Source organism: Mus caroli, unplaced genomic scaffold (assembly GCF_978045245.1).
Source record: "Mus caroli unplaced genomic scaffold, Mus_caroli_1 scaffold_15, whole genome shotgun sequence".
Classification (NCBI taxonomy): domain Eukaryota; kingdom Metazoa; phylum Chordata; class Mammalia; order Rodentia; family Muridae; genus Mus; species Mus caroli.
This window is the reverse complement of record NW_028227270.1, coordinates 86,506,307-86,578,395: the sequence shown is the minus strand read 5'-3', so window position 1 is coordinate 86,578,395 and position 72,089 is coordinate 86,506,307. Positions and strand designations below refer to the sequence as shown.

Here is a 72,089-nt window from a genome sequence, read left to right as displayed (position 1 = left end):
GTGTGTCAACACTTCCCTTCTCTGATCTCATTACCAGTGAGAAGTCTCTGTGAAGAGATGATATATTTGCCTTTTACTGGCAAAAGCCAGCCCCCTCATCTACCAGTTCAAAGATGGGTATATTAGGGGTCTAGCCCAGAACCCAGTTTGCCTATTTATAAAGTGTTTGGTTCTGTGAGACACTGTTAAAAGCAGTGTAGGGCTGGGGTTTGGCTCAGTGTTAGAGTGTTTGCCTAATATGCATTAAGCTCCAGGCTCTATTCCCAGTCATGCATGAAATGATAGAGAGAAAAAAAGAAAATACAAAAACAGAAACAAAAAAAGAGAGGGCCAAGAAGTGTTGGAAGATTTTGCGAATGTGGCCATGGATAATTTACCTAGGACATATTCTGGCTTGGAGATTGCAGCCAGCCAGCCTTTGATACCCATGCTTCATGGTAGTCCCTGTGGACACACATCTAGTCTGTATCAAGCCATGTGTGACAGAGCTAAGCTGGGTAGCTCATGGCATCCCTTCTTTATGAAAGCAAGCCTTAAAGCAAAGCCTGTTGGCTGTGACTTAGAATAATAAGGTAGAGACTTCCTTCCAAGAATGAGTAGCCCCACAGCTATGCAAAGTATGTCTGACCAAAACACCAAGTTTAATGGTGTTATTTTCTTCCTGCCAGCTCCTGGGCCTTCGCATCATTCTCCTAGGTCTGAGATGCTCTTATTTAAACAGCAAAACAAAACACTTCTTGTTTGAGCCATAATTGTACTTACTGCATGCACCTCCAACAACATTTTTAAAATGCCTGTAATACCAGGTATTGGCGTCTCCATTTCTCAAACTGTGCTTAGAACAGTGAGTGAATAAGAGATTGTGGCATTAAGAAGCAACACGTATTTCTAATTTTTAGTAAATCTCAAAGGGTGTGGACTCTTTTTATCTCGAGTTAATGAGATTGGAAGCAGTAGTTGGCAGATTTATTACCGTATGATATCATAGGTGTGTATGCGAGGGCTGGGTTCATTCTTTCAACAAACTTTTATAGACTGTCTCTTGGTGCCAGACACTCTGAATGGTCCTGAGGGCATAAAAAAGATTAAGACACCAGCCAAGAATTGGGAATGAAGTGGTTGAGAAACGCTCTCCAAGGCTGACGAATCATAGCCTTAGGCCCCAGTCCAGCCTGAACCCTGCGTTGTTGGACCATGGTCACAACTGTTCATGTTAATGTTTGAACTTGGGTTGATACAAGCAAGCAGGATACAGATTATGCATCCACAAAACCTAAGCAGACTGTTCTGTATCAAATGCTTATTGATAAGTATAAGGAATACTCACTAAAACATTGAGAAAACATAGTAGTTTAAATATAAAAACAGTAACAGAGGCATTTATAGTCATTCACAAGTACCAAGCATTGTGCATAATTAACTACATGCACTGTGCTTTTAAGACCAGTGGCACGCACACCAGCATTTACGCCAGTGTCACCACAGCACATGAATAATGGGTTGTGCTGTCAGAATGACTACAGGGTCACTTGGCCATAGGGGTTTTCAGCTTCATTAGAATCTTATGGGGCCAATATTGCATCTGTGGTCTATCCATGACCCAAACAGTATCCTTGATATCTGATTGTGGAGCAGAAGAAGAATTTGCCAAACTCCGGTCTAGAGAGGTGGTCTAGGCACACTCTGAGGTTCTAACGGGGAGGGGGGGCGAGGGGGGGAGATGAGACAGTGGAGTGAAATTTAGGACATAGAGTCTATAGGCCAGGAATGGAGCCCAAAAATGTGGAAGGAGAAAGGGTAACACCCAGAGTGTGGGAATGCTGCATCCAGGCCACCTTCCTCCTCCATTGCAGGCCTTAAATTCATGGTACACTTGTACCGGCTGGTTTTGCATGTCAACTTGACACAAGCTAGAGTTATCACCGAGAAAGGATCTTCTCTTAAGGAAATGCCTCCATGAGACCCAGCTGTAAGGCATTTTCTGAGTTAGCAATTAAAGCAGAAGGGCCCAGCCCATTGTAGGTAGTGCCATCCCCGGGCTGGTTGTCCTGGGTTCAATAAGAAAGCAAGCTGAGAAAACCAGGAGAAGCAATCCAATAAGCAGCACCCCTCCATGTCTTCTGTATCAGCTCTTGCCTCCAGGTTCCTGTGTGAGTTCCAGTCCTGCCTTCCTTTGGTGATAAACAGCAATGTGGAAGTGTAAACTGAATAAACCCTTTCCTCTCCAGCTGGCTACTTGGTCATGATATTTTGTGCAGGAATACAAACCCTGACTAAGACAACACCCAAGATTCTTGGTGCCCAAAACATATACATCACACTTTTCCCTATATTTTTTTTTCAGGAGAATCTAAGACAATATGACTTCAACCACCTCTTTTTTGACTTAGCAATTTACTGGAATATTGCCAGTTTCTTTATTTAATGTGGCCATAGGAAGCAAAAGGAGGTCAGTCAATCTCAGGAGACAGAACAGTTAGAAAGAAAAGTTTAAAACCTATAAAAAATGTTTTCAACACCATGTTCATCAGTAGGCTAAGCTAAAATAAGCCACTATCAGATAATTTAATCGTTAATAGATAAACATTTAGTAGGGTTGGAGAGATGGCTCAGTGGTTAAGAGCACTGACTGCTCTACCAGAGGTCCTGAGTTCAATTCCCACCAACCACATGGTGGCTCACAACCATCTGTAATGGGATCCGATGCCCTCTTCTGGTGTGTCTGAAGACAGTGATGGTGTACTCATATACATAAAATTAAAAAATCTTTAAAACACACACATACATTTAGTAAAGCAGAGGGTGATTTGACAAGAAATCTTCACTTCATCTCGTTATAGTAATTAGAGAGAAAATGGTAGGCTAGAAGTACCCATGCACGAAGCTATGGACTGGGACTAGAAGTACCCACATATGAAGCTGTAGGCTGAAATCTGGACCCAGGTCTCCCTGGCTCTTTCCAGAAACAGAGTTTGAGACAAAGAGATCAATGACTGTCAAAATTATGCCTCCTATTATGGAATCCAGGCCTCCTTGGCATTCTACTCTATCTATATAAATATGGTTGCTTGAAAACAATTAGTTGCCCGTTCTTCTCATAGGCTAGGTTGAGTTTGGATGTAGGTACTGACTGAAAATAATCCTGAATGACCAAAAAGAATTCCAGAGGATAGGGAGTTGTTCTCTGCCGGGACAATCTCCGCAGACAAGTGGGAAAGACCCCCCAGATAGCAAGTGTGACTCTCAGAGGCAAGGCCTATGATTCTGGAACCCCCAGGGCTTACGTGGTTAGATGTGGGAGTATGGGGACGGAAGGGAAGAAGAACGAAAAGCAAGCATTCAGAGGGAGGAGGAGACTCTAGTATTTGTGGTGAGCTCTAAATGCAGGTGAGGTGATCCTGAGTTCTGAGCTGAGGAATGGCTGCCAATTACTCTCCAGCTAGAGGCAGTGTGGGGGCCTCAGTAGGGAGGGGATGCCACATTCATCTGGCTTCTCTGTCATTACTCTCTTCTCTCTTCTTGGCTTCTCTGTAATTAGGATCACTTACCTGTTCCTGATTGCCAGTGTCATGACAAGAGGTTAACATATCTCCCCTTGAAGTCCAGTATTTTGGTTGGGTTTTAATTTGCCTGAGGCTGTTGCAAAAGATGTTAAAAATATGTGTTCCAGATCTGGCCTGGAAATACAAAAGCTAAACAAGCATGCTAAGTGTGTGTGTGTGTGTGTGTGTGTGTGTGTGTGTGTGTGTGTGTGTTGTTCATAGATAAATGCAGTCAGCTTCTAAGAGAGAAATCTCAGATTTCCAGCAGGAATTGACTCTTTTGGTCTCCATAAAGATTTCATGTAAAAAGTGGTGCATATTTTGTTTGTGTGTATTTATTATGCATAGTGATGGGTTTCATAAAGACGTTTCCCTTCAAGCATATTATATTCATCCTCTACACCCTCCCCTCCCCCTCTTCCTAGTTCCTGCCTTCCCCCAGACACTGTCACTTCTGCTTTCTTGTCATGTACACAAAAATTATTTTATGTGTCTGTATAAAACCTAGGCTCTACAGAAAGAAAGAAAACACATAACACTAGTCTGGTATATTTTGTTGAACATGTTAATTTCAGGTTGCCTCTATTTTACAGTAAGAAAAATAATTTCATTCTTTTTGCAGCTAAATAATAATAATAATAAACAATCCACTATTTTATATGCCACATTTTCTTCACCCGTCAAGGGCATCTAGGCTGCTTTTGTAACTTGGCTCTTATGACTAGCACCACAATAAACAGGGATATGAAAGTGTCTCTGTGCTGTATTGACTTAGAGTCCTGCAGGGACATACAGCAGTGGGAAAGTTGGGTCGTATAATGACTCTATTTTAAGTTTTCTGAGAACCCTCCACACTGGTTCATGTAGTAGCTGGACAGATAGACATCTCCACCAGCAGTGTACAGAAGCTACCCCCTTTCCCTGACTCCTCACCAACATTTGACAGCTGTGCTGAAATGATATCTCACTATAGTTTTAATTTGCTAAGGGTTTTCCTGCCATGGATGGGGAAGGGGTGGGTCCGTTTGAATAGATATGGAGTGCAGCAGCATCTTGTTAGTACATTTTCTAACATCCTTTATCCTTCCTAAGACTGATCATTTGGGGGCAAAGCACCATGGATGTCCTAAACACACTGTGTCCTAAGCACAGAGAACAATAATGAGGTTCTGGCAACAATTTACTCCTGATTCTCTTGATAACCATGGCTCAGGCAAACAGTGTCATCATTTGCTTTCCTGTTGCTGTGATAAAACACCAATCAAAAGCAACTTAGGAAAGGAAAAGGGTTATGTGGCTTACAAGTTAGTCTTCAAGGAAGCCACGCAGGAACTCTGGGTGGAAACTGAAGCCAAGACCAAGGATGATTGGTGCCTACTGGCTTGCTTCCTCCTGGGTCCACCGACTTAAGAATCGCACCACCAGTCAGGAACTGGTCCCTCCTACATCAATTAACGAGTAAGAAAATGTGTCACGGACATGCCAGTAGGGTGCTCTGATGCAGACAATTCCTCATTTGTGGTTCCCTCTATTACACATTTTCCTTCACTTGCAGATCCTAAGACTTAATATATACATGCATATGTATGCAAATACGTATATTATGTTCTTATTTAATATACTTATGATACTATGTTTAATGTGCGTGTATTTTGATATAAATATAGCTATGTCAAGTGGAACAGGAAAAAATGAATGACTTACCTCTGTTGCCTACTGCAGACTAGGTGTTGCCCTAATCTTTTAGGGACCTTGTCTCAGGTCAAATCAGAACTAATGGCTTTGATATATAAGAAATTTTGGATGAGGCAGTATAAAGGATTTGGAGATTTTTTTTCTGTTGTTTTATTCTCATTTTGTTGTTGTTTTGTTGTGTTGTGTTGTGTTGTGTTGTTTTTTAAGACAGGGTTTCACTGTGTAGCCTTGGGTGCCCTGGAACTTCCTTTAAACTCATAGAGATTTGTCTGCCTCCAACTCCCAAGTGCTGGTATTTAAGGTGTGCACCACTACATCTGTCAGATTTGGAGATTTTTTGTTGTTGTTGTTGTTGGAGAATATTTGTGGGTTTGGTTTTTAAAGTATGTGTTTTACCTGCATGTTTCTCAGTGCACCATGTGCTCACAAAGGTGCTACCAGAGGCCAGAAGAGGTGTCCCATCCCATGGAACTGGAGTTATAAATGAGCTACCATGTGTGTGTTAGGAATCAAACTCAGATCATCCGGAAGAGCAGCTAGTGCTCTTAATTGATGAGACATCTCTCCAGTCCCCTATTAAGGTATTTTAACATAAGTATACTCATGAGGATTAAGAATGACAAAAAGGCAGAAATGAAGAATAGACAGACAGGTAGACAGGCAGACAGACAGACAGAGATCTAAGGGCTTAGATGTAGATGTCTAAGAGAGACAATATCAATATATGTCATTGTCTTTATAAGAATCATATACGGGATCTTGGTGGAGTTTAAAGATTTGTTAAACCTTTGTCCTTAAAGGTTTGTTAAGAAACCTAAGCAGGATCACTGAGGGCACTGACAAGACTCCACTATTCATCTGTTGAGGGACCTCTAGCTATAAATACATCTCTCTGTATTAGGATAAAATGTTCTTTGGGTATGTTATTTGTTTTCTTGATAATAACCATTCATACTGCGATGAGTTTCAATGTAGTTTTGACTGCATTTTTCTTGTTAGTTAAAGATGAACACTTAAACCAATACTTGCTGGTATCTTAGCTTGTTTCTACTGTTATGATAACACTATGACCAAAACCAGCTTGGAGAGGAAAGGGTTTATTTCACTTTATACTTCCAGGTAACAGAGCATCACAGAAGGAAGCCCAGATAAGAACTCAAGCAAGGTAGGAACCTGGAGGCAGGAACTGAAGCAGAAGCCATGGAGGAACCTTGCTTGCTGACTTGTCCTCATAGCTTGTGTTTTCATTCAACTCAGGATTACCTGCCCAGGAGAGGTACCACCTACAGTGAGCTGTGGCCTCCCACATCAATGATTAATCAAGAAAATGCCCCATAGATTTGCCTACAGGCTGATTGATGTTCTCTCTCTTCAGAAGATTCTAGCTTATGTCAAGTTAAAAAAAAAATAACCAACTAACCAAACAAAAACAACAAGCACAATGAGCCTATTGCATGCTTCTCTTGAGAACTTCATTTGATTATCCTATTTGTTGACTGGCAGTTGTGGGTTTTGCTGTTGGATTTTTGGAATTCTTTATGCATTCTAGATATTAATCTCCTAGTCTATAGTATTTTCCCTGTCTATTGACTATTAATTCTGCTGATATTTTGCTGTAGAAAAGCTTTCTAATCTCATGCCACGCTGTTCATTAGTTCTTGAGGAGGCTATTTCCTATGTCGTATGAGCTTTCTTCAGAAATGTCTTGCCTATGTCTATATCCCAAAGTGGTTTCCTCTAAGAGTTTCAGCATTTCAGATTTTAAATGAAGATCTTTGAGTTTTACGCTTGTTCTTTGACTTGGTTTCTGTGCAGGGTAAGAGGTGAGTAGGGATTTTCTTTTAATTTTTGTTCTCTTCTCTTGGTATGGGCATATCAGGGAAAACAGACCTGAGATTGATTGATTGATTGATTGATTGATTGATTGATTGATTGGCTGATTGATATAGTTACTTATTTAACACACCAGGCTGAGCAATGTGTGCAGTGCCCTCACCTGGACTTAAAAGCAGAGGACACCTAACACTGTGATCGCAATAGTCCTTACTCTGCTGTCTTCTAACTTCCTGGTATGTAGATCAAAGGACTGACAAGCAAAGAACTTCTAGTTGTCTCAGGAGATTCAGCTCGGCTCAGTCCCCACTGGCTAACATGGGCAGTCAGATCACTATCTGTTCATTCACTCATTTTTCTGTCTTGAGCTTTATGCCTTGCCTATCAATCTCTGATTGGTTGTTTCAAGTAGCTCTCCAGCTGGGCTGCTTAACTGAGTTTTCTTACATTTCTATCTGCTTTCTATAAAATAGATAGATAGATAGATAGATAGATAGATAGATAGATAGATAGATGATAGATAGATATAAAGGATTATTGTAATCTGTAATCTGAAAGCTAATAATAGTAATCACAATGGAAAAAAAATAACCTGTAGATTGAGACAACTTGGAGTTTTACAGACAAGGAAACTGTAGCATGTGAATTTGGTACTATTGTGGAAGGACATGAACATACTCTCTGTGTTTCTGACAGTATACCCATCACACATCATACACATCATCACATCATCACATCATCACATCAGGGTGATAAGAAAGTCTGTATTTTGGAGTGGTTCTATAGTCACATGTTATATGTCAAAATTTACAGGGCTGCACACTTAAAATCAGCTGGGATTTTTTAACTGTCACAATAAGCTTTTTAAAAAGTATATTTATTATTTGAAATGAAAATGAAGTGAGAACAGAAGAAGTCTCACAAGAAGACAGTTAGAATCGTGCATAACTTTGAGATCAGTTCTCCCATTGTTAGTATAATTGAATTGAGGTTACACTTCCATGTTATAGGTTTCTAAAACTTAACTATTATGGTATTAGAAGCGTTTCGTCGTATGGGTGCAGCCAAAGTCACACAACCAATCTTCTACTTTTAGAAGGAACTCTTTTCCTCTGAAGCCTCTGCTGTAGTGATGCCCATAATACGCAGAGAGCCATGGCATTCCATGGTGTATCTTATGAAAGGACATAGACTGTCTCAAGGCTCCTGACACTGACTTCTGTATTCAAATGTGTGTCAGGGGAGGGGAAGATACCTGTGCCACAGCACAGGTATGGAGATCAGAGGATAACTTTGCGGGGTCACTTCTCTCTTCCCACCTTACATAGGTTCTAGGGATAGATAGGACTCAGGACATCAGGCGGGTGATGTAAACACCCTCACAGCTGAAGCTCAGTGCTACATTTTTCTTATTGTGCTTCCAGGCAATAGATTATCCCTTAGGAGATGGGTCTGTCCCCACAGTGCACACTCTGAGCAAGTTCACCATGAGAGCAAGTGCTCTCAGATAGAAAAGTGGCACACATTTCCCCACAAAGAACAAAACCAAGTTGATTTTGTTTTGTTTTGTTTTGTTTTGTTTTGTTTTGTTTTGTTTTTGACCCTCCTGACTTCTTAGTAGGGGATGGACCTTGTAATAAGAGACATATGAACCAGATGGAAAAACACATCCTTGATAACACGTACACTTTCTATGTATATATAGTATTCACGGCAAAATGAGTATGTTTCAGAGGTGGTTTGAGTTCGGGCTTATGCCAGTCTTCAGCGGAAACAAAGCAGGATGTGGGGTAACCATGGGCAGTGGCCTGGAAAAGCCTTTCAGCTTGTTTTAAATGCAGATTTGAATATCGTCCTTCTTCATGGTCTGTCTACCCTTTTATTTTTCTGGTAGAAAGGGGAATCCACATAAATGGAGATGCCCTTTAGAGATGTAAATTTCCCTCATACAAATGTATCTTTCCCATTGTTTCCAGGGCTGCTTTTCTGTGCTTTTTTTTTTCAAAATATTTAAATATATGTGATAAAGTTCATAAAATGTATTTTAAAAAACATTTCTTATGCCGAAGAGGCATATTTGGGTTTAGAGCCCTTTCTGGTCTCCTAGAACTGTATTTAGGTGGGAGACTTGATACGGTGTCTCCCCTGCTAACTGCCCGTGTTACCTCGTTATGCTTACAGTTCAATATACTTGTCTGTGTGTATTTTTACAGGGTATTTTTTTCTATATGTGCATAAGTTGTTTATCTAGGCAGTCACTACAACATGCTTGGTGTGGTGAGAATGAACTGCAGAGTTTCCAGGATGGACTGACTGCCACACAGTAGCAGAGCATAGAATCTTCCCTTAGTGAGCATTACCTGGGTTATACTGCTGTTAATCACACCAGTTGAGAATACCACTACAATAATTTCGAGCCAAATTTGAAGCGAGCTTTAATTAAATACTGGACAGAATGATGGATTCTGACCAGGTTCATTCCTAGGTTCCCAGAAAATGGCAACAAGTCACGTCTTGCTTAAAAACCCTCAAGACCACCATGTTTCTTATCAGGTCTGATCAGAGGCATGTATATATCTTAACTCACTTCCTGTCTGCTTACCCCCTCTCCGACCCACCCACCCAATCAGAGACAAGTGTACATCCTGACGTATTTCCTACTCACGTTCCTCCTGCCTACCTATGATTAAACACATCTAGTGTAGTTGGGTCAAACAAACTTGTTTATGGGAATGAAAGCATAAACGATAGCCTCCATATAATCTAATCTAGACCTTGGATATTTTCAGCCTCTGAGACTTACCTCTGAATAAGCTTACCCTTCCTAGTTCTATCTGAACTCAGGTTGATTAACTCAGCTGCTCTGGCTCAAAACTCCATTCCACACTGATTCAAACTGGCTTCTTTCAGCTTCTGATTCGATAGCTCTGCTTGTCCTCACACTACCTTTGACATCCTAACCTTCCAGCTCTTTCTCATTCTCTGACTTATTCTGTCTTCTCCTGTGTCTAGCTGGTCCTCTCTCTGCATCCTGTCTCTGAATAACTGTCCCTGTAAAAATGCCTCCTTCTTCTCTGTCAAAGTCACCTCTTCCTTTCTGTTCTCAAGAGAGTTGGGCATAGCCTAGTCTCTCAAATCTTTCTCTGATTGGTCACTTTGTCTGCTGCTCATGGGTGCTTCCTTCTACAAACTAACTTTACCTTCATTGTTTGGGATTAAAGGTATGTGCTAAGCCTGAACCACACCACAATTAGAAACAGTTTTTTTTCCCCCAGTAAGCAATACAATCTTGGAGTTCCAGTGTGATCAAATACCCTGCAACGGTAAGGTAGCTTTGCTTTTAGGAATGGGTGAGAACTACATGTGACAGGAAATGAGACGTGTATTTTAAATTGTGACAATTAATCACCGATTTAGTGATTAATGTTGGCAGCAAACAAACTTTGTAGAATAAGACTTTTTAAAAAGGGTCCATGTTGTATAATTATAGAAATGGATCCCATGAAGCTGTGGCTGCGTCTTCCCTTTCAACACAGGGTCTCAACTCAGAGCAGCACACAAAGGTGCTTGTTTATGCTGACTTGGTAAATCAACTGGTGTGTCAAGGAGTCTGAGCTAAATCCTGACCTCAGAGGGCTCATCACTCTTTGCTGTTACTAAAGATACTTTAAAATGACTCCAACTGCATTTCTTCTAGCATATTGTGGAATGATGTTTGTTCGGAGTTGTTCTATGCAGATCACAAAGTAGGTGTGTGTATGTGTGTGTGTGTGTGTGTGTGTACAATTATAACATGCATACCTACATTTGTAAAGTTTCAAGATAGTAGTGAAGATGGTACAAATTTTAAATATCTAGGATTGGAGATGTTGTTCAGCAGGACACACATCTCCTTGGTGAAGGTTGTGAAAGATGAAAGGGAGGGAGAAAAGGAAAAGGAGGAAGAGGAGGAGGCTGTACAATCCAGGTTATGTCCAGAGGGGGAGGGAATACCTATATAAACAAGAAAGACAATTTTTAAGGGTGGAATCTGTGGTTCAAACAAAATAGTCTGGGGGCCCCACAACTGAGTGTTAGAGCTGAAGTTCATATTCCTGGTCATGGCCTCTGCCAACTCTTGGCCAGTTATGGGCCCTTCCTGAAATGCTGTCTCCTGGGAAAGATTGCTTCCTCCTTCTACCCTGCTCCTTAATTCATTTGCCTGTTCTTTAACTCCAGGTTAGATGGAGAAGGAGAGGGCCCTGATGAAGATATGAATGTCTCAGTGGGAGGCCTTTCACATTGTTCTCAGCTGGTGCTGGATCAATCTGAGAGCAACAGAGTGAAACCCAACAGAGATAAAGACCATGTTGGGCAAGGCCTTTAACCTTGTAGTTCTGTAAAGTACTGATGGTAAATCTCTGGACAATAACATTGTCTCTCATGGCTCTTCTAGGTGGCCCACTTGCTCCATAGTGTTCTATGCTTGTAAACACAAGCTCTCCTTTCCTTTGTGGAACCTCTTGCTCTACAGTATCTGACTCAGAGACTGAACTTCCCTAGGGGTTCAGCAGTCTCCACCTTAGCTAAGGTGGCAAGTGACTTAGGCAGGAATAGCTCTTCAATCTCGATTCCTTTTCAGTTGCCTTGAGACATGCCTGACCAAGAGTTTCATCCCTTGCCTTTGCCAGCCCTAGGAATCCATCCCTTCATCAGGGATCCAGGACAGTGACTAGAATATATTACAGTTTTACAACAGATGATAACAAAGGTAAATATAACACTGATTATGTGCCCATTGCTTTTGTAAGTACTTTATAGACATACATTCACATGCTATGATTTGGGTGGGAATTTTGCCCAAAGATTCATGTGTCCTCAATATTGTGATTCTGGAATGTGATAGGACCCTAAAGAGGTTAAGAGTTGCTTAGAGCAAGGTAATTAGGTCACTGGGACCTCTGCTTGTAGAGAGGATTAGCACAGTTCTAATGAGACCCCAGTTAGTTCTCTTGAGAATGGGTTTTATGAAACAACAAATTGGCTGTTCCTTGGTCTCTGGGTTCCATTCTTACCATGTGATCTTTCCTTCTTTCAAATGACGTGTTATACATCATGGCCACGGGGACTGTCACCACAGGTAAGCAAATGCCAATACCACGCTCTTGAACCTCCAAAGCCATTAACACAATAGACTTATTTTATGTGTTGTCTAATCTCAAGAATTTACAGCAACATAAGCAGATTAATATCCTATAAAATTATTCTAATAGCCTCATAAGATACGTATCTCAGCACCATCATTATTGGTTGAGAAAACAGACAGATTTCAACTAGAGCCCTACTTGACACAGCTAATGATTAAGTAGAAAAAGGCTATAGTAAACAGACAGACTGGATTCACTTTGCATTTTGGGTTTTTTTTTCTGCAATTTTAACTTCCATTTATACCATTTTACAGGAAGAAAAAATATCTTTGCTAATTTCTAACAATTACTTCTTACTAAAGAACAAAAACCAACCCCAGGCATCTATCTTTATACTTTAATGATGGTGACTGGGACTCCATGAAACTTTAGTCAGGAAGAAACTTTCTTCTATCCTTCACATCCCTCACCCAGCCATTACTTCCTCCCTCACATCCTTCCTCTCACTCCTGCCTCAAAAACCAGACGCAATCCCATAAGAAAGTTCTTGGATTTCTTTCTTCCTAGACAGAGCTTTTGGAAGGCATATCTCTCTTAGTGGAAGAAACCTCTATAAAGAAGATCCCTGCTGTGTGCCAAATGGTGAAATAAGAATTACTCAATTTTTATATAACAATAAATCGGAGCCAGCAGCACTTCCTAGGGAGTTATTAGTAATAGGAAATGAATGTTCCAAAAGCCAAGCTGATGGCAGGATGCCAAAAGGGTGTGGATGCAAGAGAACTGACTGAAAATGCCTTCACAAGTGGGGCCTTGGAGTCCCCAGTCAGAATGACAGAGATGGTGAGGTCACTGCACACAAATGAGTAAATTCACAGCTACTGCAGGTCAGGTCCTAGTGATGTCATCTTCCTGTGTTAGAAAGCATGATCTGTAGCCTGGTATAGAAGAGTAATCCACCTATAATCCCAAACTTGGAGCCTGAGGCAGGAGGATGGCAAATACCAGGCCATCCTGGGCCACGTCGTAAGACCCCGACAGAACAAGCAAATGAAAGAACATGACCACTTTCTACAATGAAATTATTAGAATGGGCCATTGCTTTCTGCTCTTGGGACCTGTATTTATGACAAGGAAGGCTCAGACTGTCTTTGGGAACTTTTAAGCTATTAGAATAATTAAGATGCCGAGTTAGAAGTGTTTTCCAATAAGCAAAGACCCAGAACAGGGCCACAGAAGAACACTTTTTAGAAGTGTTTGGGGGATGAATTATTTGCATATTTGGCTACAGAGTCAAAACATAGCTCTAGAGGAAGAATGTCATGAACAAACAACTGACTCACTTCAAGGCTGGCTATGCGAGGGCCAGCTCTGGAGGAAGTACAGCTCCTGGAACAGGCGAGGCAGGGCTGGGCAGTGTGGTGCTGAACTGCAGTGTGTTTCAGTACATGTATACACACATGTGCCTCGTGAGGGTGCTTGTGTTGGACATGTCCTCAGGTTCTAGGGACACCTGTGGACCCAGAGTGGACATCAGATGATTTCTCCTGATCTGAACTCCCAGGGCCTCCAGAGGCACCCAAGAGGATATAGTTATAGAGGACTAAGAAGGGACTAAGCTATCTAGCTGACCTTGCCTCTGTGGTCACGGCAGAGAGAAATACAGTCTATTCTTGGTGTGTATATTTCTAAATCTGTGGATTTAGTAATGACAGTTGGAAAATATAGTGAACTCTCCATGGCATTATAAAGGATTTAGACATGATTAGTGTATATGAAAGGCTATGCATAGGTTAGATGTAGATCTTACACCATTCTACATAGGGAACTTGAGCATCTGTGGAGTTTTACCTGGGGGATTGTAGACCTACGTTTCTGTGGATACCATAGGACGACACCATCAATCCAGGAAGAGAAAGTAGGAACTGTTGTACTAATGATTTAATCTCAAATCAGGGTTTTTACCCAGTCTTAGATCGTTCAGTTTCCAGATAAAAGACACACAACTCTTATATTTATAATAATAAGCCTTAATCAGCACTACGGCTGGGTAGGTATCTACCTTCTAGGCTATCAGAATCTACTTCCGTGTCAACAACACACTATGTCCCATCTAGGGTGTTCTTAACTTCAGTTGCCCAGCCTTTGGGGCCGTGTTTTCATGACTCACCCCATGCCAATTTCTCCTCTCTTCACCTTCTTCCTTCTCCTCCTCCTGGTGTCTCCTCTCTCCTGTTGCTTCTTCACTCCCAACAGGTAATTTAAAACCCACCTACCTCTAAGTAGTCCCTCCAGTAACTGGCTGTAGCCAATTTTATTTAACCAATAGTTTCAAACAGGGTTTGCACAGCAAATGCTTATAAATGTGAGAATTCATTCCTGGCCTAGGCTTTCTGGTACAAAATTTAGCATTACAATACAGAGCAACAGACTAAGCCTCAATAAGAACAATACATGTAGCCTGTAACGTGGCAAGTAAGAACACACATTTGTATTTTCTTAGACTTAGATGGAAGGACTTGTACGCTGATAAAAATCCCTACCATGTGACTGTATTATTAAGAAAACTTAGTTATAATAGATAAATGGGAAGAGGTCTGCTTCACTCAGTATCCACAAGGGGATGGTTGAAGCATCTGACAAATGCTGAAACAGCTTAGGGAGTCCAGGACTTAAACAAATTCACACCAAGTGTGGCAGGACTCGAGCCCAGAGCTCTCTAGAGATTCTCTATCTCATACCCTTTTCAGAGGAAATGTTATTTATTACAAGGCCCATTTGTCAGGAGTGGAGATAAATAAGACCCAGATTCTCCCATATCATTTAGTGATTGCCAGAAACCAGATGTTTAATAATGGGGAAAGAGGGAATCTACCTGGTCCTGTTGAATAAATGCAATCAGTTTTATGGTGGCATCCACCAAGCTGGGGGCCAGAGAGACAGTTAAGAGGTTCATAGTCTTTACTGCTTTTGTCAAGACCTGTGGTTCAGTTCCCAACAGCCACGTCAGGCAGTTGATAACCTATTTCTCCAGTTCTGGGGGATCTGTTGCCCTCTTCTGGCTTCCTTGAACTCCTGCACATCTATGGTACACATAAACTCATTCAAGCCAATACACACACATACACACAGGTGCCTGCGTGCAACACCCCTGTTATATGTCTGACCCCTCCCACTTGCTGACGTCACCTGTCCCATGGCTTGTCTACGCTCACAAGATGTGTGTGTATGTATGTGTGTATATGTATATATATATATGTGTGTGCATGTATGTGTGCATGCATGTATGTGTATGTGTGTATGTATGTGTGTATATGTATGTATGTGTGTGTGCATGTATGTGTGTGTATGTATGTGTGTGTGTATGCATTGGTTATTTTTATCATTGCTGTGAAAAAAATATCTAACAAAAGCAACTGAAGGAAGGAAGGAAGGAAGGAAGGAAGGAAGGAAGGAAGGGTTGTCAGAGTAGTTTTGATTCATAAATTGAAGATTCAGTTCATCATGGTGGCAAACAGTAAGGTGGTGAGAGCCACTCTAGCTGAGGTACCAGGAGAACACTGCAGCTGATCACCCTTAGTCATGTTAGAAAGCAGAGAAAAGAGAACTACTCTCTCTCTCTCAGCTAAAAACTCATACTCAACTGTGTGCAGACATGTGCTACATAATGATGCTGGGACAGAGATGAACCATAGCACACAGTGGTGGTGATGTCATAAGCAGCCTGATTCAGGAAAAGTATGTCCTGTGATGTTTGCCTGACAACGACATTAACCATACAGTCTTAGAGCATATCCCTAACACAATAAAAGGGAGAAGATCTGAGGGTGCGTGAGACTAGAAAGAAAAAAAACAAGTAGAGCTCATACAACTGGCCCACAGCAGTTACTGTAAGAATGGAATCAGCAACAATTAGAAAGGGTTTTGACGACATCTACAATACTTCAAAGTTTTACAGTATATCCACAAATTACCTATTTAATTAAAAACGTGTCTTTTTTTTTTTTGAAAAACACAGTGTTTTGCAATGTGTCCCAGGGTGACCTCACAATTACAGTCCTCCTTCTGTTTTCTCCCAAGTGCTGGGGGTTCCAGGCATGTCCCACCACACCCAGCTTGAAAATAAATCTTTAAAACAAAGAAATCATTTTTCATTGGCTTTGTATACCTTCCAGAATAAACAACACACGACAACTCTAGAAACACTCCTGTCCCCTCTGACTCCCTGTGACTCAGTTCTAACCTCTCTGTTGCTCCATTGCTCAACAAGATAAAGGAGACAGATAGATGCACCTGGGCTCAAATTATAGTGTTCTCTGAACATTCACCTCCTTCCATCCCATGATAGTTTATGTCAATGTTTGTTTTAATTCTTAAGAGATACTGTATTTCCCTGAGATTTTTATCTCAGATGCAGTCTTGAATAAATTAACTTAATTCCCTGATCTTGAACTTCTTCCTCTCCTAGAACTTAAGCTCCTCTTTGCAAGCATAATGCCAAGTATCTAGGGACTGTTTGGTTATCTAGTGGGTGCTTGGTCAGATATATAATACAAGAATGGATATGGAGCACAGTAGGTTACTAAGAAATGACTTTGACAGGCTATTGCCACTATAAATATGGTAGATTAGCGATACCTACAAATTAGTTTCCATTTTCCTCCTTAGGAGTTTTCTTTTTCTTGAATCTGGGCCAGTCACTTCCTTTACTTCAATCAATAGAATTGACAGAAATTAACAGAAAGAACAAAGCAGAATTAGCACCACATGCCTCCTGAGATTGAATCTCTATTGACCTTCAGTTTTTGCTTTTGTGAACTTGGTTGAAACAGGGTATACTAGCTGTGTGACACCCACATGGAGCAGAGCTAAGGCTGGCTATCCCCCAGCAGAACTATCCACCAGCAACCAGAAGTAACACTGAGGCAACATGAATGGGCTACTGCAGATACCCATGTCCAGGGTAGCTTCCAGGGGTCAGTAATCATTAACACCCCATTCAGAAGATCCACCCTGCTGAGCCCAGCTAGCCCTTAAAGCAGCAAGAGATAACAAATAGAATATTATTTTAAGCCATTTCATTTGATATGTAGAAATTCATTAACTGCCAAATTGTGGGAAAACAACAACAGCAACAACCACACACTCTTATCTGCCTATGATTTTCAGTGTAAAACTGGCATTTCTTCAACACCACAACCACCACCACCATTCCTTAGTCTGATTACCTGGTCCTCTCCCGCCACCTCCCTACTATACTCCTACCAGGTCCCACTAGGACCTTCCAACATGCATGGCCCAGCTACAGTCCCACCACTGACAGCATAAAGGCTTCATCATCGCTTCTCACTGCTGACTACTTACTTCCTGCTGAAGAGCTGCTATAATTCGGTTAAACCTGTTGTTACAGAACTTTGCCAGATACCACATGGCTACCTTAATACCAGCGCTGCTGTGATTACACACTTAAGACTCTCACATTATTGACCTACTAGTGTTCTCTCACACTAAGGGAAAGAAGGCACATGGGACATCATGGCGTAGCCCTCTCTGTAGGTATATAAGAAACTGATGAAGAGAGAAAATTCTGCAATCATGTAGGTGGCAATAAGTTGTCCATACTGTAAGCAGTCCCTACCTATACTCCTATACATAATTCCAATAAACTCAACAGTTCACCAAATAAGACACTGATGGGATAATTTTTTTGGCCTGTTGTTGATGTCATATTTGGGGTGCATATATAATTGTTCATATTACCCCAGGAAGTTACATCACACTTGGTACCTGGACAGAGAGACAACAGCCTAATGGAAGACTTTTAGGAAAAGAGTTGCTTTGCCCCTGTGAGGAATAATAAGACTTGTAACGAAAGTTAAGCCGTCTGAGGGTACAACATCCCTCAGGGAATCCTGACGTGGCCATCTTTTTCCATATGGTACGGGATGGCATGACCCCTTATTGTTGTGCTGACCCTATGTTAAGTGACAAGTTGAGTAATTGACACTAAGTCCAGAGGGGAAACCAGGGTGGAAAGGTTGTGGAGAAATCCAGATGGAACTGTTTTCCTCTGTCTTACAGGGAGATAAACATGGTCCACCCAGGAAGAAGATAGATGCCTTGAAAATGGCTAACAAACCAGAGGATTCTATAGCAATCAATCCCTGAAAGTAACAGACATGGAAGAGGAGTTTTAAGGAAACCGCTGCAGGAGTTACATTGCTGCTGCAGTGGCTGATGGCATGAGACAGACTCAGCTATCTGCCCAGAAAGGACTTGCCTGCATTTCGGAGGGAGTACAGGAAAAAGATTAGACATGAATGGCGTCCCCCACAGTAGCCTCCAGTGTGGTGTGTGTGACTGGATAAACGAGAGGGGGACACCGAGGAGCATAAAGAGAAGATAACTCAGATTAAAGTCCATGCTATGTTGACCCCCTGGGATCCAAACTGTTAGGAATAATAGAAACATGAAGCGGAAGAAAATGGGGTAGGAACAGTAAACGAGGGAACTGGGCTGTGCAAAGTCTAGTTCTGTGGGACGGGGCTGCTCTGCTCACCAAGAGCTAATAGAGAGAAGTGAGCTCCGCAGAGACCATGAGACAAGTATAAAGGACGCTCGCTGTGGCTCTGCCGAACCTCCTGGTGAGTCATGACTTTACCAGGAAGGAGAGGCTCTGGAAGATCTGAGTGATGTAGATGTGGGTTGGCAGTGTGTCAGCTTCACAAAACTGCTATACCAATCAAGAGGAGGCGAGAAAAAGAAGAAGCAGACAGCAGAACTTGTCTGGGTCACTTAAAAGCATACGTAGCAATCCAATGATCCGAGGGAAGAAATGTCACAGGAATCCCAATGCTGTGTGTATGAGCATCTGGGAAGGTGTAAAGTCTGAGAGGGCGATTTACAGAAGTGGTGCAGCCAGGCGTGGTGGCGCACGCCTTTAATCCCAGCACTCGGGAGGCAGAGGCAGGCGGATTTCTGAGTTCGAGGTCAGCCTGGTCTACAAAGTGAGTTCCAGGACAGCCAGGACTATACAGAGAAACCCTGTCTCGAAAAAACAAAAAAAAACAAAACAAAACAAAAAAAAAAATACAGAAGTGGTGCAGAACTGAACCCCTATTGAACCAGCTGCTTTAGATAAAGGAGGCCTCACAGTGGGAGATGCCCTCCTTGCTTTCCTGGTGGACAAGTTCCATGCTAATGAGGATCATGTAGGGTGACTGAAAGTCCCAGGTTGAACGGTGGAGTTTCTGATATTTTACTACTGTGCAGAGGAAGAGCTTGCTAGAGGCTAAATCAGGAAGCCTCCAGGAGCATCAGGGGTGAATGATATCAGTAGATAGATATAGAGACAGAGCAGTGACCATGGAAAGGATTGTGTCTGTCCTAGGAGCAGGCAAATGTTCTTCTTGAGAGTATATTGTGTACATTTCTCCCCTGAAAGGGGAGCTTATTTCATGGGCTATTTCAGCAGGCAGGTGTGGCCAGAGGGATGTCAGAGAGCAGTAGTAGCACAGGCCTAGAGCCTGTCCAAGTGCTTATTCAGGCCCAGGAGACAAGCACAACCTAACTCCTGATTGACCTCAGGCCAGGGAACATGTAGCAAAGCTTACACCCTCTTGAGTGGAAAGATGTATAACATCTCTTCAGCAGCCTTCCAGACCGAGGAAGTGGGATGGCTCATAGAGAATGGCTGTCATGCGCAGAGAGTCAAATAAACTAGTGCCTCCCATCCATGCTGCCATATCTAACAGTGCTCTATTGCAGAAACAATTGGTATAACTAAAAGGACCTTTTCATGCTGTATTAGACCTGGCTGACTCCCTTAAGTATCTCCTTAGCTGAACTTAAGAACCTATGAACCCTAAGACCATTTTGCACTTGCTTGGAATGGTTGGGAGTATGGGGGTTTCAGAAATGGTCTTTGTAAAAAGGTAGCTCTGCATAGATTATCATCTATCTTGTTAGCTTCAGAGTGTTTGGGGGACTTAGAAAAGATGTGCAGGCATCCTTAAAAACAAGCATGGGTGGGAAATGAGCTCACATAGGGCACAAGGTCCAGGAACAACTCTAAAATCTTATGAGTTTTATGGCTGGATAAGGTGTAGGTAATATGTAACAAAATAATTGGAACAAGTCCTATAATAGTCTAGGTCTGTGACCATTAAAAGTGTGGTTAAAGAATAGGAAGTCTGGGCAGTGGTGGCACACGCCTTTAATCCCAGCACTTGGGAGGCAGAGGCAGGTGGATTTCTGCGTTCAAGGCCAGCCTGGTCTACAGAGTGAGTTCCAGGACAGCCAGGGCTACACAAAGAAATCCTGTCTCGAAAAACCAAAAAAGAAGAAGAAAGAAGAAGAAGAAGGAGGAGGAGGAGGAGGAGGAGGAGGAGGAGGAGGAGGAAGAAGAAGAAGAAGAAGAAGAAGAAGAAGAAGAAGAAGAAGAAGAAGAAGAAGAAGAAGAAGAAGAAGAAGAAGAAGAAGAAGAAGAAGAAGAAGAAGAAGAAGAAGAAGAAGAAGAAGAAGAAAGTATCCTCTGGGTAGAAAAAGCCATTCCCCAAACTCACAAAACCAATGAACAAAGGTTTCCATGCTGGAAGGAGCTGTTGGGTAAGGAAGACACTGAGGCTTGTATACAATATAGACTATAGTCAATGCTGTTGATTATACACTAGACCTAGTTGTAATTTACCATTTATGAAGATACAGCATGCTTTGATGGTAGGACATAGAGACGTCAGTCTGGTATTGTGATGAAAGCGCTCCCTGATGTCTATTATTCATGCTTATTAAGGATACTATGCAGTGTGAAGAAATATTATTTACCAATTCTGGCCCCTTCTTAGATCCTATTCAGTATGGAAACGGCATTTTAGCACTTTCAGTATACTAAGCTCTCATGTCCACAGGTGAAATGGTAGTGCTTCCGTTATGGGTGCAACCAAAAAAACCTGTATGCAAAGGACCCAGTGGAGAAGCTGGTGCTGTTGTTTCATTAAATGGCTATGATGCCTGTCAAATTGCCTTCTAATGAACATTCATGTTTACACTCAGATGGTTGCTGCTGTGAGACTGGTCAGGAAAGCTCACTCTTGGAGTGAGTAGGATCATTACCATAGATACTCATAACCAACTAAACTGCTAGGAATGAATGATGATTGCTATAGCATAGGAGTCCAACTCTCAATCCTAAGTGCAAGAAAATATTCACACATCTTATTAACCACCTCCTATCCTCCCCAAAGGGGAAATATGAGGAGGAGGTGATAGAGAATGTAAGAGCCAAAGGAAAAGGACAGAGTGCTGTGGGATTGTGGCCATCAGACATTACACGGTCACTGCCCTGAAACAAGAGCAGCTGTGATTAGCTATGAGACCCACAGACTATTGAGCCACTCACACTCCCGTGTGAATTGGGAGACGGGGTGGCCCACTAGGCCTGTCCCACCCTAAGGATATATAAACAGTTGGGTTAGCAATTGCTGGAAAGGAGGCAAGGAGTAATGTATCTGCCCATAAGTTGCTCACGCCCTTGTAAATAACCCCTTACCTATGCTCCTGTAAATAGCTCCAGTTAAATTCATTGGTTCACCATGGTAGATTGATGCAATTGTTTCTTTGGGCTGTTCCTGGTGTCTGTCTGGAGTAAATAAATGTTTGCTCATGCCACACTTGTGATCCCAAGGGATACGGCTTGTAGGTCTCATACCTATAAAATGTGACCATCTAGCTCATCTCCATGGCCTGTTCACCTTCCTAGGATGGGACCAGAGCACCAAGCATCTTACGGTCCTCAGAGTCAGTGCCCTTGACTTTTGCATGTCAGCCTATACCAGCAAAGGTTTTCTGCTGATATATCTGGTGATGGTGCTGTTCACGAATCTTCCTGCAAGGGCCATGGACTCTGTGAATCTCTAGTCCTCTAATCATCTACTTGCAGTGTCTTTTGCTCACTGTCTGTGAAGGACAAATGTAAATCATGAAGTGAGAATTCTATGAACAGGGCGTGTAAGCGTAAAGGTGCTTGGCTTAGTTTCTGGGTAAACATTAGGAGCTGCTAGGGTATGGAGCTCGTGTGTCGCTGCTCTCACCATTGCATGGAGTAAGCCTTCCCCACAGGTGTCCTGTTCTCTCCCCAGAACCTTCTTCCTCAGGGGATGCCCCACTCCCGGAATCACTGTTGCTCAGTATTTACTTCCCAGCATGTCCTTAACATTATTGATTCTTGTGAACTCTGACTTGAAAGGCTAGGGGGTTGGGGGTTGATTTTGTTTGTTTGTTTGTTTGTTTTTGTACCAAATTATATTTATTAAGTAATAGTTCTACTTATTAATTCTGGTGGAATAAAAATGACCAAAACTTCTCAGAGTTGCAGAAGTGACTCCCTACATCTCCCAGGTGAGACTTCAGAAGGCCGCGTGACTCCCACTGGTGCTCCCCTGGAACATGGGAGAGGTCTGAGCCGTCTTCACGTGGGCAGACCAACAGCACTGCTAATTATCAGCATGGGAGTAAGGCCATCTTAGACCAGCCTGAGTGCATAGTGGGCACGGCTAAAGCAACCTGAGTGACTCAGGTAGACTCCCTAGCTCAACTGAGAACAAATACAATTGCCAGCAAGTAAAGAATAGACGGCTTATATTAAAATGTGTCATTATGGATACAATTTGGCTTATGAGGCAGTAATATATGGTAGAAAAATTGTTTCCAGAATAGGTAACAAAAATGTTTGTGTGTGTGTGTGAGAGAGAGAGAGAGAGAGAGAGAGAGAGAGAGAGAGAGATGACAGCTATCATCACCACCATGGCCTCGCTCGTGATAGACAGATGATGTACTAATAAGTTGTAGCTGCAGCCCATTGTTTTAATGATTAGGACATCTTAGAAGTGACTTTATAATCTTTGAGTAAGGCTGTGAGAGTTCTCACGGTTTACAGTCCTGGTACCACATCCACTGTATACAAACCCAAGGCCTTGTGGCCTCACAGAGAACCAAATCCCCCTGGCCAGCACCATGGCTAATTGTCAGATGTGTAACAGAGGCCACTGTGGGATATCCTGGCCTCGTGGACTCACCAGATGGCGGTAGCTGCAGATATGACCCCAGTCAAGGTCATCAGAAGACCTCCCCACAGTTCTTGGTCCACTTTGCTGAATCATGGAATGTGGGGCAAAGGAAAAACTATTTTAAGCTATTATGTTGCAGGATACCTTGTTACATAGCAATACACCATTGAGATATAAGCAGATGGTGGTATACTAAGGCCTGTAATTTCAGCAATGTAGAGATAAAGGCAAGAGATTTTCAAGTTCAAAGCCAGCAAGGCAGAGAGAGAGAGGGGGAGAGAGAGAGAGAGAGAGAGAGAGAGAGAGAGAGAGAGAGAGAGAGAGAGAATAGAAAATGATGTACTGTCCCAGTGATCTATTCTATAATTCAGGGTCAGGTAACACTGTCATATATTATTTCATTTACTCTCCCATTTCCTGACTGGAGATGCTGCAGACTCAGGCACAGTCTTGGAGGGAGTTATCACCTGCATTGTTACCTCAGTTTCCCAGTTTTCCTCAAACAGACTCAGTGCATGCACAGACAGGGATGTGAAAACTTGGGGTTGTGATTTCTCATGAAGATGTGACTCTCAGGTCTGTCAGATGTTAGGACTCTAAAATCTGCAATAGTAGTGTGCAAGCAAATCTTGAGACGCAAATTGTGACTGAGTGTCCCGGGCCAGCTGAGAGTCTACCCTTCATGGATGCTCAGGCAAGTCCATGCTGAGCATCTAAATTTAGAATAGGGATGTCCAAGAGATACTGCCAGGAACCTGGCCCAGCAAGGTCAGCCTCAGCTGGGCTGCATGTTAGAACTGCCCAAGGAGCATCACAGAATGCTGGTGATTTGGTGCCACCCCAGAGTGCACCCTGTGATGACAGTACAGGTTTCCTTGGTAATTCCTACTCTGAATTCTGCAGACTGCACTTGGTCCCAATAAAGGTTCTATATTGACATCACGGAGTGAAGTTTGGAATGACCTAGGAGGATGAAGAAGCTGCCGCGACCAAGGCACGTGGTTTGAGGAAAAGCAGGGTGACAAAGGAGTCTAGGCATAGAAGCATGGCCACTCTTCCAGGTCTCTGCCTCATCTCATCATGTATAAATAGAACCTTCCAGCTACCTCTGTCAGTGGCGTGCAGCTCTGACTAGAGGACCAGTAAATGGAGCTATTATTCATAAGCAAAACATTGGGCTCAGTGACCTTAGGGAGAGTTGAGGGCTTTGATAACTAGGATCCATGTTTTTGCCAGATGAGAACCCCAGATTGGCAGATGTCCTTTCTGGGAATGCTCAATAGACTCTTGCACCATCTAAAATGGTTTAATGTCAGTATCACTTTCTTTGGTCCCTACTCTAAGGCCTGGACCAAGTGGCTTCATTTTAAAGACCCCCCCAACTGTAAAAATCTAAATATTTTGTAGAATTTAATATCCTTCTCAGAAAACACTTTGGGTTTTGAGGCAGAAGAACCTCATTTGAAACAAATATTTTTTAAAACGTATTTTATTCTGTAACAGGGTGTGTGGAATCACATCGTACCCACAAATCTAGGGATGCCAATGGGTTTATTTATTTGTTCATATTAAAAAGAAAACGTCATAAGTAATCCTTGTAAGGCTTGACTTTGTCCTACTGTTCATGAAATATGCAATGGAAGCAAAACAAACAATTTCAGTACTGGGGAGGTGCAGACAGTAGTCTGGGCATTTTGGGTTTTGTTTCCGTCTTGTGGAGGGCCAGGGCAGGAGAGGATACCATAGCTGGTGTTTGCTGAGTGGCAGTCAGTCACAGTATAAGTGAGAGACTGAGTTAAGCAGTTTTCTACCATTACAACAAATACCGGAGATGACCAATCTGAAGAGAAAGGTCTATATTCCAGCTGGCAGTCTGTGGTTGGTTGGCCCGATGTTTGGGGTCTTGGGTGATGAAATAGGTCATGGCAGGCAACATGCAGAGAGACAAAGCCATTTATATCATGGCCAAGAAATGAACAAAAGACAGGGCTGGAGTGCTACATCCCCTTGAAGGATACACCCCTCAACAACCTGAAAAGTGAACAATGAACACCAGCCCCATCTCTATGCTATCCGCCTGACCTTGGCTCGCAGCGTTCAGTGGTATAAGAACCACCAGGGGAACTCACAAGGGAGCAGGTGTCCCTGGTTTGCCATGCCTTGGGCACAGGGTCTAAGACTTCATCTTTAACCAGTCTCTACCCAGCCCACCCTAGGACTCTGCATCAGAGCACTAATAATGCTTACAGTTGCACTGCATTGAAGTGGCCAGCACTGACTGCTGATCAAGAGGAATAGAGCTTGCCTGTGGACAAATTTATGCAGAACCAGCCCATGCCTACCTCTACTGGTCAAACATGTCCACACATGGTCCCACAAAGCCACCCTTCATTGTCATGGCCATGCTAAGACTGCTGGCAAGTCTTCATCTGTAGAAGGAAATTACACCTCCCATTGCCCTATAAACAGCCTTGGACCTGCTCTCCACGGTAATTAATATTTTGGGAATAGTTTGATGGTTTCTCTCTGCACCTGAGTAGCCAGAATGCCAGGATTGCTTCCCTAATGGCATCAGCCACATAGTTCTGTGGCCAAAGGGCAAGTCTTTGGGTGAAGTTGGCCTGGTTGAACTTAGTTTTTCTCTGTATTTGAGTGAGTCAGCTTCCATCAGAACTTGGTGTTTTCTCACCCTTTGAACATATATAACAGTACTTCACTCTTGGTTGTTACCAGGATTAAATAAAGTGACAGAGAATCTAGCTTTTAGTTTGCTTTCACAGGATTCATTCACGTGCAGGTGTTAATTGAGCACCTACTTATTGCTCTAGTTTCTTGGGAGCTGTAGTGCAACAGTGAGTGAACAAGACACAGACAACCCTCTCCTTTGGCCCTGCATTCCCTGTGAAGGTGGCACAGCTATGATGATGGTTATTTCCAGGCCATCTATCCCCTAGGGCTGTATAGATGCTAACTACATGGGGGAAGTACGTAAGGATGCTAAGCTACATAATGAGGTCCAAACTCTTGTCTAAGCAAGAGCTCACATCTCTGCTTACTCTTATCGGAACAAATCATAACCCAGGTGTCTGTTAATTCAACACTGTGTGTGTGACTCTGAATAAATGGTAAAATATAAGCCCATCATATATACACCAGAGTTGTTGATATTCTTACGTGGGAAAGGAGGCAAGACTCCCTGAACATGGTCACCTCTCCCAAGGGAGAGGCATGGAAAGAGGAGTCTTGACTCTCTCACATCTGATTGGGATCGTGCGTGGATGAGTGTCTTGGGCCTGGGTGGCTTCTTTGATTGTACATTTTCAAGTATTCCATTTAGATCCAAGTTGTGTCTGAAGAACTGCAGAAGAGAAAACACCAGAGATACTGAGGGCTCCAGGAAATGTTTTGGAGGTGGTGAAAGCCAAGAAAAAATATTTTTGAAATCTACTTTGAATAAGCACTGGTTACTTAACTTCTTTGTGTGTGTAGCTCTCCACTGGTAGCCCAGTTTCAAGCCCTGGAAAAGTTGAATAAGACAATCAACTCCAAACATAGTACGTTTAAATGCTGTGCTGTATTCAAAGCAAGCTGGAAAGAAAGCTTCGTACAAAGTTTCTCACAATAAAATCTGATTCTTCCCACTTAATAAATGTAGAATAAATGTTAAAAGAATATTTGGTTTGAAGTGGGGCCAAGCTGCGCAGAAACCCTCATGTGTGGTCCCACCCAGCTGGGCTGCAGTTCTGAGTGATCTGTATCAGGAACAGGAGAAGCTCATGTGCTCAATGGCTTAGCAATCCGAAAGACATTACCTGTGGTAATTAAAATCACATTCATAGAGCTCCCGGTCTGTGGTTGAGAAAGCATGCACTAGTGAGCTCTCTTTGCCTTGCACTGTAACAGAGCTGCTGGTCAGGGAAGGGTTAGCCCGAGGCATGTACAGATCTGGAGGACCTTTAAACACAGCCCAGCTGTGAGACCTGTCAGGAAGCTGAGAACAGAGGCAACGAGTGACCTCTGCTCTATTCAACTAGACCTTCATCCATCAGGCTCATATGCAGCTGGAGGGGGGAGGTAGGAGGGGGACAGGACAGGAAGATGGTTGTTGCCCTGTGGGTGCACTGAAGGCTCTGTCAGTGGGGAGGCGGGGACAACACCCTGAGACTTCCTCTGGTATATTGCTTGCTTTCAACCAGGGATCAGGCAATGTTGTTGTTTTGTTTTGTTTTGTTTTGAAAACACAGCAAAACATTTTGACCTCTACAGACTCTGGGTCTCAGCTTCTCAGCTCTGCTGTAGCACAAAGGCTGTGTTCCAATAGAATAGGCTTCATAAAAGCCAGTTGGACTTGCTACTGCTGCATATGGGCCCTTCAGCTAGAGCCAGGAGTTAATAATTACTATAACCGTCCCTGCTTTGGGACTGTTTATTTGCTAATGCTGATACTGTTTGGTGACATCAGTTATGTACTTAGTGTGTAGTCCCCCTTGACGCTGGCCTTTCATTCTAATGTCAACCTTCGTTGGCTGACTTTCGGTGAGGCATGAGCCTCCTCACATCTTGTCATCTAAAAATATCCCTACCAAAGCTGGGTGTGGTGGTGCACGCCTGTGATCCCAGCAGTTTGTAAACTGAGGCAGGAAAATTCCAAGTTTAGATTCCATTTGGGTTGCACAGCAAGTCTGGCTAAACAAACACCAAAGGAAGCAAACAAAAATATCTGCCGCTGGATCATGTAACAGAGCATCTTCCCTGTTATCCTCTTCCCCAACATCAGCCTCTGTCTTCCCCATCATCCTCTTCCTTTGATAAGCATACATAGCTTTCCATTCACTAAGAAGCAGACTGAAAGTCTGGGTAAGATGGCACTCACCTGTAACCCTAGTACCTATGAGCTGGAAGCCAAGGACTAGAAACTGGTGGTCAGCCCAGGCGCAGGAGCTCCTGTCTGGTGGGCAGGAGCAAAAACCAAACAGTCCATGAGTGTTTGTATCCATGTGGCCAAATTCTCAAGTGTCCTCTAGTCAGGAGGACCTTTATAACCACTAGGAGGCTGTTTTCCAAAACTCATTTTTAAAAACTGCTTTAATAAAAGCACATTGTGTGTCTTGGTATTTGTCTTGAGCCTTTTTTTTTCCACTGGCATTTTAAATGAAGGGTTTTGTTCCTTCTTTCGTTTCTTCTTGCGTCCTTGGCAACAGTGGCCACATACCGACTCTTCACCCTTTCCTGGCCCTCAGAGCTAAGATTTGAGAGTCAGCCTAGGAGCCAAATAGCTTCTGTCTCTCCTTGTCTTTCTCCAGGACTAGCTCAGCATGCCAAAGGGATGACCTCACCGCACAGCAGCCAGCTCCTCTGCTTCCTGCTCCTTTCCTCCTGAGGAGCCATGAATCGTATCAGCAGTATCGCTGGACTCCGGGGCTCATTTCCCTGTTCTGAAAATGTCTGGAGTCGGAGGAGGTGGGAGCCAAGTGTAATCAAAATAAGTCCCACTCTGCTCTCTTCCTGCAGATTGGACCGCGTTGCATGGTCCTGAAAGAACGAACGCACGCCATCTGGTTTGATTCAGCTGCAAGCTTAGCTCCCAGGTCAGACCCTAGTGAGTTCATGTGACATGCTGGACACTCACTGTGCCCGAGGCAGGCTTTGTGACTGCTGACTCTTAGCACACATAGACTATGCGCTCTAGCGAAAGGTTTTCTTGGATATAAACCCAGATGAGTGTTTTAAGATTATTATGAAGTAGACAGCACACCATGATCAGGGTTAGGTTTTCCTGTGTCTGTCCCGCTGCAGTTTGAAGTCCCTGTCCTCAGGCAAAATCATTAATAGGTACTTTAACCAAGAGTCTGGATACAGAGATTTGAAACTAAAATATTCAGCGACTTAAGGCTAGAGAGATGGTTCAGTGGCCGAGAGCACCGGCAGCTCTTATAGAGGGACTGGGTCTGGATTCTCAGTACATACCAAGGGGCTCACAACCCTCTGTAGTTCACGCTCCAGGGGAACAGATGCCCTTTTATAGCCTCTGTGGGGACCACACACACACACACACATTCAGGTGAAACACCCATATACATAATTTAAAAATAATTTTGAAAATAAAATATCAATGTCTTGTAGAAAGGAAAGATGAAGAGGGGGTTGAAGAGGGCGCTCAGCAGTTAAAAACATATTTTTCTCTTACAGAAGACCCTAACTCAATTTTCAGCCTCATCTCAGTGGCTCACAACTGTGAGCCCCAGGGGCTCTGACACCCCCTTCTGGCCCCCAGCAGCACTTACATGTACATAACCACACACAGGCACACACACACATATACACACAATTGATAAAGGGACCAGGGATCAGGAATAGCCTTCAGAAGTATGTTCCCAGTGACACATTTCCTCCGACTGGGACCTCTTAGAGTGTTTATCCTCTCCCCAAAAGCTCCACCAGCCAGATACCAGCTAATGAAAGCACAGCAGGGCGGGGGGGGGGAACATTTTATATTCAAGTAAAGAGTACAATATCATAAGCATACATATACATTGGTAAAAGGTGTGTTCATGTTTCAGAAATAACATGGGTGGTTTAGTGTAACGATATAAGATTGTGTTTGAATTTGGCATCCATGGCTCTTAGAGGCACGCTGGTGTGATATGAAAATCCACAACTCAAAACATATGCAGTCTAAGCACATGCATCACCATGGGATACCACCCTTAGGTATTTCTGGGGCTTGGATCCACAGCTGCATCTGCTGTCAGAACAGCTCTCCCATAATTCCACAGGTATGACAGTTGCAACTACATGTCTCCTTGGGACCTGGGCTTGCCTTGACTTGGGAATATTAGCTAGTTTTTTTGTTTGCATGTTTTAAAAAAGAAAATCGGTCAGGCCTGGCTTGTCTATATCTAACTGGTCTCTCTGTCTCTCTGTCTCTCTGTCTCTCTCCTGTAGATAATAGTTACATATTAAATGTTCTGATCATTCAATTCTGATATTTTTCAGCATCTATATGTCTAAATATGGACGCACTCCTCTGCCCAGAAGCCTATCCAAGTCAGATAATTGATCATTTTCATGGAGAACTCCAGGTCCCTCTTCAAGTGATCAATGAACCCTGTAAGCTTCAAGTGTTGTCTGCCCATGTCATCTGCTTCTCTGGAAGCTACACCATATCCTCTCAGGGAAGCAAGCTGTATCTGTTTGTTGAGACGGGATCTCTGTAGTCCAGGAAGGGCTCAGCCGCACTGTATAACTGAGCATGACTTTGGGCGACAATCATCTCAGTGTTTGCCACTGCACCCAGTGTCACTCATATGTGGTGCTGGAGATTGATCCCAAGGCCAGACATGTGCTCGACCAACTACATCCACATGCCCAGCTATGTTCGTTTTTAACTGAGAAGCTGCAGGTTACAAGTATGTCTTTTGCTTTTATTTGTCATCAAGGCAAATATGCACGGCACTTACCATCCCTCTGCTTATAACTCATTTGGCTGTGCATTGTTGGTAAAGCCTACCGCAGTTGCGAGAGTGCTGTGTGCACACAAGGGTAGCTCCTGACAGCGCCTGACACATGTCAAGCAAAATCTCCTTCAAGACAAGATCCTTTGCGTTTGTACTTCATGCCCCTTTGTTTTCAATCTTACTCACTTTGTAAAACAATTTTTTTTTCAGCCAGGTGTGGTAGTGTACAACTGTAATCTCAGGACTTGGAAAGTGGAAGCAGAAGAACAAGAGTTCGAGGTCCTTGTTGATGAAATGATGAGTTCAAGGCCAGCCTGGCCTACATGAGATAGAGTTTCATGAATGGAAAGGTTATTTTTAATTGACACATATTTGTGAGGCATGATATCGTACTTCAATATATGTGCAGACATGTCCAACCTTTTGACACTAGGATACAAAGTTGTCTTTTACAAAGGTGACACGCGTCAAGTTACAAAGGAAACAACTACAAAAAAAAAATTTCATATAAGTATATAATTTTATACAGACCATATAACAAGTCTCAAGCCAAAGGTTGTGTACACTCAACTATAGACAGTGAGTAATGATTCCTTGCCTCATATACCTATCAGTTCCATGTGCTGGGGAAAATTGAAATGCTCTTTACTGGTGACTTTAAGACATCCCAGTAAGTCATGTCCACTTGGTCACTTTGTGTGCTACAGGACACTGGACATTGTTTTTCCTACAGAGCTAAATTTCTGCAGTATGTACGTGATCCACCCTTTCTCCACAGCTCCTTCCAGCCCCTCCAAGACTCTGCTTTCCTGTGATCACGTTTTTGGTATACATGTATGAGTGAGAGCATGAAGTGACTGTAGCTCTGTACCTGGCTTATTTCACTCACCTTCATGTCCCCCAGGCTCATCTATGCTTTATGAATGTGTTACATCCTTTCACTGATCTATACAGATGTCCCATTTCCTGTATCCATCCATCAGTTGACATCTAAGACATAGACACTATTTTTTAAAGGAAATGCTTTGGTAACACTAAGCACAGTCACACAGTTGAACAGCTGTCAATCACCCATCTCCACAGGTTTTTCATCTTCCTAAACTGAACCCCAGTATCTAATAATGCTCTCAGTTCATTCCTTCCCTGCCACAGGCCCTAGACACCACAGCTGAACTTTCTATCTCTATAAATCTGATGACACTGGATGCCTTTCATAAGAGCTATTTTCTGATATGTATCACTCTGTGATGGGCTTACTATACATGGTACCACACCTGCATAGTTCATTGTCTTAGTCAAGCACCAAGAGATGATTATACATAGGGTCATGAAATGTGGGCATGTCTATGGTAAGTCACAGGAGCTTAGAGTGTGTAAAGAAGTTAGGAGTCAGTCATCAGTGTGGATACTATATCCAAAATCTATATGCCTAGGACATTATGAAGGCACAGTTTTTAAGGAAAGATGTGAACATGGAGATAACAGATATTTATTAAATATATGACATTTAACATGTCATAGGCCTAAAAAATAAATTTACTGCATCATTTATGCTGTGCTAACTTTCCCCAGATGAGGTACCAGCAACACACCAAAGTAGTAACCCTGCCCAAGTCTAGTTTGGTGACTTAATCAATTTGTCAGGCCTACATGCAGGGGTATAGGTAATGTGTTATTTATAAAGCATCAGTGATTCCCAAACAACTATATCACCAATAAAAGTCCCGATGTAGATGAAGGCTTCTCTGAAGTTGTCTCCTCTTCAGGTAACCTTTCATCTCAATATACTCTAGCACCTCCAGAAATCTCATGCAGCTATGACATAGTTATATGCAGCTCAGAAGGAATTTCAAGAAGGAGAGGTGGCTGGAATCTCAGACAAGGGTATAGTGATCCTTCTGACCTTCTCCTTCCATCAGATAATGTCATCAGATCCAGTCTTGAGGGTGACTTGCAGGTAATCACATTTTTCTGATTAGTATGGGAATGGCTATTGGGCTTAGAGAACAGCATTTTATAAAACTTCATCCTTCCTCTGACTCTTACATTCTTTGTTCCTCTTCTGTGCTAGTCCCTGAGCCTGGAGTGAGTATATAGAAGTCTGGTTCTATTTGTGGTTAAGCCATAGGGAGCAACTGTTTCTTAGTCTTCAGCAGTTTGACTGAGTTTAAGTCTCTCTAGTAGTGTTCCCCCAGTGTAAAGCAAATTGTCTCTAGCTGAAGATAGTCATACTCTATGAACACAAAGGTTTAGAAGGAAATTTGACAGGCACATTGTGTATTGTGTGTGTGTGTGCGTGTGTGTTTAACAATAGGAATAGTTTCCCTGCTACAGTGTATGGTCTCCCTACTCACAGTATTTTATACAGACTTTCAATAACAGATGTCAATTCCATGCTGTGTCATAGCCCTTAAGCCAAATTAGGAAATAGTTGGTTGCACCCATAACAGTCGTGACACTATTAAACCATTGGACATCTGGTTTTGTTTTTTGTTTTTTGTTTTTTGGGTTTTTTTTTTTTTGGCATATTGATAGTATAGCAATCTGAGTCTGCAGCCCAGTTGGACTGTGGGTAACAATTTTCCCCCAGCAGCCTATAGAATGTGTTCTGTCACTATAAAAGCTAGCCAGCAAGAAGGAAGCTTCCAATTGTACCCAAGCTTTATTTCTGTGTCTTGTGATCAAAATACAAGGTATCTTTACCGGTGGGATCTTATCTAGTTCTAGTAGGTAGCTAACATAAGTAGCAATAGTCTGTATTGTTTGGGGAGAGCCTTGAGGAATGCCTAGCTTAGGATATTATAGGTAGGGAGGTAGCCTACCCATAATAATAGAGTTTTTATTTAAATAGCTTTATGGTTTCTGGGGGTATCTTTTCCTATTTTTTTATGTATATGCGTACACTTTAGCTGTTTTCAGACACACCAGAAGAGAGCATCAGATCCCATTACAGATGGTTGTGAGTCACCATGGGGTTGCTGGGACTTGAACTCAGGACCTCTAGAAGTGCAGTCAGTGCTCTTAACTGCTGAGTTGTCTCTCCAGCCCCTCCTTTCCTATTCTCACAGGGTATCTTTTGTTCAAATTCTATCCAGCCTCTACAGGTAGATGGAAGTACGCTGGAACTGATGGCCCTCGTCTTGGCCTTGTCACGTATTTCTTTCCACATCTCATGTCCCCACTGTGGTCAATCCATTACCTTAGGTTATAGTCCTGCCTGGCTCAGTGTTAGGTTTTTTTTATTCTTTTTGAGCCGTCCACAAAGTTAGATCTCTGAGTACAGCCCATTTGCCGGCACAGATTGTCACAGGCCAAGACTCGTGGCTTACTACTGTTGTCAGAAGCCAAAAGTCACAACTTAACCACTGTCTGTACCGCTCTCAGCTCAGCCCTCTATCTTCTCTTTCTTTCTTCCCTCTCTTGCCACGTGGTGTCTGTGCTCGTTTGCACTAGAAGAGCTATGACTGTGTCTGGTGTTCTTACTCCTGGTACTGCTAGGCATTTAAAAGGCTGGGCATAGTGTTCCTTCTAGTGCCTTGTCTTGTATGGCTGTTGGTTCAGTTAGTGGGAGAAGCTCAGTGATGCGAAATCATGTGACTAGTGGACTTGTGGGCCTGCACCATCATGCTACAAATATGCATAGCATAACACTTGTGCAGAGTTCAGTTCTGTGTCACCTTTCAAAAGAGGCTTGGCGGGAACACCATCAATCCAACCCTTAATTGGATACGCTGGTTTTACTGTTGCTGTATGGAACCAGGCATGGAGTCTACCTGTTGCACTCTATGTGGCTCTAGCATTGCTGTGCTAATACCCTTTTCATCACTGAAACCAGGGCATCTTGAGACTATCTCCTCGGGTTGTTTCCTCTTAGAACCCTCAGATTATAGTTGCCTGGGTTTTTACCAGCTTCCAACACAAGAGAGCACTGGGGTATCTGGGCACAGAGCAGATTAACTTATCAGAGAAGGATGGCAGCTTACTCAAAGCTTCTTGAACTTTTCTGTCCCAATCTTACAGGGATCCTCTTTTTAAAAATCAAATTATACAAACTAGCAACCTGAGCAAAGAGGGATCCGGAAAGGACACTCATACCTTGGGAACACCCAAAGCAGCAGCACCTGTATTAATCACACAGGCACAGGACGGTGTAAGATTGTCCTCACAAACTTACTGGGATGGATGTTAACACTGCTCAGTATGCCATTGCTGTCCAGACCCTGCCCCCTGTGTGAGTTGATTTTCTATGTGGCTTCTTCAGGTTTGCTTACATGTTTTTCAGATCTTTTTCTAACTGTAAAGGTCAGAGGTTACCACAATATAAATGAAAGCTTTTTGCAGAGGGGGGGGGGCAGTGTTACACTATCACGAAAGCCCCACCCTGAGGTCCCTGCTGAATTAATTACCATATCAAGTCTCTGGAGAAGACAGTCCTGCCTGGCTCAGTGGACTGTGCATCACACACTGCCTCACTCATGCTCAGCCTCCTCACCATCATTTCAACCTCACTTCCTCCCCTCTCACTACCTGGTTCTTCAAATGTGGTCCAAGCTTTTTGGACCAAAGCAGGAACCGTTTAGTGCAGATCTAACTTATACCCTCTTTCCCTTGTGCCTTCCCTAAGCAATAAGAAATGGCAAGCCTATCCTCATCTCTTCTCACTACCTTTTCTAAGTCAGTTTGACGCCGCCCACCCACCCCCTTTCCTCCATATTACCTGACAATTTGGAGGCTAAGGTGAAAGTTGGTATCAGCATTTTATTTTCAAACTATCATTCTTTCTAATCTGGGTAAGCTCTCTCTCTGAGCAGACAGCTGAGCCTGCCTCAATTGTCTTATTACCTCCAGCGGGAGCAGTGAAATTTCTGCCAGTCTTCCTTATAATCCTGTTCGGTACACACAGCGCTTTCAGGGACTTCAGTCTGAAGTATTCTCTGGTCCATCAGCCATTCTAAGGCAGTCCCTAAATATACTCCCTTGATGGGCTACATTCATTAGGGAAATATATCAGCCCTTAAGACAGTGCTACCAGGATCGCTCCCATGGATTTCCCTTACTTTCCTCTAAGGCAACTTGCTCAGTTTGAGTATCATGTCTTATCAACCAATAGCAGACATGGGGCAGGTGCTGCTACAGCAAAGAGGCATACTGCTCCATACCACATGGAGAAGAACTTATACTAGGAGTGCCCACAAATGCCCCAGTCTTAGATAGCTTAGTTTTAGTCTCATCACCCAGAAGAAGGAAAATACAACGGCTTCTCCCAAAATTATCCCTTACCAGGTAGATGCCTAACAACCATCAGAAGCTTGATCAAATGGAGGCAAACATGCTCATGTCTGGCTATTTGTCAGTGCACTGATTGCAGTGCAGGACATAGCTGCTGGGCTGGACATTTTACAGTGGGCATCAGACTGAAAAGAGAAATAGCCCAGAAAAGAACATGGCAATTAGTAAGCCTTCTCTGTGGATATAACCAGCTCACCAAACAGACTCAAGGGACAGAGATTAAGAGATTCGAGGGCAAGACCCCTCAGTAGGAGTGTCAAGTTTCTACATCACCACACAGATTAAAATGTTGTTAGTCATTGTGGTATTGGGTGGCTTCCAGGAATGTATCCAACAGCTATTTAAAGAGCACTTTAAAGAATTGAGTCATGGTGTAGCATATCCACTGCCAGTAGGAGGCTGAGGCAGGAAGATTGGAAGTTAGAGGCTAGCCTGGGCTGCATAGGAAGACTCTGTCTCAAACAAAAACACAGCAAACGAACAAAGAAGAACATTTCATAGAAATTTGAAATCCCTTGAAATTGTGTAGCTCACACTCACACATGAAAGAAATTACTAGGTTTCTTGCCCCAGTTGGAGGGCTTATGTAGGGTTTCCACATATTCAAAAGTTTTAAGACAACAAAGTACTATCCACTCTGAAGTTGTGAGCTCTGCAATATTTTCTCTTTTCTTTCTATTTATTTATTGAGGAATAAAGTTTTATCGTTTTATATCCTTATAAAATTTTGAAATTAAAAAGCTTTTCTAAAACCTTAAAGTTATTCTGATCAACCATACTATACCACAGGCAAATAGAGTCAGAGCTTTCTGTCTCCTCTGCAGCTAAGATCACTGAGTTATTGTATGAAAAGGCAATAAAATCATGCTGTCTAGAGAGTGCCAATACTTTCAGAGTAGTGCATCACGTAAACTCTTTAGTAACAACCTACACACAAAAAAATTAATCTGTAATAATCAAAGGCCCAAGTGAGCAACGACAGTACAGGAAAACTTCATGGAAGGATTGTATTTCAGTTGTCAGGAGATCAGACGCTGGCAGCAGGGCTGCATCCCTCAGTCAGTCCAAGTCGGCAGTTATACACGACCACCACCTGATTGGCCCAATCTCTGTCCTGATTGGTTAGAGCCTGCCCTAGCAGTTGGCCAATGTTTTGCATATTTTCCGTGTCAGTTAGAACAAACAATATTCGCAAAAGCACCAGAAGGAAGAGTCTTGGCTCATACATCAAAAGGTGAGGGGACTGGCTTGAATCCAGCTGGGGCAGATGTGGGAGGTACAGCTCTTTAAACTCGAGGAAAACCAATTGTGAAGGGAGTTGAATGTTAGAGGAAAAGAATCTGTCCATTATCCTGCAAGCAGGGGAGACTCATGAGCCTTATCGGCGACATAATATCAACATTTTTATTGTAATTTAGGAATCACAAACTAGCAGGAAGGAGGAAGATGCCTTAAAGGGCTATGAAATATGCACTAGGAAAATAGACATTGGGGCTTGTTCTCTCTATTGGTTGCTTTTCACTGCTGTGTCAAAAGCAACCTAAGGAGGAGGAAAGGGTTTATTTTGATTGACAGTTTGACTCACGTTTAATCCTGACAGCAAGTTGGCAGAAGCACAGAGTCATGTTGTTTCTGTAGTCAGAAAGCCGAGCAAGATAAGGACTGCGTTCATCTGCCTTTCCCTATTTCTCCTTTCTACTCAGTCTGAGACTCACGCCCATGGGCATGGTAAGGCCATGTTCAAGATGGTTTGTCTTTCCTCAGTTAAATCTTTCTGAAAATACTCCCACCAGACATGCCAAGAGCTGTGTATCCTAAGGTTCCAAATCCTGTTAGTTGACAAGATTAACCATTACATGAGAGCCTCACCTCCTTAACTCAGGTCTGATACTGTTAGCTTATAGTACTGAAAACATACTGAAGGCTTCTCGTCTCCACTAAATTGCTCTGAACCCCTCTTCTCTGCCGCTGCAGCAGTAGGTGGTTATAGCCAAGCATCTTCATGCTGGGTACCTGAGGATGTCTGTTCTCTCTCTCTCTCTCTCTCTCTCTCTCTCTCTCTCTCTCTCTCTCTCTCTCTCTCTGACTACTCCAATGCAGAGGCAGTAAACTTGACATACAGAACTGTTGATATCCAGAGTGACTATGAGCCACAGAGACTAGGAAGGAGGCCTTAGATAAATGCTTTCTTTGTCCCATGTGCTGGGATTTATTTCAGAGGGGCTCCCCAGGGTTTCTATATTTCTGTCCTCTAGACTTGGAGTGGAATGTGTTGGTCCCAGATTGACACTTCTGGATTGCAGTAGAATGTTGAAGTTGTGGGACCTAACGGGGACTGTGAGACACTGGTGTCCTTCTCTTTCTCTCTGCTTCCTGGCTGTCCTGACATAGCTTCCTCTGCTATGTACTCCTGCTATGACATACTGCTTCACTACAGCCTCCAAACAGTGAGGTCAATTGACCATAAGGTGAAGCTCTCAGAAATATGAGTCAAAGTAACCTCACTCCCCACATAAGCTATCATCTCAGGCATGTTGTTACAGTAACGGAAAGCTGACTGACTGAAATACAGTCTATTGACACTACGATGTCATTGGCTCTTTATAAGGTAATGCTTTTGTGATCTTATCTTCAGAGAAAACAAAAGGTTCCAATTCCATCTCCCCTGTATTATGAGTGATCAAAATGCTTTTCTTTAATGTATGCTATGAGTTTGATTCCACCTGCCCAGCTCAAGGGCAGACCCTGATTGACTTACCTGAAAGGACAATTTACCACTTTTAACCACAGCCTGGCCACAATTAGTGGGCAAAGCAAGGAGAAACCAATCAGGAAATCTGGGGCCAAAAGCTTAAGGAATCAGAGAAGACAGCATCTAGCCTCTAGAACGGCTCTACTCATCTTATGGCTCATGAATGCAAGTCGAAGGTGAAACAGAAAGGAGGGAGATTGCTGGACTTCCAAATCAAGCTCCTGTATAGTTCGCATGAGCTCACATAGCTTCTGATAAGTGCATTATTATTCATATATTTAGTTTTGAAGCCAGTTTGAGGCAGGCTCTTCCTGACTGTTTGTAGAAAGGCTCTCAACTGCTAGAGTGCAAATAGACTGTACAAGTTATAGGCCTATAAATCAATCCTGTTTGCTAATTTTTCTATTACTCATTGGTAGCAAGAATAGTGATGGGCCATGGAACAGGTAAAGATATTATTCTAAATGGTTGTTTTGAATTACTATCTTCTTTTAGGAAAAAAAAAAACTAGATCATTCACAGCATGTTCAGAAACCAATCCCATATAGAATATGTGAAGAAACAAATGATTGAAAATAGAATACCACTTATTTTATATATAAAATTCACACGTCATCAAAGAACAAACTGTTAGATACATAAATATAAAAACATAAACTTGTTATATTGTAAAAATTCCCAATATAAGTAAAGACATAAATAACAAACTAAAACAGCTGAAGCTTATATAACAGAGTTGAGGTTATTACTCCGTAAGTACAGAGTTCCTGTAAGTCAAAAAGAAAAGAACAAAGCTGCTACATTATTGAGATTTATTTTAGGTAAGGTTCTGTGCTGTCACTCAGTGGTAGAATGCTTACCTAGCATGTATGAAGCCAGGGTTCCATTCCCAGCATCAAAAAAGAAATTGGTGGGTGGTAGTGGGTCACCTGTATGACTACAAAATTTAAGTAACATATGACAAGATGCTAGATTTAAGATTAAAGTCGGAGCCATAACATTAAAAACGGTTGCCTATAATCATGACTGATGTGTATTAAGCACCAGAAACCCGAAGATCATCTCAGAGATGTATAATAATGATTAGTATAGAGTTTTAAAAGTCAACTTGTTGAGTATGTATGTTGAGGCCATTTTCAAATCTCAGGTAGACCCTTGATGAAACCCGGTATCTGTTGCTGGAGGTTATCCCAGCAAAGTATAGAATAATGCCATTTGCATTAAACTGTATGCTAGCATGGAGGACGATCGCTCAGAGATCCTTGTGCAAAGCTACCAAAATAGTTTTATTTTGTTATAGAGAATTAAACGAGTATGCATCAGGGAGAGATCCAGGCTAGGGAATCTGTACTGGGAATTATCAAAGTCGGGAGAGGAAGAGAGAGAAGCATAGACGTATAGAGGTGGGGAAGGAAAAATTCTCACTTTCCTGGAAAGCTCAAGAAAGTGTCTATCACCAGGCGCGGAGAAGCTGCACAGGGACTTCCTGACACATAGACATATGGTTTCTTGGCCCAGTCTACATACACAAGTCCCTGCCAAAGTTGTTCAGAGCTGGCTCCTTGGAAGGTCTGAACAGCGGTCCCTAGTGCTTTAGCGGGCTCTATCTGTGAAGTCCAGTGACCTCTTCCTCCTCCTCCATTGCTAACCCAGGAATTTCATGTCTGTTCCTGCCCTCTGTTCTGTGGATTTGCCTTTGGACTGAGTTGATAACATGTCAGCAATCTTGTGGGTGGATAAAGTCTAATTGGGATTGATCTTATAAGATGCTAATGCATCTCTTTCCCGAGTTTGATAATAAGCTCCCTCCCCAGGGTGGCAGTGTAACACTAAAAGGCCGTGGGCTATCTACTCATGTCTTGTGGTGAACTTAAAATTTCATTTGTGAAAACATACTATTGGCTGGATACTAACCCTGTCCAAATCAAAGGGGCTGGAAAATCTCAGCTTGCAAGTGTTCAGATGGAAAACAAACAAAACAGCCCCAGGGTTTAAAATAGTCATGTGACTTCCTTAACCAGTAAGTGTGCTTTACTGTCAGTATGAGAACCCAGCGTGGACACCAGGGGCCTCAGACCTCAGGCAATGCGACTTCCACTCTGTCACCCTTCACTACTTGCCAGGTGCAAAGTTCAGAGCTTTGGTGATTTGTGAAGAGAGGACTTTGATGCTTTTGGTTCTAAATGGGGGACTGAAAATGAAAATGTGTCAGGGAATATCTTTCCCATGACACCTAGAGTTGCTGATATCAACAGTACCTCGGAATCATGCAATCAAATGGTGCAATGTTTATTGTGCAAGCTCTAAAACATTCAGGACCTAGAGCAGGAAAATCAGAAGGGCTGCAGTAGCAATGGGCTGGGTGAGCTGGCAAAAACCCCTCTGTTTGTGATGAATAATCCCCATTCATCTGTAGTGAATAAATGATTGAACTGAGAAGCACCTGGGAGATTACCAAGCATACCTCGGGGTGTGTCTATGAGGATTAACTTGTGTGGGTGGGTCGGGGAACTGCCCTGGCCCTCAGGCTGGGGAGCCTAGAGGGAATTAAAAAGAGCAGAGCAGAGACTGATCACGGTGCAGGCCTTCCCTCTGCTCCTTCACCACCGTAATGGGAGCTGTCCAGCCTCACCTTAAACATGGACAGACCTCTGAACCTGTAGGCTCCATAAATCTTTCTTCCTTTGAAGTAATTATGCCAGTCATTCTGGGATGAAAAATTAACTTGCTGTCCTTATCAAGTCACCCTGCGGTCCTGCCAAATAGATCCTTGGTTTGGGAAACTATTGTACAGAGAAATTACTGAATCCTGCCCCGCCCCCCCAAAGTGCACTTTGCCAAAGGCCCTCTGGCAATATTCAAAAGTGCAGTCAACTCTTGGAGGCAGACCCTGGGAACACGGTGACTGTGGTTGGTGGTCATAGGCATAATTTCAGGGTTACAAAATGTAAGAAACATCTGTTCCTTAGCTTCTTCTCATCACTGTGACCCAACAATGGCAACAGAAGGGTGAAAGAATTTCTTTCAGTTCACAGTTTCCAGTTCAGTCCATGGTCACTTGGTCCCACTTGCGTGGAAAGGACATGAGGGCAATGGGAGCATGAGGCAGAAGAAAGCTATTCCCTTCATGGTCAGTCAGGAAGCAGAGCAACACAGGAGGGGGTGGATACAACATACCCACTAAGGAATCAAGCCCAGTTACCCCACTTCCTCCAGGTAGGCCGTATCTACCAATGTTTCTATCACTATCTGGAATCCAAACTTTCAATATACAGGTCTGTGGGAACATTTCTGCATGTCACCTGTTTAGAATTTCAGGATCCTTAGCATCACAGTTCTGCCAGGGAGGACAAGATGTGTGATCATTTAAGGCAAAAAGGTCCAGTCCTATCTAACCCATGGGTGATTATAGATAATCCTTTGGTTTGGTAGAAATTCTAGTTAATTCTTGTTACAATACTGTGCAATAAAGCACAGCTCTATTTCAATAAACTCTGAAGCTCCTACATCTTATGAGTAGTGTGTTGAAGAATGGACTTCCTGTGTCAGGATGGGCACCTCTGCTTGTCTTAGGGAAGCATTTGGGGAGATTGGTGTCAATCCCATTAACATCAGTGTTGTAAGTATGTCTCAGCATGTACCATGGACGGGGGCAAGCATCCTGGCTGATACTGCCCATTTGTCTTCCCATAGTCTCTGAGATCACCATCAATATTCTACTGGGTAAATTTTCTACTGTTAACACTATAAATTCACAGCACACTGAGAAGGTACTATCTGTTTTTAGAAAGTTTAGCAACAGAACTGGAGTCGTAGATTAGACGTATAACGATTGCCTTCCTTGGGTAATGGCCTAGGTTTGATGCCTAGCACCTAAAGAAAGAGAGATTTCATGAAAGGGAGAGAAGAGCAAGAGGGAGAAAGAAAAAAATGGGGAAAGAAGAAAGGAAGAGAGAGAGGGAGGAATGGATGAAACACTGATTGTGGTGGCAGACTGGTTATTTGAAATTGCCAGTTTGGGGCTGGAGAGATGGCTCAGTGGTTAAGAGCACCAGCTGCTCCTTCCAGAGGTACTGAGTTCAATTCCCAGTACCCACCTGGTGGCTCACAACTATCTATAATGAGTTTTGATGCCCTCTTCTGGTGTTCAGCTGTACATGCAGATAAAGAACTCATATATTAAAAAATAAATAAATCTTTTTTTAAAAAATTGCCACTGTTAAAGGAAGTTCAGCATTTAGATGGGTATTTCAAAACAACTCAAATAATTTGAAGCAAACCATAATTCTAAATGGAGAACTATAAAACTTTTAGATGAAATCATAAGAAACCAATTATATGACCTTGGTTTAAATACCAAAGCATGATCCATAAATAGACAACTGATAAATTGGACTTCATTAAAATTAAAGCTTTTTTCTCTATAAAGGACACCTACAAGCCTGAAAGAAAAGTTAGAAATCCTTGTAGGTCACATGAAGGAATTATTCTCAGACTACAATAGGGACTCTTGAAACTATCAAATAGAATGATAAAACACCATGCAGTTAAAAATTATGAACTGTCATTTTCTAGACATTGCCATTTCATATTTTCTGGGCTGTTGTTGGTGCCATGTAACTATATCTCCCCCTCCCCCCCCCCCAAAAAAAAGGGTTTCTCTGTGTAGCCCTGGCTGTCCTGGAACTCACTTGTGTAGACTAGGCTGGCCTCGAACTCAGAAATCCACCTACCTCTGCCTCCCAAGTGCTGGGATTAAAGGCGTGTGCCACCACATCCCGGCCTAATTTTATTATTATTATTATTATTATTATTAAATAAATTTAATGAAGACAAGGGCTTTGCCTGTGTTCATCTGTGTACCACATACATGCAATTGCCTGCAGAGACCAGAAGAGGGCGCCGGCTCCTCTGGAACTGGAGTTAGAGATGGTATGAGCTGCTTTGTGGGTGCTGAGAATGGAACCGGCATTAAGAGCTCTTAACCACTGAGCTATCTGTTCAGCTCCTGGGTGCATTTAATTGAAACTGAAAGGCAAAACCCAAAATAGTAGAGAGTAGCTGTGCCTGATTGTGCACATGGCAAATCCATAGCGCTGCACACCAGAAAGAGGTCATCTTGCTATAGTAAAATTTTAAAAACTGCTTTTTTGTGTTTATGTGTGTGTGTTTGGGTGGGTGGGGGATCCCATGTGCTTGCAACAACACTCATATGGAGGTCTGAAGACAATCTTATGGTTTAGGCTTCAAGTTCTACCTTGAGTCAGACTCTTCTTGTTTCTACAGCTGTGTTGGCTGCAAACTTCAGGTGAGCGGTCTCTGACCTTCATCAGTAGGGGACAGGGCTGTCTCTGCTTCCCTTCTCACTGCAGGGCTGCTGGATTAGAGACCATTCCATCTGGCTTTTTTTACATAAGAATACAAATTTGCGGTCATCAGACTTATACCTGCTGAGCAATCTCCCCTGCCTTCACTATATTTAACTTTTCACAAAAGATGTTGCCAACATCTGTGTTGACAACATCTTTCTCTGTTTACAACAGAGCTTCAGCAAGATCTCACCTACGAGATCAACAATTAACAAAGCTCCCTCACTTTATTCCTCCCTCCCTCCCTCCCTTCCTTCCTTCCTCTTTTCCCTTGAACACTGAACTTCAAGCCACAACACTGAGACAGGAAGACAGGAAGTCTGGAGCTGAGAGTTTCACTTGAATAACTGATAACATTGCAGAATGTGGTACTACAGCCAGGGTGTGGAATGGAGAGTTGATTTCATCAGTTTCAGCTGTGTGTGGCTGCTTGGACCTCAGCACAGAGCTGGAACACCACCTCCAAGGCTGGTCCAAGCTCCCCACCCTCAGGCAGCACTTTGCAAGTGATAATCAGGAAAGCAGCTCCCAGGACCCACCAGTTGACTGAAGGTGTGTCAGGACAGGTTGTCTCTGAAATGAAGATGACCACAATTTGCCAAAAATTCCAGGCACGTGAGCATTGTGAGAACTTCCATAACTAAACGGAAAAAAAAAAAAAAAAAGTAGCTTGTGCTGTATACATGTGTAAAAATGAATGGGGGAAAAGCCTTAAATAATAGCACATCTCCAATTAGTCTCATTTACGTAGTCCCGAATCAAAGTGACGAGCAGCAAGAATGAAGGGCATCAAGTTAGCTGTTCCTTACAGCTTTTAGTTTACTACGGCAAAATAATGGAGTTTCTGATGGAAAATGCAAGTCTGAAGAAAGATCAAAGTGGTCAGAATGGCGGAGCTAAGAAATATGTCCTAGGAATTAGAAGTTCCTGGATTTCTTGTTCTATGTACATATTGTAAAACGATCCTGTCTCTGGGGTAATGTCGTCCACGCTCATTTCCTGTTTAGACAATAAAACCTCACAGCGATGAACCAAGTGGTAACCACAGATGATATCAAAACTCTTTTGGGGCTGGCAGATCCCTAGAGGGTCATGATAGCTGGGAAAATTATTCACCAATCTCATTTTCCAAGAAGCAAGGGCTAAGAGTGTGAGTTGCCAAACCTCTAGGATGCTCCAGGGCAGGCAATCAGAGGTGCAAGTTGAGAATGCTCAGGATGGTTGAGGGGATTTTCTGTCACATGAATGCAAGTATGAGAAACAAGTTCACATGGGGTCAGTTAGCACTCCTGTCCCCACTGATACAAACAAGGACACCATAAGTAACACTGAACACGTGAGCAATGTAAATCCTGCTTTTCTTTATAGCCATGGTTCCCCCAGCAGTGTTGGCCTTCTTGCTCACCAGGTCAAAGTGAGATTCAGATGGTTTTCTAAAGCATTTTAGTATCTTGGAATTTAACTTCCTGAGTGGATTGGGCTATCGTTCTCTATCCACTTCAATACTCTGGTATTTCAGAGTAGACTCTGGTATCTCATTGTGAACTCCACAGCTGTCACCTGGAGAGAGTAGCCCCAGGAACAGGATTTCCTGCCTCCAACTCTGCTGTTCCTAGGTGCATCAACGCCTCTGACACTCAGAATGCTCTACTGGGCCTTAGCATTGGCTATGTGGAGTGTGGTGTTCCCTGGGTCCAGGGCAAAGACCCAGGAAAGCAGCCACCACTGCTCCAAGATGGCAGAAGATAAAAGTTTGTAGGCAATCATTCATTCTTATGTTGTTCTTTGCCCAGAACAGAAACTATCTGTTTTCCGTTTGGCAAAGCAAGACCACAGTGGTATTAGGTCACCAATAATCCTCACCAGTGATAAGATGGAAAATGAAGAGGGGACTGGCAAAAGGCCAGTTGCTTCACAGGTATGTTTTAGCAGGAGCAGAGAGTGAGCTCATTCCTTGCAGTTTCAAATGCCATGGGAAACTGGAAAGAGAGTGCAGGATGGAAAAGAGATACTGAATGATGGCCAGGGTCTACCTGTTTCCTCATAAAAAATAAATAAATAAATAACACTGCCATTATTTGCTTCAACTGAACGGTTAAAGTGACCATTCCTGACATGTTTAAAACATTTACTTTTCTAGAAAATCCTATGAAGTGGATGTGAGACAACCCCAAAAAGGGGCTTTGAGATTCAGCCTGTGACTTGGACCTTAGGGCTAGGGTTGGGAGACAGAGGCAGGGTGGGGGTCTGGGGGACTTTGGGGTGCTCAGGGGAGCAAGCAGAGGTAGGCAGGTGCGGGCCTCAAGGGGATTATAAATTTTCGGTCTTCTGGTCTCTACTTCACACAGCCAGAGGTAAATAGGTGTCCAACCTCTTCCCTTGTTTTCTGTCATGTCTTGGTGTGGTGTTTAGTGAAACGTACAACCTGTGTCGGTGATGTATACAGTGCTCCTGAAGGCAAAGGTGTAGTGCCTTAGAGGCAGGAAGGAGCTTTATCTCCCTCTGTCCTTCATACATGTGACCCTTGACCTTGCTTCCTGGTAAAAAGCAGATTAAAGGCTTCCTAGCCTAAGATACCTGTTTCCCCGCAGTGACCTCAAGTTTAGAAACCTCTTTCCCAGATAAAATATTTAGGGCAAGTGCTGTGTTACAGTGATCTAATAAAGCACGTTCGATCTCTTTGCAAGGTGTTAGGATTCAGTATCAAACAATAGCTGTAAGAACTAAGAGGTGTGGCCGTGAAGGATCCCCAGCCACTGGCCATGACAGGGGGCTGAGTGGAGATGACAAAGAAATGAGCTCTGTCTTGGAGAGCAGCACAGTAGACACACTGGGCGCAGAGTGGCAGAATTTCTAGGACATTTTGAGTCCTCATAGCCATGAATTTAAAGTGAGGCTGGCCAGCAGCTTGTTCATTTTCTTGATCAGTCAACTATCTGGATTTAAGGGTTGAGAGATACTCCGGGTTTAGCAAGGATCAGGATTTCTTAGATGAGAATTTCAGCAAGCAAGAGGTGTGAATGCCTCAGGAAAGGGTTTGATCTTTGGTGGGTAGGAAGCACGGATGTGTAGGAGGGGGCAATAGTAATGGGCAGGGGTCCTTTAGGTGTGGAGGTCTGGGCTAACAAGGGAGAGTTGGAATCCAGAGAACTAGAAAGCGTGGATGCAAAGGAAACTCAGGAAAGTTAAGATGAAGTATCTATTGGCTGTGGTATGAACTATCACCATGTGGATAGGAGAATGATATGGACAAAGGAAGGTGCTATTGGAAGTGAGGAGGTGAAGGTCCTGGGTGGGTCCTGCTGAAGACACCCAGAATAGCAAAGGACTAGGATGGCAGAAGGCAGCAACTGAGCCATGAGTCTATAATCTCCAAGGACTTATTAGGACAAGGAATTCAAACAGGCCAGGGAGCAGCATGAGCTTCAAAGCAGCTTGCGATATCAAAGAAAAGAAAGATGCTATGGAAATGGTGAGGAAACATTTAGATCTTTGGGATGACATGGAATGTCAGAGCCAAGCACTGTTTGGGAGTGATGCGGTGAAATGGTGTCCTCCGGGGAAACAAGAGGGTTTGGGGGACCAGTTTGGAGTTTGGGAAGAGTTAGGAGGCACTCGTAGGGAGCAGTCAATTCAAGTTGACTCCAATTAAATTAAGAGATCTCTCTTTTCCCTTGGCTGAAGCACAGAGAAAGCATTTTGTACTTGGCCCATCTCTGCTGCATGCAATTCCCCTGCTGTCTTGTTTCTCACAGCAAGGGAGGAAGAGCTCAGAGTTCTTCTGTGTACTTCAGTACTGACACAAAGTGAGTTCCACTATAACTCCAAGAAGAAATCGTTCCTAAGACTTGTGCTAGGGATGCAAGCTCCTTGGGACCTGCCAAGACCATAAAATTATCACCCTCATAACATCACCCTCCAGGTGCACGTAGGGGAAGCTTTCAAGGACTCTTTCTTTCCTTGCTTCTGTCCTACAGGAGTGGGGTTCAACAAGGATCCCACAAGGCCACCCTCATCAGGAGACACAGTTTAGTACTCAGGAACCCAAGCTCAGGCTCTCTCATTGCTCTGCTCTTGCATGGCTGTGCTTGAGCAGACACTGGGGCGGCATGTGGTTTGCTCTGCAGACCAACCTCTACATGCAAGCCCCTCAAAACCTACTGTACTAACCCAGTAGTCTCATGAGGCTATCTCAGTTTGAAGTAAAATTGCTCCATTGGTGACAGTAGTTGCATTTCAAGTACTGAGGGACCTTCTGTGATCGGTAGTTACCACATCGGGTCACCCTGGAGACAGACTCATCAGAGAGGAAGTTCCATTGTAGGGCTCTGGTGTAGACCATTAATGACGCAGCTGTGCTGATTAGATTCTCGAGCCTTTTGTTTAGTTGTTGTTTGTTTGTTCCTAGCTGCAGAATCTGTGAACTGACACCAGACCCAGAAGGCTACCAGAAACAGGGACTGGGCAGGCCAAAAAGCCGTGTGCTGGACTGCAGGCATGGCGCAGTACAAAGGCACCATGCGGGAAGCTGGCCGGGCCATGCACCTGATCAAGAAGCGCGAGAAGCAGAAGGAGCAGATGGAGGTGCTGAAGCAGCGCATCGCAGAGGAGACCATCATGAAGTCAAAAGTGGACAAGAAGTTCTCGGCACACTACGACGCCGTGGAGGCTGAGCTGAAGTCCAGCACGGTGGGCCTGGTGACCCTGAATGACATGAAGGCCAAGCAGGAGGCCCTGCTGAGGGAGCGAGAGATGCAGCTGGCCAAGAGGGAGCAGCTGGAGCAGCGCAGGCTACAGCTGGAGATGCTGCGTGAGAAGGAGCGAAGGCGAGAGCGCAAGCGCAAGATCTCCAACCTGTCTTTCACGTTGGACGAGGAAGAAGAAGGTGACCAAGAGGATGGCCGCCAAGCCGAGAGTGCCGAGGCCCACAGTGGTGGGGCCAAGAAGAACTTGGGCAAGAATCCCGATGTGGACACGAGCTTCCTGCCCGATCGCGAGCGCGAGGAGGAGGAGAACCGGCTGCGCGAGGAACTGCGGCAGGAGTGGGAGGCGAAGCGTGAGAAGGTGAAGGGCGAGGAGGTGGAGATCACCTTCAGCTACTGGGATGGTTCCGGCCACCGGCGCACGGTGCGCATGCGCAAGGGCAGCACTGTGCAGCAGTTCCTGAAGCGGGCGCTGCAGGGGCTGCGCAGGGACTTCCGGGAGCTGCGGGCAGCGGGCGTGGAGCAGCTCATGTACGTCAAGGAGGATCTCATCCTGCCGCACTACCACACCTTCTACGACTTCATCGTGGCCAAAGCCCGGGGCAAGAGCGGCCCGCTCTTCAGCTTCGATGTGCACGATGATGTGCGGCTGCTAAGCGATGCCACGATGGAGAAAGATGAGTCACACGCGGGCAAGGTGGTGCTTCGCAGCTGGTACGAGAAGAACAAGCACATCTTCCCCGCCAGCCGCTGGGAGCCCTACGACCCCGAGAAGAAGTGGGACAGGTACACCATCCGGTGATGCCAAGTCCCAGTTTGGGGACCTTACTCTCTAACTATTGAAAATCAATAAATACAGAGGATCCCCGTAAATCAGATGTGTTGGTTCTGTACCTGGCGTCATTCTTCGGTGTTTTTAATGTTTCTGTTTGTGGCTCCTTTGTGTTCCATGTGATAAGGGACACGTTTTTGACTAAGTGGGTTGTGCACATTGGCTTGGTGGGCCAGCAGACTGGGTTTGATTTTCTTGCTCAATGTCTTACTGTGTTGTGAGCAAAATCATTGTGGTCAATTGACTCCTTTCCCCCACCCATACAAGGAAGTAACACCCCATAAGGCCAATGTGAGGAGTGAGTTAATATTTGTAAACAGTTGGAACTCACTCAGTAAATGCCTGCTGTTGGTTTTGTGGACGTGGTTGCTTTACTAAAGAATGCCTACACGATCCATCTCTGAAATGTCAAAACCAGGGTGAACCTGCATATATCATTGGTTTCAGGGTCAGTCGGTGCCTGAAAGCTGGTGTACAGCTTATAAAATCAGAAGCACTTATTTCTCTTATCTTCACCCAAAGCTCACATCTACATGGCAAGATTACAAATCCCACCCTTTAAGTTTTTATATGTTATTCATTGTTGAGTGTTGTGTTAATTTTCACTTAAAAACGTCTAAAATACAGTGCGACTCTTTCACAGATTTTTAAAGTTACCCCTTTTATGTTAAAGACCAAGACTTATACTTTGGATCTCTTGCTCTCTTTCTGGCACCACCGAGTACTTGCGCCAGCCCAAGACCATGAATTCTCACAACTTCGGTGATATTGGGTGCTGGTTGTCTTTAGGGTCACATATACAGATTTCTCAATAGCCTACTTGTATCCAGAGCCTTTCCTCGGGGCGGGATAGAGGCATTTGTCTGTTTTGAAGCATCCTAATGGGCAGCCAGACTGGGAGCAAATGGTTGAAGGTCTCCCAACCTTCATCCCCTCCACCCCAACCCCTTTCTTTTCACTCCTCCCCTCCCTCGCCCCTACCCTTGAGTGCCTGCTGGGGCTAGCAACATTGAACTTAGGGCCCACTGAAGAGCTCCTGGATTCACTTCAGCAGATCAGAGTCTCAGGCCCCACCCCCAGACCTGCTGAGTCAGAATGTGAGTCCCAGCAGGATCCCTGTGTGACTCAATCTAGCTGGTCAGATGTCTGCTCTCTAGTCAGCACTTCTGGCCTCTCCTGCACAAGCTCTAGATTCCACAGCTGCTAATGGTCCACAGGTCCATGCCCTGTTCCCCAGTCCAGCCCTGTTCCCCAGTCCAGCTGTCATTTAAAAACTGGTGACTAAACATTTTCTAACTCCTGGGCCTATTTCCTTGTTTGATTTATGTGTTAACAATACATATATATATATATATATATATATATATATATATATATATATACGCATATGTGTGTATACATATATACATATATATATACATATATGTATACATGGTTCAAGATATATATTTATATATGGGGTTCAAGTTCGTGTTGTAACTTATCGAGTAGGGTGATAAAATTAAGCTAATGGACCTAGGCATCGCCTATCCTACACTCTTTTCCCGGAATATAACTGTTTTACATTCCACATGTGAGAACACGTGGAATTTATCTTCTTGTGTGTGCTTATTGCACACTATTCTCCACTTCTCATGCTGCTGCAAATAAAGTTTCTTTCTTTTTCAGAACTGAGTGTGTTCCTTTGAGTGTAGACTGCATTTTCTTTATCTTTTATCTCTTGTTGGGCATCTTAATAAATTCTGTAATTTGGCAACATTAAATAGTATTGAGGTAAACATCAGAGTAGAGACTTCTCTTCCACATATGAATGTCGATCCCTGTGTGTGTGTAAACAAAAATGTGATTACTGGATATGTGTGTGTGTGTATGTACATATATATGTATATATGTACATACACACTAATATATATATATATACATAATTCTGCCTTTAGGTTCTTGAGGACCTTCTTTTTTCTCCATAATGGTGGACTAATTTGCATTTCTACCATAGTGTTTTCTCGGGTTTGAATCTAAAATCTGTTTCATTTCAATACCCATGATTGCCTGTTCATGGTAACTCATGTTCATTCATCACGTGCTCCTTTTGTATAGAGAACATTTTGCCAGGCTCAGGAAAGCATCTGTCCTCTTCCGCTCCCATATCAGGTCCCCAGAGGTAACTGCTTTTCAGCTGAAACTGGAAATGTACAGCTACATCCCCTAGTATCCCATTGCCTCTTGTGTTGTTGGTTTTGAGGTACCAATCCTACCTTACCATTACATACCACACTGCTCACCCCAATCCTCCCAGAAATAAAGAGCAATTTCAACCAGATCAATATTCATGTGTTCACAATATGATCATTATAACTATCCCATTGTAGTACATTGTGAAAACTATTGGGGGAGTATTATTATGTTTCTTGTATTCTATTTTGGTTGAGTCCTGTGTTGTTATTGAATGTGCCTTGTACATTATGTCAGTTGTTTTCCTTTCCCCCACGCCATCTCATACACTCCTATCCAGTGTGGGCCTTCTCCATGATGAAAGCTAGTATCCTGGAACTTTCCCTCTGCTCAAGCCTAAGGTTTCCCACCTCTTTTTTAGGTATCTTTCTTGATTTGCATCCTCTGTCCAATGACTTTGAGGATGTTTAAGAAGTATTAACATTGTGTTGGGCTTGGCAGTGCACTCCTATAATCTCAGGTAGTTCAGAGGCTGAGGCAGGAGGATGGCAAGCTCAAGACCAGCTGGAGTGACTTGGGAAGAACTTGTGTCACAAAGAGTAGAGATAAGTAAATATTAAAAAGTTACTGAGAATAGTTCAGAGGTAGAGTGTTTACTTATGTTCTTGGGGCTGTTAGTTCAATCCCTAGCTAAAACAATTTGTTTCTAGAGCTTAAATTGCTAAACGGGTCTTCACTGTAGCCTCCTACATAGAGTGAAGTGTGGCAGGCTGTACAACCATCCTCTCTCAAGATGTGAAAGGCAGGGTCCACAGTCTTACCACTTCCATCAAACTCCATCAAACCCAGTCAACAGAAACTCAAGGACAGACATCGTCACGTCAGACCTGGAAAACGCCAGGCTCACCCTAGGGGAAAGCGAGATTGACAACCCCTTTTCATTGCCTCCTCCTCTTTTGAACATTCAGAGTGCTCTGCTGAGCTCTGCTTGTACAGAACCACTGCATGGGCTTCTACTCAAAAGCAGACACCTGCCCTGCTGATGCCTCTCCCCATGAAGTCTTAAGCCACAAATGAGTTCTCAGGCCGTCTGTTTCCTACCACAGTAGTAGGCATCACATAATCTGGTAGGCCTCTTCTCTCATTCTGTGTTCCTCTGTCAACCCTGAAGACAAGACTTTAAGGACTCCTGCCTCCCTCTGACCTCAGAAGCCACCTGGACCTCATGAGCCATTTAACTTTACTGGGTGAAGGCAACCTCTTTCTAGGATGCCATAGCATAAGAACCTCTGGCATCCAGATCATACACCTGCACCTCTCCAGTGGAATTCAAGCCTGGGATACAGTTTAGTCCCCCTTAGACTGACCCTAGCAGGAAAGCTGTAACCTCATCATGGAGGTACTAATGTCCCATAAGAATCCCCACAGACACATGCCATCCCTCCAACCCTGCTCCTGTCACCAGACTCTCTCTCTGAAGTCACTCACTACATCCCTTCAAAGACAAACTCTGTGTTTTGACTGAGACACATTTATATCCTGACCTGTGAATTATCAATCAGCTCCATTCATTCACGCTTAGAAGTTTACACACTGCTGGTCACAGTAGGAACCAGCATTCAATAGACTGCAGTAACTATTTTCACACCTTGACTGTTTTCCTTAATTCCACTACCATGCAGATCCATTGTAACAGATTCTATGATCCCCATGCTACAAATAAGGGCCCAGAAGGCTTTAATAATTTTTTTGAAAGTTGTACAGTTAATATGGACAGAATTGTGGTCCTTCGCTGCCTTGGTTTTTGTGCAGAGCCCTGGCTTTAGTGGTGGTACATCCATTTTTGTAATCTTGAATTACTCTCTAAAGCAGATGTGCTGTGCATTTATCTCCCCAGTTTTCTTTTAGGGGATTATCACAGTTGGATGTGAGCCTGCCCCTTTAAGACATTGAACATTCTAAACTGCCAGACCCCATAACCTGAAGAAATGAGGGCATACACACCCCTCCTGCAGCCTGCAGCGCCCTCCCTCTTCCTCCTCCTTCTCTCCTCCCCTTCTCTCTCTCTCTCTGGAGTTAAGACACCAACCTGTCCTGTCACTTCATAGTTCCTAATTCAGGGTTCTATCAATAAAGGTCAGACATGTTTCTTTTTTCTTTTTCTTTTTCTTTTCTTTCTTTTTGTTGTTTTGTCAGTGGCTCTTTGTGCAAGGTCTTCTCTTTCTATGTATGATGTTCTCCCTTCCCCCTGTGTGAGTGTGTGAAACACTCTCACACACACTCACACTCACGCACTCTCATACATTCTCACCACACTCTTACCACACTCTCACATACACACTCTCACACACACTCACACACACTCACACACTCTCTCTCACACACACACTCACATACTCACACACTCACTCACTCACACACTCACTCACTCACACACACACACTCGAGACACGATTTCTCTGTATAGCCCTGGCTGTCTTGAAACTAACTCACTTACTCACACACTCACACACACTCACACTCGAGACAGGATTTCTCTGTATAGCCCTGGCTGTCGTGGAACTCACTTTGTAGACCAGGCTGGCCTTGAACTCAGAAATCTGCCTCCCAAGTGCTGGGATTAAAGGTGTGCGCCACCACCGCCTGGCATGTGAGGTCTCCAACCAACCAATCTACTGCCTCTTCTCTATCTACCGCCCACATCACCGAGCTGAAGCTCTACACCAAAAGGATGGTGTGCTGCACCTCAGGCTTAGCAGTGCACTCTGTTATCATCTTGGCTGCTCTTTGGGCTTCGTGTGTGTGTGTGAATGTGTTGCCAAGAGAGGAGAAAAAGAGAAGGAGGGAAGAGTAAGATAGAAGAAACTCCTCATTGTCTCTTCCTACCAGGTTACTAATCCATCACAGGGCCCTACCCTCATGAAGGCATCTAACCCTAAATTACCTCTCACCTCTGAATGTAAATTCATTGGGGTTGAAGGTTTTAATGTGCACTGACTGCTGGCTATGGGGATTTGGACTAGGGAGCTATGGAGTCTATAGGCTTGAATTTTTAAGGATTGAATAGTAAATTCCCACCCATCTCTCCAGGGGACTTAGCTGGCTACGACGCTGGTGAGCAACAGACAACAGTTGAAGTATTTCTGCCTTTTGGACAAGTGATATTTAGCACAAGTAGCAGCTACCAACACATCTGGGTGAGATGACAGCTGAGCTGACTGTTTGCTCTTAGGGACAGGACAGGGAGGAGGGCACAGCGAGACTGTTTCCTGCTGGGTCTCCCCCGACCTTGTTGCTCATATCCTTTGGCAAGCATTGTGGCCCTGGGTGTGTCATAGACACTGTTGAAGAATTTTTGGATGCTAAAGTGGAGGAGACCCTGCACACACAGTGCCCAAATCCCAAAAGATGACCAGTGGCATTTTCAAAGATATATAGAGGATGGGGACAAGAAGGAACTTGACTATTTTGTAAAAAGAACTTTTCCGTTAAAATGTTTTTCGGGGGGGTGGGAGGAGCTAGAAAATCTTTAAAACAAAAGCATAATCATTGTATATAGTGAGTTTTTGTGTGCTGAGGGAGGACAAATGACTACAGAAATGGATCATAGGCAGAAAAGACCACCCTGTGAATATCCCTGTTGTCATTGGGGAAGGTCTGGGAACCCTGGAGCTAGTCCAGTAGTCTCATATTACAGAGTAGGAATAAGGCCTCTGCAGGTGACTGCCTAGCTAGGGGTGGCAGGCTGGTTAGCAAAGCAGTGTTGAACCAGATAGCTCTGACACCAGGCTTCATCCTCTTCTCACCCTGCCTCCGGTACTCTGAGGTGGTGTGAAGAATGTAGGATGTCCCAAATCTCTTGACTGGGTGAGAGCTCTTTATTGAAAAACAAACAACAAGAGAACAATAAAAGTCTCTGGTTGGTGTGTCCAGGAGAGTTGACTGATCTAAAGATCACTATTCACAGAGTCCTTCCACCCTCCCCTCTCCTGGATTTGCATTCCCTAGCTGAGGAAGGCTGTGTTTCCTCCATTTGACAATAGGAGTGTGCCTTTTGATTTCTTTTCAGCTGCTTTGGCGACTGGATATAGCAAGCCTTGTTCAACCAGGGCAAAACAATCCTCTTACCCAGGGGCAGCATGAGGACCACCCAAGTTTAAACATCTCCCAATAAAAGCATTGCAAGAAAACCTGCAAGTACATGACCGCTTGTTGGTTCCTCTTCCCCACCCCCACCCCCTAATTAACTGAGTTACTTACTTCAGAAAACACTGACAGGCATAAGCATCCTAATTCAAATGGAATTTATGTTTTTCATAATTCCTGAGCAAGAGGGCCGTGTTTCCCTGTTCCTAATAGCAGGGTAGCAACAGGAAAAGACATTTCCTGTATAATGCTTATTTTTGCCAAGAAAATTTTATTGTGTATAGTAGTAGAAAACAGCTTCTCTCATGTTTAATTCATGCTGGAAATGTATCTTTTGAAGGATCCATTACCTTCAGACCAAGTCATACTTAATGAGAAGGACTATATATATATATGGATATACATACATACATACATACATACATGTGTGTGCGTGCGCATGCGTGTGTGTGTGTGTGTGTGTGTGTGTGTGTGTGTGTGTGTGTGTGTGTGTATTCGTATCCATGTATATATCCTGAACAAGTGAAGGCAGTTGGGCCACCATTTAGCGCCAACTTCCAGTGAATAATATCCTCTTGCTTTCATACCTTTATACGATCAACCTATTTTGATGAAACAACTGTGTTATTATCTAGGTCATAAAAGGTACAGGATTTGCTCTCTTGTTTGCTCATGACCAGAAAAGCCAGCTGCTATACCGTAAGAATACTGAGAAAGCCTCGTGGAAAGGGTCACTTGGTAAGGAACCCTAAATTAGTCATCTGCCAGCAGCCAGCACGACCGACGTGGGCCGCAGAGCTGGAATCAGCTCCTCCCACCCTGTCAGGCTTTCAGAGAGCTTCAGCCCAGCCCACACCTGACCATCTCAGGAGAGGCCACAAGCCCTATGCAGCTAATACAGAGATACATTTCGCACCACTTAAAGTGCACGGCTCGACGATCTTTATCTGTTCCCAGAGCTCTGCAAACATTATTAGCACAATATAATTCCAGAACATTTTTATCACTCCCAAAACAATCTCAGTGCTGGCAGCCAGACACTTTGCATCCCACCTTCCTTCCCAGCTCTAGGAAGGGGCCATTTTCTGTTTCTATAGATTTTCCTGTTCTGAACATTTCAGATCAGTGGATTCATGCAATTTGTGGTCTTTTTAGCTCATTTCTATCCTTCATCACCCTTTTATCAAGGCTTGTCCATGTCATAGTATACATCAATATTTAATTCCTTTTTATGGCCAAAGAATATTCACCACACAGATTTACTATATTCTTTAATGCATCTGCTCTTTGATTGGTGCACCAGTGTGTGTGTGTGTGGGGGGGGGGGGTTGAATAAGAAATGACCCCCCCCACAGACTTAGGTATTTAAACATTTGGTCCCCAGTTGGTGGTAGCTTGAAGAGGTTGTAGAGCCTTTGGGAGTTGGAGCCTTGCTAAATAAAGGAAGTACATCGCTGGGAGATGTACTTTGAGAGTTCATAGTCTCACTTCCAGCTTGATCTCTTCCAGCGTGGATTTGAAGCTCTAAGCTTCCTGTTCTTACTGCTGTGCCTCCACGATGTGATGGACTCTAATCCCTTTAGAGCCATGGCTGGCTAATTTTATGTTGGCTTGACTCAGGCTAGAGTCATCTGAGACAAATGAACCCTAATTGAGAAAAATGCCTCCAAAAGAGTGGGCTGCAGGCAATTCTGTTGAGCATTTCCATAATTAGCTATTGATGTAGGAGGGTTGAGCTCATTGTAGATGGGGCCACCCCTGGGCTGGTGGTCCTGGATTCTATAAGAAAGCAGGCTAAGTAATCCGTAGAGAGCAAACCAGTAAGCAGTACTCCTCCTCCGTGGCCTCTGTAACACCTCCTGCCTCCAGGTTCTTGCCCTGCTTGAGTTCCTGTCCTGACTTCTTCAGTTGATGAACAATGATCAAATAAACCCTTTCCTGGGCAACTTGATTTTGGTCATGGTGTTTCACCACAGCCATATGGACCCTAACTAGGGCAGAACCTCAAGCCAGAATCAACTGCTTTTGTTCCTTCTGCCTTATTGCAGCAGCAGAAAAGTAAGCAATGCAACTGACACTTGGGTTGTGCCTGAGATTTTCTTCAATAATGCTACTAAGGGACATGTGCATAGAAGCTTTTTCATGTATCTGATTCTGCAGTGCTTAGGGGGTTACACCTGGAAGTGGAATGGCCAGTGACACAGTAACTATGTGTAATTTTTTAGGACGTTTCCCTGGCAACTGCACGGTTTCACATTTCTAGTAACAGTTATGATGTGTTCAGAGTCTCCGCCTCCTCCCCATTAGAACCTAGCTTTCTTACTAAAGCTGTTTAGTGGCTATGAAGGGCTGTTTCCTTATGTGTTTTGGTTTGCGTTTTCATAGTTATTAACATTAAGCATCCTTTCGGGTTTATTTATAATTTGTGCATTATCCCTGCATAAATATCCATTTCTTTTGCCCATTTTAAAATACCTTTTATTATTATAAAACAGAGGGCTCTAAATTTAGGGAGGAAACAGTGAGAAAATACAGAGGAAGAAAGGAAGAGGGTAAAATAACAGCAAGGAAGTCTGAGAAAGTAATAAGGAATCATACTACTGATTATTCACCTAAAAATAGAGATAATATACATTGGTCAGTGTACAAATATACATATATAGTTTAAATGAAAATTTCCCATCTGGATTCACAATACTCTTTCCAAGAGCCAAAGACCATCTAACAACAACATCAACAAATTCCAGGCATGAAAAGTCCTCTGGAGTTGTTGTTGCTCAGGGTTGGCCAAGAGACTCCTAAGACATTTCATGCATTTGCCATTCATTGTCCTGGGTCCCCACAGAGGCAGAAGGTAAGTCCCTGTTTCTGGAGACATCGTGCACTTCAGATACAGGACCAAAGTCCTCTGAGCTGGAACTGACCTGAAAACCTCCTCTCTGAAGCACCACACAAGCTTCCAAAGGAAGTAATCAACAGCCCTACCCAACGATGACACCTATGAACCACAACAACCATCAGCAAGACAGTAGCCCTAAGGGCTCAGCAGTGGTATGCATGCTTCTGTGATAGCCAACAGTTCTCTAATTGACTTAAGACCTGCTCAACTAGAAAGTAACAATCATGCCTTGGGTACTGGAAAAACTAGGGGTAGTGGAAACCTAGCCAACTACCCAGGACTAGTAAAGTCACGGATCTTAGAAATGAACCTACAAATAGCATTTTACTAAACCAGCACAGTCCCTAACTACATCTAACTATTTAAGAAATATTCCCCAGTGCTTAGAGACGACCTTCCCCTGACAGATGTGCTGGAATGAGCAGCCTGCTTATAATCTTTCTTTTTGTGGGAGTCTGACTGGCCTGCCTCAGGATGACTTGGGACAGTCTCTTGGAAGCTTCTCAACCTCTGTTTTAGGAGTGATTCCAGCCGCAGGTTTTATAAGAAACAATTTTAAATATAGTCTTTGGTTTCCATCGTTTTGGTGTGAAGTTAACTCACAGGGACAGAGGCAGCTTGCCTTACTGTGTTGGATGAATCAGTTTCCTTCTGTACTTTTCACATTTTTTCCATTTATTGCCTGCTTCCATTTCACTACATCGTATTGTTCGTAGCCCCATTTTAATTCTATTTAGAATTAATTGAGCTTCTCAGATATATAAATTAGTTCTCAAAAAGTTTGAAAATTTCAGCCATTACTTTTTTTTTTAAGTATAAGTAAGCTTTAGGAAGACCGTTTTAGAAATTACACTTTATTCATCTTGTGTACATATGCATGTGTGCGTGTGTGCCATGGGAGACAGTGGGAGGCAGAGAACAACTTGTGAGAGTGGGTCCTATCCTTCCTCCATGTTGGTCCTGGAGAGCCAACTCAGGTTGTCAGACTTGGCAGCAGGCCATCAAACCTCTGAGCCACCTCATTGACCTTTAAGTCATTTTTGAAGTTAGCTTGTGAAGTAATGAGTTTGCTTAAGCTACATCACCTTTCTCAATCCTTGCATATCTACTGTTCTCCCCTCCCGCCATGATCTCCTCTGCACTCCCTTTCTACCTTCCAGACAGAAACCCCTTCTTTAGCTACCACTTTTGTCGGTTTGTTTTGTTTTACCATTTTGTGTGTATGGAATTTTACTGCACATGTGTCTGTGCATCCGAAGTGTGCAGCACCAGCACCCCTAGAAGCCAGAAGAGGATATCAGATCCTTGGGCCTGAAGTTACACCAAGTTCTGAGCCACCTTGTAGAGACTGGAGATTAACCCAGTCCTGTGGAAGAACAGTTGGTGCTCTTAATTAAGCACTGATCCATTATCAATTCAAATTACACCCCTTCTCCCCACCCCCTTTTTAAAATTTGGTGAATTCTCTCTCTCTCTCTCTCTCTTCTTTTTTTTTCTTTATTCTGCCTTCTTTAGACAAGCTCTCATTAAGTAACATTAACTGACCTAGAACTCACTATATTGACTAGGCTAGCCTCAAATTCAAAGACCCACCTGTCTCTGTCTGTGTTGAGGCTAAAGGTATATGCCACCATGCTGGCCAGGCATTACTTCTTTGAACACACACACACAATTTTTACTTATTTATTTGGGGACCAGGTTCACAAATGACTGGGGCCTGTAGAGGTCAGAACACAACTTGTAGGGATCAGTTCTCTTTCCTGGGGTTTCAGGATAGGATCAAACTCAGGTTGTCAGGTTTTGCAGCCTATGCCCTCACCTTCTGAGCCATCTCACCCACCCCTAAACACTTTATTTTTTCTCTCTCACTCTTTCTTCTTTTTCTGGTATACTCAGTATGCGTGTATTGGCATATTTAACACTATTCATAATCCCATGATGCTCAGTTGGTTATTTTTCCTCTTTGCATGATCTCTATTATTCTATCTTCATCCCTGCCTGTTTTTTATACCCAGTGAGTTTTTTGCTTTGGATCTTATACTTCTGTTTGGCTCCCCTTTCCAGTCACTATTTACATTATCTCCCTCCTTCCTTTGGTCCTTCAGAAGTGGTCTCTTGTGGTTCTATGAACATGGTTGTGGTAGCTTTGAAATCATTTTCTGTTAAATCCAACATCTGCATACTTTATGGGTCTTTTCTGCTGCCGGTGCTGGCCTGCACTGGCTTGCTCTTTTCCGTTTCTCCCTATGACTCATAGCTGCTGTTGAAAGCTGCACATTTCAGTCTGCAGGAGACATCAGCTCTGGATCCCGACTTCCTGCCCTGGAGACTGCTGTTAGCTCATTGGCAAGTATTGTCCTTGTATTTTTGAAGTTCTTCAGCCTCTGCCCAACCCTGTAGGTTTTATCTTCAACCCTCATTTCTTTTCTTTTCTTTTTTTTTTCTTTTTTTTTTTTTTTGGTTTTTGGTTTTTGGTTTTTCAAGACAGGGTTTCTCTGTATAGCCCTGGCTGTCCTGGAACTCACTTTGTAGACCAGGCTGGCCTCGATCTCAGAAATCCGCCTGCCTCTGCCTCCCGAGTGCTGGGATTAAAGGCGTGTGCCACCACCACCGGCCTAATTTCTTATTATATCAACTGGTTAGTTATTGTTTTCCATCATGACCCAGGGTCATAAATTCCTCCACACGCTTATACAATTAAAGCAGAGCCTGGCCCAGGGTGGTGTATGGCCACTGTTGAGCCTAGCACAAAGGTGTCCCTCAACAGTTTACAATGTGGAAAAGGATGGAGATGACTCTTCTGCAGCTGTGCCACCTGCATCCTCCAAACTGAGCAGGAACTAGGTATGTGTGGCAGAAGGGACTAGCACCATCACTAATGTGTGTGGTTCAGTTCTCACAGCTGGGGATAGGACCATAACATTTTACTGCTGTGAGGAGACTCCATGACCTGAGCAACTCTTAGAAAGGCAAACATTTCATTGGATCTGGCTTACAATTTCAGAGGTTTAGGTTTAGTCCATTATCATCACGACAAGAAACACAGTGACACACAGGCAGACATGGTGCTGGAGAAGGAGACTGTGAGTTCTGCATCTTGATCTGAAGGCCATGCTAGGAGAAGACTGTCTTGCAAGCAGTTAGCAGGAGGGTATCAAAGCCCACCCTCCTACCCCACCCCTACACAGACACACTTCCTCCAACAAGACCACACCTCCCAACAGTGCCACTCCCTACAGGCCAAGCGTATTCACCACAGACTGGTTGCCAAGTCTATCTGGAACAGTGCTTCCACTTCAGGTATGTTAGAGGTGGGCGTTCTGATCTCAGCCAAGCAGTCCTTCCACAAAGTACTGCGGAGAGAGAATGAGGGGCTGTTCCTGGCAGCATCTTTGTCACGTCCCTTCTCTGTTGGAGTAGTAAATGAGCTCTGAGAACCGATCACCAACACTGGTGGGCTGGCACTGTTGTGTACTCCTTATATCCTGTAAGGTTTGCACAGCGGGGAGCCGGGGGAGGTGGGACCCATCAGTCTGTCCCCACTCATTAGGCTCCCTCCATCAGCTCTCTGGCACAGAGCTCTGTGCAGAGGCCTTCCTCCCACCACCGCCACCTCTATTTCTGCTGAGTAAGTGGCTCTCCATCTGCTGCGAGCACTTTGATGGCTCTTTAGAGAGTTCTACGGATTCGATTTTGCTAATTTTTATCAGTTTATAGATGTTTCTCTGTGGGGAGGATTTTTCTAAACTCTTCATACTGCCTTGTGCTTTTAAGCAACCCCCCTTTTATTTAAATAGAAAAAAAGGTCATATGTATGTGTTTGTGTGTGTGTGTTCTCAGAACTCATCATATGACACTGTTTATTTAAAAGAGGGCAGAGGCAAACTGATAGAGGGATTTTTCTCATATATATGGCACTTTAAATATCTGTGAAAAAACATAAAGATTCTAGAAACCGTTGTTTTGTTCTGAGGAGAAGCAGAGTGCAGCTGGGAGACAGGAGTGTGACAGACTCTTTCCACATTAGATCAGGTTGGGTCTTTGAACTATGAGCCATACACCTGTGCTATCTGTTAAACTATAAAACACTTAAAATATAAACGTTAATGAGAATTTAAGCTGAATCTAAAAAAAACAAAAAACAAAAACAAAAAATCAGAGGAATGTCCTGTGTTGAAAGCCTCACTTCCGTAAAGGAGACAGGAAACTTCAAGATAAACTATGGGTTGACATGATTGCTTTTAAACAGTTAAAAGCAAAACTACTAAAATCAAACAGAAGCAGCCAGATGGTGTTTCAGTGGAGAAACCTTTCTGGAAGTCAAGTCAGAGTCACTGTCCTGCCTCCATGATGGAGTCAGCACCAAGTGGACTTCACATGCCCCAGCCGGTTCCAAGGGCTGGATGGATACTTGATTGCATTTTCAAAAGATCAAAGGTTAGAAGAAACCTTTGCTCAGGCAGGTTTTCCCCACAGCTTCCCAGCAAATGTCCACATCCACCTGCTGAGAAAAACGGGTATAGTAGCCCGGGCCCAAGTCTCCCTTCCCAAAATCAAAACCGAAGTACTCATTCTCTAAAACATGAGTGCTGCATGCTTCGTCCCGAGTGCGGTTTCTGTAGGACGACTTTCACTCCATAATAGATCATTAATCAATTTCTTATTTGGGGATGGATGAATGCTTTCTAATTGGAAGCTAGTGGAAGCAAAATTGAAATGCCCGCTCTGATGGGCTTTTGTTACTTAATGAGAGACAACTGAAGCTCAGACGGCTTCCAAATGATTGCAGCAATTTAAGCTCTCACCGTTCATAAAGGCATTTCTACATTACTGAAATTCATTCTCTCTCCCTCTCCCCTCCCCTCCCCTCTCATCCCCCTCCTTCCCTCCCTCTCTCTCTCCCCCTCCCTCCCTCTCTCTCTCTCTCCCTTTCTCTCTCCCCGCCCCGCCTCCCTGTCTCTCTCTTGAAACAGGTCCTTACTTACAGCTCACTATGTAGACCACATTAACCTGGAACTCAGAGCTCTACCTGCTTCTACCTCCCTTAGTGCTTGGATTAAAGGCAAACCCTGGAATCCCCAGGATTTCAAAGGAGATGCGCTGTCTCTTCCAGACTTTTGGCCTTTACAGTTTTTCAGTGAGTTGCTGGTTCAGTCTCTGTCTTTTCTATTGTTTTGTTTATTTCTTTTTCTTGAGTGCTTTACAATTTATTTATTTATTTATTTATTTTTATTTAAGGCTTTTTTATTAGCTATTTTCTTCATTTACATTTCAAATGCTGTCCCCAAAGCCCCCTATATCCTCCCCCTGCCCGGCTCCCCAACACACCCACTCCTACTTCCTGGCCCTGGCATTCCCCTGTACTGGGGCATATGATCTTCGCAATACCAAGGGCCTTTCCTCCCATTGATGGCTGACTAGGCCATCCTCTGCTACATATGCAACTAGAGACACAGCTCTGGGGAGTACTGGTTAGTTCATAATGTTGTTCCTCCTATAGGACTGCAGACCCCTTTAACTCCTTGGGTACTTTCTCTAGCTCCTTCATTAGGGGCCCTGTGTTCCATCCAATAGATGACTGTGAGCATCCACTTCTTACAACTTATTTATTAACCTTTGTTCTTTCACATTGCAACATGTTATCTAGTATTTTATTTTTATTAAACAACACAGTAAGTTATGGTGACACACACCTGTAACCCTAGTACTTTGGAGGCGTGGGAGGGAGGATCTGGGGTACAATGCCAGAGAGCTTGGAGCCAGCCTGGACCACATGAGAATCTATATGAAGATCAAAATTATTTTTTAAAGATTTATTTATTATATGTAAGTACACTGTAGCTGTCTTCAGACACACCAGGAGGGGGCGCCAGGTCTCATTATGGATGGTTGTGAGCCACCATGTGGTTGCTGGGATTTGAACTCAGGACCTTTGGAAGAGCAGTCAGTGCTCTTAACCACTGAGCCATCTCTCCAGCCCCGAAGGTCAAAATTTAAAACGAGCGGGGCTTTGTTTATAATTTTATTCTCATTGACTACTTTCATCTCTACAGTCTACCTAATTTTGTGTACTGTTTGTAGATCCTAGGAACATCCTAACAGTGTTACTATTACATGTTACTTCCATCTTCACTGATGGTTTCTTGGTCCAACCTTATGAGCTATTTCCAAGTGTGGAGCTCTCTGCCATGAGCTTCAAGAAAAGGTCTCCGCACCTGTCTCACAACATTTTCTTTCCATCATTGGCTATATTTTTTGACTGTATCTTTGGCTGCTACCATGCCCTCAAAGCTCCTTGACCTCTTATCACCTTGAGTTCCTCTTTACACACTTAACAAACCATCTGTGGCTTAGAGGTTACCTTCACTTGAAGGTACTTGCTGTATCCTCAAGATGTCCAATTCCAAATCCACTCTGGCCTTCTTAAGCCCTACTTCTCCTGATTTCCATATAGCCTCCACTTCACACTCTGCAAAGTCTGAGCTGTTGGCCTCTCCCTACCGCTAATTGATTAGGTGCTCCCTGGGACCTAGCTTGTCATTCAGTTGCTCTCCTCTCTACTCCCTGGGAGCCTTCCCTTTACCTTGGAAACCATCATGCCTAGAGAAGCACCAGACTATGGTGTTATACAGCAAGTGACCAAGGGTATGGGTTCTATGGCCATCTATCTGAACACTTTGGTTCCTTCATGGACCAGCTAAAGATCCTTGGAAAGGGCACTTGTTCTCCCTGAATGCTAAACAGCTGTGTGTGTGTGGGGGGGGGGTGGAGTGTATACCAGTACAATAGTTTGTAACATCATCTGACTATGAGAAGAGTGTTTTTTTTTCTTTTTTAAATTGAAGTGAATCTAGTGGTTCACTAAGGATTTCTGCATGAACATAAACTCAGATATGCAAATATAGTTAAAGATGATTCTTAGGAATAACAATATATACTTCCATCACTTAAGAATTGCCAAGGGTTTGGGGAGCTCTTCACCATGAGCTGGGCACCAAAACCAAAGGCAAAGATGGTCCTGAAATATAGTGGTTCAACTTATAACGTTCCATCTGTTCCATTCAGGAGATATATGGTCAATACATACCCTACTTGGACTCTCTTTCCATGCTAGGAGAATGAGCTCCACCTCTTTCTGTGTGTCTCAAACAAGGGATGCCTGGCCTGGGGTGTACAGGAGATTAGCTGGATTTTCCACCAATCATATGCTCACCTTACAGTGAGTTCATCAGAACTTAGTGCCAGCCTAAACAGAGGCACTTTTGTGCATCACTCATCACCTAGACCAATGTTTCTCAAACTTCTTTAGCCATGATCTTCTCTGCATCACTGAAAGCTCATGTTTTCAACTCACTTATTCCCATCTCTTTCTTTCTATCGAAGGTAGTTAGCTGGACAAGGGCTCTCCCCTTTTCCCTTTCCACCAACTAGCTAATCAGGTGATATTGTGAAGTTGAACTCCCACCAATGAGATGAGACACAGTTACTACCTACATCAGCTGTACAAGACAGATGCCATTTTGGGGGGAAAGCTTGTGCCAACACACTTTCTGTCTGAATGCACCCTTTTGGCAGAAAGAGAAATCTCCTTTACAAATTCCGTCTGCTTTGTTCCCAAGTTCCTTTGTGCTGCACCAAGATTGCTCATTACAAATACATTCATTCCCATTCTGTTTCTAGACACTGGAAATGCTAGTTTTAGCCCCTGACACAGATTTGCTGATCCATTATCATAGTCACTGATTGGAAAAGGCTATGTTCTCAATAGTCACGATCCTTGTTGCCTCTTCCTCAAGAGAACCAAAGATGAGAGACAGAGAGCCCCTCTCATGGGGAGGTTAGCTCTTGGGTTCAAAGGAAACAATAGAAACTCATGAAGGGAGCACAACTCCATGGGCACTTGAGGACACAGAAAAACAGAGAAGATGATGGCAGAAGAATCCTGTATCCATCCCCTCTAATGGGCAATGATGTGTTCCAATACACCCGTTTCCCCCAAGTCCCTATGTGAGGCAGCAGAGGACACCATTTCTTCTCCTGAATATATATATATATATACTTATAATAATACCTGTAATAAAACAGCTTACAAATTAGACATAGTAAGAGATTAACAACAATAACTACTAATAAAATAGATCATTTATAATAATACATTCTAACCTGTCAGGCAGGTGTAGTCTCTTAAAATACCTTATACTGTGGATTTCAGCATCCTCACCATGAATTTTCTTTTCTTTAAGTCACGAATTCTTACCTTTTTTTTTCTGCCCCATCAGAACTACCAGTACTGTTTGTCTCACACAGATGCACTCTGATGGACTTCTCTCTCCTAACTGAGGAGCCACCACATGATCAATGGATATCGGTGTATGCAATGTCTACACTGGACACAAGTGTGATTCACACCCCATGGGGATGGTGGAGGATTCCTTGACACTACTCAAAATGATGTGCCATTTAAACCTTAAAAACTCTTTACTCTTGAACTCTTCAATTCAGTGTTTTCAGACCACAGATAACAGGAACAATTAAAACTTTGGGAAGTAACACTGTAGACAAGGGCAGCTGCTATGTGGCCCTTACACACAAACCTCACAAGACTACAAACTCATGTTTTCTAGGTCATCTCTTGTCTAGGGAACTCTAAAAATAAAACCCAGAGACACTTTGGGGATCACATGTGCTGTCATATGTGTTTTGAGGCAACACACACACACACACACACACACACACAGAGCTCTAGTTCAGGACTAGTCTTGAGAGGGCCCAAGTTCATGCAGTTTGATTGTCTCACCCAGTGATTTTCAGAAACTGAGGAGTCGACCACTCCTCAACTGACCAGAAGTTCAGTGAGCAGAAGATGGGCTAAAATGAAATGGGTACTGTCTTGAACTGAAGATGGAATCCTGCAGCTTCATTCTGGCCAAAAGAAGATCTGTTCCCAGGAGGAGGGTAAAGGCTTTGTTCTTAAGAGATTCTGAGACTGGCCCTGTGAATCTGATGTCAAGATGTCCCTTGTCACTCTGCAGAAGCATATGTCTCTTACATTTCCTTCTTCTTCCTTGAGTGAAATTGCTGTGGCATTGTGTCACTCATCCTAACGGGTCATGTCTAACATCTGCGTGCTTACAAATCAGGCATGCTCATTTCTGGGCTTATGGTGCTTGTATAACACCAGGACAGGCAAGACTTGTTGCCCACTCAGGAAGAATAGAAGCTGGGCACAGCTGGAGTGCAAAGTAGGTCAGTTCAGAGAGCAAAGGGTGTTGATGGAGCAATGAGTCGTTAGTGGGAAAGTTCTAACCAACTGTCCCGGAAAACAGTCTAGCCTGCTTCCTTTTGCCTTCTCTAGAATTCTTACATACTTTTAAATTTATACTAATAGAGTTTTATTTTGTGCTTTGTAAATATAACACATGCTTATTGTAGAGAAAGTTTCAAATTCAGAGAAAGAAACATCACTCATAGACTATTAATCAGGAAGCATGTTTTATCATTTTGATAGTCTTCCCTTCTGGTCATTTTGATCATGGATGCTTAGGTACAGGTGAGATCTATTTTTGTCATTAAACTATAGATACAATGTTGCAATTTTTTAAAAAAATGTATCAGTATTCTGATATATTAATCTGCAAACACCTTTACTCCAGCATGTTGAAATACCTGGACATGCCTAAATGTCACCTTCTTGTAAGGATAGCTTTGCTCATGCCTTCCCACCTTGAGGCCATCTAGGTGCTAGGATCTTCTGGTGCCATTTCACGGACCCACTAGAAGAGAACAAATTGATAATGAGACCAAGCCCTAGTGCGACTTAAAATGAGTGTATTCAACAAAGTGGGAAGTGGGTAGCTGCCAGGTTTTCAGGACTAGACAAGGAAGTCCAGTGTATAGTCTTTACATGTTCCCATGGAAACACTCCAACCGAGAGTATGAAGCAATGGCAAAAGCCTATGTGAAGTGGCCTTCCCCTGTATCCTTACAATTGGGGCTGCCAAATGGACAGTTAGGAGATGATGTACGCATACAGTGTCCTGTCATCAGAAGGAACCTAGCTTCAAGGATCACACTAGAAGAGATGCCCTTTTTCAGAGAGGAAAAGGATTGGGCATCCAGTGGTTAACTCTCTGTCCACAGGACCCTACCTGCTCAGGTGAGGAACCTATAAGCTTAGAAAGGATTCCTTCCCAGTGAAGAGTCCCCCAAGAGTCTGTGTTTCCCAGAAGAGGTTAAACATCAGCCTTTTCCGTATCCTGGGTCGCACTCACAAGGCCCCCACTTAGAAGCATAAGCAATGGCATGGAGAAACTACCAAACTGGATTACTCCATGGGTAGTTTCTTGCAAGAAAGGTTTATTGCAGATCAAACTGCTAAGGCCATCTCTTGGGGTTGGGGTGGAGAGGCAGAGAGGGGCAAAATGGTGGAAAAGCAAGCAGGTGTTACATGATAGTCAGCAGGGTGGAGATCTGAGCTGACACAGGCTATCCTAATTGCCCTGAATTAGGAGCCCTTGCCAGAAGTAGTTGATTCTAGGAGGAAGGTTAAGGGAGGTTCCTGGAGGATTAAGGGTAGTCCCTGGTGAACAGAAACCCACCTTTGGGCTTGTTTAACTGTTCTTCTGTGTAGCGCAATGTCACCAGTGCTGCCTTTGGTGGGGTGGGGTTTGGGGGATGGGGGTGGGGCAGTGGTGGGAAGCTTTGGACCTAACAAGAAGCTCTGCAGAATGCAGTCTACAAGCTTCAGACTTAAGAGACCCATTGGTCTGGGTCCACATGTTACCACTGATTTTTAAAGAGAAGATTTTCAAGACAGTGAACTGCTGGGCTTATCTAGCATGTAAACGCCACTGATAAAAATCGGGTGCAGTCAGCTTCGATTAGCATCAGCGTTAGAAAGAATTGCTTTGTTCTTCAAAACCCACTTCTGTCTTTGCACAGCCATTTCCCTCCGGTGTTTTTCCTGAGCCAGATTAACTGGGTCAGATGGGTCATTCTGATCTGTGCTGCTCAGAGGAGATTCTAATCTCTACCAGCATCACCTTAAAGACAGAAAGAAGAAGCCAACAGGAACCTTGATTTTAGCTTTCAGTGGGTAAGCAAAAGGCAGAAAGTAAAGTCAAGTTGCTGTCACTATCTTCGGGATAAAAACCCATGGTTGTGTCCCCTCTTTTGCCACTTCCATAGGATTCCACACTGTAAGAATTTCTGATGTTAATTAAATCCAGGTCTTTCTTTGAACGAGGCACCAAGCCAGTGGTATACACCTGGAATCCCAGCACTAGGGAGACAGAAGCAGGTAGACCTCTGGTCTGCAACGTGAGAAAGACAGCCAGGGATACACAGAGAAACCTTATCTCAAAAAATAAAACAAAAACAAAAAGCAAACCCAAACAAACAACAAAAAAGGAGGAGGCAGCAAAATACACTGGGTAGGGCCTGAGTGTCTCTTATGTGAAGCTGATACTGTTTGAATCGGTGTGTTCTCTACAGCCTGATGTTTTGAATGTTTGTTTCCTGCTGCCTTTAGGAGGTAGGTCCTTGTTGATGGAAGAAGGTCTGTAGGCACAGGCCTTTGAAGGCTTAGCTGCTTCTAGTTCCAGCCTTTGTGTCTTGATCAGCCCTGAGAGAGGGTCCTCTTTCATGCCTTCTTACCTCCATACCTCCTCTTCCATGATGAAAATTCGTCCTCTGAATCCGTGAGCTGGAATAATTGGCCCTTCGGGTGTTTCTCCCAAGTACTCTGGTCATAGAGATGCTTTAGTAACGAATAAAGATGTTGAGCCTATGGCACTTGGAGCTCAGAGTAAATAAGAGTAAAAGTTGATGCCTGTTAAACTTGGTGAAGAGAACAAATGATGAAGAAGTTGAGGCAGTAAATACGGAACTCAAAGGGAGAAATCCAGCAATCCAGTGGGGGGTGTGGGAGAGAGGGATGGCGCCACTTGGATGTGCTAGTTTTAAAGAGTGGAAGGCGTGTATGCATTTGCTGAGATGAGAGGGCTAGTAGAGAAGGAAGAGGTAGAGACAGCAGAATGAAAGATGCCTCATAGAACCAGGGTCCAGAGGGAGGGGAGCAGGGCTGTGATCCAGCTCTCCCTGGTATATGACCAGCCAGTTTCCCCAGAGGATGAAGGACATTCTGCTCTTGAACCTGAAAGAAGCCAAATAAACATTTTGAGGTAAGACAAAAGAAGTGGCTGGTGGTGCCTGTTTGTAACAGTGTTACTGTTTCTAAGGTGGTGCTTGGCAGTTTGGCTATAGTTGATGGGTTATAATAGGAGGGAAGAGATGTTTAAGCAGCTCCAATATCAAAGTGCAACTGATACCAGCTTCTAAGAAGAGATGGTCTCTTGGTGCCCAAGAGAAATTGACCATCTTCTTACCCAAATAGAGCAGCAGGAAGAATGCACATATTATGTGCATGTATTACTGTGTAAATTTACATTTTCCTTCGAGAAAAAATTAGAAAATAGATAAGTAGTGTCAGGGGCCTGCTCCGGCTTTTTAGAATGAATGGTACTGAGGTGGGACACAGTGTTGGATGGAGGCCAAAGACTGAGATCTCTGGCTTTGTAATTCTCTTGATTTTGCGCTAATGAGCACCGCTTTCTTTTCTCTTACTATTTTGTGTTAATAAGCTCTAGGTTCTTTTCTCTGTGGCTCAAGGACCTCTGGTTGATCAGGCAAGAGGCCTGCAACTCATTAACTCTTCCTAAACCAGAGAGAAAAGAAGAGAAAAAAGAAAAAATCATTTACTCAGAAAATACACAGAGAGACACACACAATCACACACACACTCTGGTCGGGCCTGAACACCTGTTTCATCAACTCCACAAGTGTTCACCCATACTTATATACATATACCTACACATGCATGTGCATATAGACAAACAGACATATACATATATACATTGGTGGATGGGGCAGAGCTCCATCCCCAAGCCACACTTTATTCCTTCTCTCTGGCCTTCTTATTTATTGCTTTATTTATTTATTGTTTGGGAAATTACAGATAAAATGTCACACAAAGGTGAGCTGAAGAAGGATGTCCATAGTAAGTTCAAAGCAGTGTTTCATTCTATAAACTCATTCTAGGTTCAAAGCAACAGTTTCACATGGCCTTGTTTTATCATGGTGCACACCTGTGGCTTCATCCTTGGATCTGACCTCCGATGAATGTTTTTCCTTGATCACAAATTTGTCCCAAG

At 43.4% G+C, this 72,089-nt stretch overlaps 1 protein-coding gene across 2 annotated transcripts; it reads left to right on the top strand.

The window, feature by feature from the left end:
• The first annotated feature begins 37,175 nt into the window (after positions 1–37,175).
• Positions 37,176–49,692, top strand: Fam50b (family with sequence similarity 50 member B). Of its 2 annotated transcripts, none has more exons than XM_021180615.2 (2): positions 37,176–37,239; positions 48,535–49,692. In XM_021180615.2, the coding sequence occupies exon 2, from the start codon at positions 48,624–48,626 to the stop codon at positions 49,629–49,631; it is 1,008 nt and encodes a 335-aa protein (XP_021036274.1). In that variant the 5' UTR covers positions 37,176–37,239; positions 48,535–48,623; the 3' UTR covers positions 49,632–49,692. The 2 variants fall into 2 exon arrangements, with proteins under 2 accessions (XP_021036274.1, XP_021036275.1); XM_021180616.2 differs by lacking the exon at positions 37,176–37,239 and adding an exon at positions 41,817–41,973.
• Positions 49,693–72,089: the final 22,397 nt, after the last annotated feature.

What these genes read in the sequence shown, in the direction of transcription:
- Fam50b (XM_021180615.2), top strand. Translation starts at nt 48,624, where the DNA reads ATGGCGCAGTACAAAGGCACCATGCGGGAAGCTGGCCGGGCCATGCAC.